Source organism: Lacerta agilis, chromosome 1 (genome assembly GCF_009819535.1).
Source record: "Lacerta agilis isolate rLacAgi1 chromosome 1, rLacAgi1.pri, whole genome shotgun sequence".
Taxonomy (NCBI): domain Eukaryota; kingdom Metazoa; phylum Chordata; class Lepidosauria; order Squamata; family Lacertidae; genus Lacerta; species Lacerta agilis.
Genome location: NC_046312.1, coordinates 43,365,596 through 43,426,543, shown reverse-complemented (window position 1 = coordinate 43,426,543; position 60,948 = coordinate 43,365,596). Strand labels below are relative to the sequence as shown.

The following is a 60,948-nucleotide window of genomic DNA, read 5'->3' as shown; positions in this document are numbered from 1 at the left end:
AAAAAGGGGGGTCTTGGGTCCATCGAGTGCTAGTTGTGCAAGTTCTGAATGAAGGCTCTTCTTTGGTTGGGAAATGATAAGCCCAGCAGTGTGGGTTGCAAAATGCTTAGGAATGGAAAAATATGAATATTCATAAATCAGTCAAGTGTTCTCATAAGGGTTTTTCAAAGCCTTTTTTAAAAGGAAGGAAGGAAGGAAGGAAGGAAGGAAGGAAGGAAAACATACAATGCTTAATCTTTTTCTTTTAGTAGCTTTTCTTTTGTGGAGGTATTGAAAAAGGACTGAACAGGTAAATAAACAACATGATACCCAATCTAACTGGGCAGCTTCAGGGTGAAATCCAAAGGCTTCCTCTCTGCCACTTCTAGGCATATATACCACAGTAGCTGCAATGTATGAATATTTACCTGCCTTACACCAAATCAGACCATTGGTTCATCTAACTCAATCTCATCTATTCAAATTGTCAGTGGTTCTCTAAGATTCTCTATCCCCAATCCTATTAACCTGAGCTCCTTTTATCCATAATCCCAGGGACAGATGCTGTAAGAAAAGCCTGTGTTCTGCCCTCAAAGCTATTGACCATTCCAATAGTTTAGGTGTCAGCAACAGCCCTTGCCTCCAGCCGCCAGAAGTGTGTGCAAAATATATGGTCAACGCTGTGTGGCATTTCTAAATTCAACAGCCAAGGGCGAGGCTGAATTAATGCTAGAAACATATGTGGCTTCCTCTGTTTGAAAAGACAAGTCTTTTACTCTCAAAGGTCATCCCCCAGAGGCTGCTCCCTACCTGATTTTTCTGGACATCTTTTTCCTCTGGAAAATAAATTCTCGTAATAAAGGTTGGAGGAGGTAAAACACGTATTGGCTGGAGCCCTAACCAGGTAGACTGAAAAAGTTAACGAGTGTGGAACTGCAGGTAAAACCTGGAGGTTGGAAAAGGACGAAACAATATGGGAACAACAACTGATACCCCAGCAGATTTCTCACCCTACGCCCCACCCTCACCCTGGCACTGCTCTCATGACTCCCAGAGATCCCATGGAAGGGTAATTTGAACTGAAGGAAAGCTGAATTCCATGTCATGATCATTTGTTCAAATAGGTACCGAAACAGTTAATTTATAAATAAAGTGATTCATAAAATTTTGGTTTTCTTTAAAAAGTAGAAACTTCCAAGGTGATGGTTGTCTTTTCTTTTCAAAATCCACCAGTCTGTGTTAGTGAGGAAGGAAGTGGAAGCAAGAGGGCTGGGTGTCTGTTCAGATGTGGAGCTACACAGGTGCAACAAGTGGAAAAGATCTTCCCAGGTTCAAAGGGCCAGCCCAGCTCTTGCAGCCTCCTCCCATGACCCTCTGCTACACCTCTCCATCCTCATCTGAGCTGCTGCTGCCACTGCCGCTGCTGCCACTGCTGCTGCCGCTGTCGCTACTTTCCTCCTGCTGAGCTCGGCTACGAGCCGCTGCCACTGCCTCTGCCGCCGCCGCTGCTGCTTCTGCTTCTTCCTTCTCTCGCTGCTTCTGAGCTGCCGCCTTTTTCTCCTGCTCAGCGTGGCTTTTCATGTGAGCGCTGCGGCTTTTCACCTTGTAGAAGATTCTGGAGAAAAAACACATAATAGCGCCGTTACTTACTCTAGCTCACCTTGATTTCTCTTGTGAATCGGAGAGATTCAACATCCTCCCTGAAAGACGCTAACTTCCCCAGGCAAGGTCACCAGTGAAAACTGCACTGCTGTAAACAAAACTGCTCCCATGTTATTCTTAATGTATGCTCAGTGTTGGCCACTGGGAAGGATAAGTGAACTGGGAGGCCTAGATAAAACACTTGAGTCTTCCGTGATTATGTGCTGCAATATCTGTAGCAAACCATATTGTGCTTGTAGCGCAGATTCTGTGAAGTGATTGCGGACTCAACCCTTGTGATTTCTTTTAGCTATGTGTTTGTACTTAGCCAACGTACTAACTTAATCTAAGGTACAGGCAGCTGTGGACACGGCTCCACTGCCTCACTGGATCAGATTAATGGTGAGTCTAGCCCAGCATTCTGTCTCCAGCAGGGGCTGGTTAGATGCCCCTAAAAGGATAACAAAGAACAGGGCCTGGTGGAGAGAGCTTTCCCGTTTGTCCCTGGCACCTGCTGATCAACGAACATGGTTGTTTCCAATCTTAGCTTTATGCTAATAGCCACTATTGATGTATCTTAGTTACAGTAAGCTGTCTTTAAAGAGAAAAAAGCACAACCTAAGACCTAAAACAAACCCTGAATAAGATGCACAGTTACCGAAATACAATAAGGGGAGAAATCACTCAAGGTATATCATATCCAATAATAGCACACCCAGTTGCTTCTGTGATTATCCTGGTTTGACTGACATGCCTCCTGTCATTCTGCAAAGCCCGAACGCCATTCCAAGACCAAGCAAAATAAATATATATATATGTTGCACTCCCCTTGTTTAATCCTGTCTGCTGAACAGGGCCTGTCTCTTGTCCAGGGCCTCCTAGGAAAGAGGTAAGTGTGTGTGGGGGGGTGCATATGCATGTGAGTTCTGGTCTGGATCCAAACAACCACATAATTAGCTCCATATGCCCAAGGAAACTTTGGACTTGCATTAAAAAAAAAAATCTTTTGCATAGCAAATTCCTCCTGCCCACAATACTGCATGACAAGCCTGTTCTAACACCAAATGAAGTTTCAAAAGCAATTTATGCAATGGCACGGGCATCTTGAATAATTCAACGGTGCATGTTTAAGACACTACCTATAATAGCTCTTTAACAGTCTAGTTGGCCTAACCCTACTGTCACCTGGGACCAGTATACACCATCACCCATGACTGGCCTAGGTTTAACAGACCCACAAAACAGACTATGATCTTATTTGTCTATGAAAGCATTTTCTATGCCACCATATCATAAAATAGCAAGGTGGCGTACAGTATGAAACATCATTACAGAAAGTCATAAAGGTGACTGACTGACAAATCAAAATTTAATCTTGTAAGCAAGGTGAGACTTGCCACCTCCCTCTCATAAAGCATGGCACTTAGTAAGAGCTCTGTTTTGATTTTCACACTGGTTTTACACCAAAACATTGTCTAGATTGTGTGGCTGCCTGCTTTCTAGAAATGAGTTCCCTGCCGAAAACAGCAATGGGAACCTAGCTGGGACACAGAAAGGGTCAGGTGCCTTTGTGTAGGTCTTCCCCACGGGTCAAATGTTTTTTGAAGCATCCAAATGGTCTTTAACCTGATACGAGCAGCTATTAAAAAAAGAAAGAAAATCTCTTGCTAGCAGATTAACGCACTAAATAGGTTTCAGCTAGATGCTTTACTCCTATGCAAATGTGCCTGGAAGTTTACAAGCAACAAGAAAGTGAAAGTAACACCATTACTCCAATGTAGGTAGAAATCATCTGCACCTTGTTCCCCATTATCTCCAGCAATTGTAATCTGATCTTAAAATCACTGATTTCTCTCTTCACAGTTGGTTTACGTCCTTCCATTTCTGATCTTCTAGTTACTTACTTGATGGCTCATTTTCTTAGCAGGCTTCAACAAGAGATTTGGCTAACCCTTTTCGAAAATCCAAGTATCATGACTATCTTCTATCCACATCAGGGTTGGGGAACCTGTGGCCCTCCAGGTGTTGCAGAGTCCCAGGCAGCATGGCCCATGACCAGGGATGATGGGAATTGCAGACCAACAACATCTGGAGGGTATCATCCTTAAAACAGACGCAGCTGACCCTCAATGTTATGTATACGGCACTTTCAGAAAGAAGTGCAAGAAGACAGAACTTGGAATGCTAGTGAGGCTTCACCTCTTTTGCATCTGGGGAAGTGACTGGAAAACAGTGTTGACTACCAGGCCAACACAACTGAGAATACAATGGATAGCGATCGCCAAAGGAGGATAGTGATTTCACTCTCTTAATTTCATCATTTTAAGTACTAGGTAAGGCTCACTCTTCACTGGGTTTATGCAAACCTGGCAGAGAACAACACTTTCTAGCACAATGGACCCTGCAGGCAACAAACATTCTCTTTCTTAAGTCTACCTCCAGTAGAAGCCTACATGTTGAGTCCTGAACTATTATCTGTTGCTACAGGAAAATATGACGACTTCAGTGTCTACTGAAAGACTCCTCTAAAACACTCCCTGAAGCATCTCATCTCTGCAGGAATCCTATCATTCATACTGGCAAAATGTACATAACTTCTGAAACGGACCATGGCATTTTTCTGGCAAGATGCACATGTACCCTAAGGGATCTCTACAACTGCAGGAAGCACATTTTTTAAAAGAAAATTTATTTTATTTCAAAGGTTAACAAGACTGAATGAAAAGCTACAATAACATAATTATTGGAGCTGTTAAAACACTGATTAACACTGCCTCCACCCCAGCAAAATAGGCTACCACTTCTTTAGTTCTAAATTATTATTTTTTACTTCCTCCTGTACAAAAGAAACAATGGAACCCTTGTTTTCGTTTCTGAGTTTTCCCACTCTTACCTTCCACATTTTTTACATGGAAACTCCTCCTCTTGGTTCTGGGGTTTGCTGACAGTGTCCTGTTTGGGCTTTGGTTTTCTTTTTCTCTTTTGGGCAGGTGGAGAAGTCTTCCGATATTTAATGGGCGTCTCCTTTGTCCTCCTTGAAGTTCTGCCTCTGGCTTCTGCTGCTCTTGGAGGACCAGGTTCCTGCTGTTTTTCCACAAGGAGACTACCAACCTTCAGAGGAAGGAATAATTATTGCAAGCTGGAACAACTAGGAATCCTATGGGAGTAGATGCTGGACAATGGCCAGAGATGAGGATTTTACCAATCAAATCTATATGGGGGTGGGATGAATCCAGTGACTAAAGCAAGGGGATTAAATATGTAAATATAAAATGAAATTAAATGTATTAACAGTTTTGGGTTTTAAAAAACAAATTACAAAATGGAAAGTTTGAAATACTACAGGAAAACACGTTGTAACACAGGATCCCTCTTGATGTCCTTTTTACTGAGCATTCATTGTGATTTGTGCTCACGATGTTACTGTTCAATACTGTTTGCACAAGGCTACCACCATGCCAACACTTTCAAGCTTAAGATGACATTAGGAAGAACTAAATGCACACCCGGTTTGGCAAAATCCTTCTAAACTGAATGCCACAAGTCGTTCTACACTTACCTGGTCCTCAGTGTGTAGCATCTGTGTGGGTTTGGGGAGTGCGGTGTTGCTGTTCTTGTCGTCAAACTCATATGCGTCTACTTCTTCCTCTTTTATAACCAACCGATCCTCCACTTCCTCTTCCTCTTCGTCAGTGTTTTCATAGTCTTCGTTATACGTTCTGGGAGGAAGAGTTCGCGTAAGCCTATGGGAGCTCTTCATAAAAGTAAAAAAAAAAGCGGAGAAGGGAAGCAAGTCAGTTTTTTAAAAGAAAAATCAATGCAAAGGCAGAATCCAGGAAAGTGGATCTTAACAAGTCCAATGGAGTCCAGCCAGCACCATTCCAACAGAACCTCCTCAAGTTTTAATAAATGCGTTGGGGAAACTGGAAAAGGCTCCTCCTTACACTTCATTTGTAGAAAAGTACATTAAATTTGTTGATGTATATTTTATTTGTACAACATTGTATTCTTACGTGCAATGATCATTTGAAAGTGGGGTAATACCTGAGGCAAAGGAACCTTGTGATAAAATGAATGTACAAGATAGGAGCGCTCATAAACTACATTGTTAGATACCTTCCTTGCTTCTCTACTGTGCTTTGCTATGCAGAAGATTGCGACTGACATGATTTTTGTGGTTATATTTGTTGTTTGCGAAGTTTAATGAAAATAATAAAAATTACGAACCAAAGCAACCAACGGACTACTTGTGTGCTCAGGCTGCATGGTCGTCTCGTGCAATTTTACACAAAATGTTACAGCATAATTTTGTGGCATTCCGAACATTACCTTGATATCTACTTCCACTTCATCTTTAACCGCTTTTTCACTGGCTCCATCAACATCCCCAAAGATCAAAGCCCCATTCCGGCCTATTTTTACTTGCTTTTTGTATGTATAATAGAACTCCACACACTGAGCCACAGTCTTTGTTTTAATCTGTAGAATTTATTAAGAGGAGGAGGGGAAGAGACAAGGGAGTAAATGGGAGGAAAATGCAAAAATAAAAATAAAATCAATACACACACCTGTCACTCACACTCACACTCCCCCACACCTATGTGCTTCAAAGCCACAGGCCACAATGCTAAGAGCTTGTTCATGTCTATCCTTTCTGAAGGCTGGGCATGATTTTCCTTTTCCTTTTGTTTCCTGGTTTACAGAGCTTGCTTGCAACATGGGAGATGGAATGGGGAATAGGTTGCTGCAAGTGAAGGAAGAGATTCATAAATTCTACTGGGCACATACAGTAATAGTGTTTCCTGGCTTGCAGTCAACTCTCTGGTGCTTTGCTTGATCGACATCAATCACAGACTTACAGTGCAATCCTAACCATGTCTACTGAGAGGAAAGCCCTGCCAAATAAAACAAGGCTTACTGCCAGAGGATGTGAAGATTTCAGACGTAGGTATAAAAGAAAAAAAATATATGGTTAGTATTCAGCTTAGTTGACTACCACCCTGTATCTATTGATATAGACTTTTATTCTGGCCCATTCCAAAGACTCAGAAAGCTAACAAAATGGGGGGGGGGATCTAAAGTTGGAACGTGTGAAGAGGATGGCAACCAAGATGATCTGGAGATCAAGCCTTATGAGGAACGGTTGAGGGAGTTGGGTAGGTTTAGCTTGGAAAAAAGGAGACTGAAAGGAAATACGATAACCATCTTCAAATATCCAACGGGCTGCCACAGGCAAGACGGACCAAGCTTGTTTTCTTCTGCTCCAGAGGCTAGGGCCCGAACCAATGGCTTCAAGTTACAAGAAAGGCGATTCCAACTAAGCATCAGGATTGTTGACAGTATGATCTTTTGACAGTGGAATGGACTCCCTTGGGAGGAGGTGGACTCTCCTTCCTTGGAGGTTTTTAAGTAGAGGCTGGATGGTTAGATCTGCCATGTATGATCTAGTTGAGATTCCTGCATTGCAGGGGGTTGGACTAGATGACCCCTGGGGTCCCTTCCAACTCTACAATTCTGTAATTCTATGACTACAATTCTTCCAATGTTTCAAAATTTTGGAAGGAAAAAATGCGTAAGGGGAAAGAAACACCCAAGACTTTCAAGTCTCCCCAACATGAATTCCCACAACCACTTTCCTATCACTGGTCCTTTCCATCTTTCACAAAATGGTCTAAAACACCCTGAGAATTAGATGAATGATATCAGGCAATGTAGATACTGACAAAACTACACCTTCAGCTCCCTTCCTCTTTCAATTCCCCTTAATATTTTAAGATGTGCTTTGCAGGTCTCACACTTTTTTTCTTTTTTTCTTTTGGTTCACAATTGATGCTCCTTCTGTTTCATTTGTAGTTTTTCCCCTCCACAGGTATCATCTCCAGAAAACTACGTTTTGAAGTATGTTGTGACTATATTTTGTTGTTACAGAGACTGGAGCAAAATAAAAACTTGTCACGCTGCGCTATGGATGTGAGAGCATAAAGGCTTCTACTGAGGAGAGATTATCTGTACAGTATACAGAAAAATCTCACCTCCAAAGTGGCAGTGAGATACTCCATTGAACAAACACTACAGAACACAAGTTCCCAGCTAGAGGATGAAGCAATCCCCAAGGCCAATGATCCAGTGACACTTGCATATGTCCTGCAACGGCAGATCAATTATTTTGCAATGCACTCAAGAAGCAACAAGCAACTCACAAGTTTCTGAACCAGGAAGAAGTCTTTCTTGTAGATGGCAATCCCCTTATTGAAGAGCTTTTTCTCTAGTGTGCTCCACTTATCTGATCCTGAAAAGAAAGAGTGGAACACAACTTCATTACCTTTTCAATATTATTTCCATACATTTAAACATTTTATTGTTAAGGTGTGTATCTCTTGCATATCTCTGCTACACTGTCTGGTTTGTATTGATATTATTGCTCTTATGTGAACACCTGTTTTTCTAAAAACTTTTTGTAGGAAAATGCTATGACAAGCATATTCGAAGCTATACATTGGGGGGGGGGGGAATCCTAATCTTGTGTTCTTTTTAGCTAAGGACGAGATGGTTGGACAGTGTTCTCGAAGCTACCAACATGAGTCTGACCAAACTGCGGGAGGCAGTGGAAGACAGGAGTGCCTGGCGTGTTCTGGTCCATGGGGTCATGAAGAGTCGGACACGACTAAACAACAACAACAACAACAACAACAACAACAGTCTACCTCTATTAACTAGCCTGCTCCCCATAAAATTATTGTGCATTTATACTTTTTAGATTACTTTAAACAAATTATACCACTGCATACCCAAAATACTTCAGTGAGTCTCACTACAGGTGTGTCTCAAATGACAGCATACTCCTGCAACATACAAAGCTGAACCATATACACATAGACTTGAAAGCCATCTAACCCTAAACAAACAGAAGGGCTCCTTCCATTCACTAAGGGAAATGGGATCCAGTGGGTTGGGGTGAAATTCTGCACCAATCTTCCCCATGCAGCCTCTTGCACTGCCTCCCACGTTGTTCCCCCAATAGTCTGACATAAATTTTCAAGGAGCAAAGGCACTACTGGGGAAAGTAGAAACTGGTGAAAATCACCTCCCTCTCCTTCTACTGGCAGAAGCATCCCCATGAATGGAACTATTCTCACAGGATGTTCCTACCTGTATAACCTAAGTTAGGATCAAAGCCATAGTCCAAAACACTTTGATTACTAGAGAAGTGTTTAGTGTTACTTTCTCCTCCACAGTGTTATAGGGCAAGAGTGAACGTGAACCCCAAAACACTTTCTCATTTCATGGAAGGGGAGATATCCAATATTAGTCAGAGTAAATGCACTGGAATCAATGAACTTAAGTCTACTGATTTCAGTGGATTTAGTCTAAGTATGACTTAGTTAGATGTCGCCCAAGGTTTAGAAATGAACATATTGATGATGACCTTAGAAATAACATCCATTTTCTAATTCAGGAGAAGTAAAGCTTGCAGTAGGAGTTGATTTCTGTCTATGAGTGATAGATAACTTTGACACTAATGAGGCAGACAATACCCATACAATGATTCATTTAAATTGTACCTAGGACTCTTAAGATTTTAGTTGTCCATTTCCTTTATTCCATGTCTTTAGTCATCATTTTCACAAGTTCACATGCACCACATTAGATACAAAAGGGTATTTTTAGCATCTTTTCTAAAAAGCAGCCCATATTGAAATCAGCCACGCGTTGTCATAGATACTCCAGGATCCAGATGAATGCATTTTGGTTCCACAGGAAAAAACAACAAGTACAAAGAAGCAACTGATGACCCGGAATGGTGCTTGTGGATGTTCTACACCATTTGTATCTTCACAGCGAAATGCAGAAAAATAACGTGACAAATAACATAATTCAATTTTGCTCCGTGTCTCCCTGTTGTCCAAATATCCAGCAGGGTGGGTGTTCAAAATGTTTAGCATTCTCTCTCTCTCTCTCTCTCTCTCTCTCACACACACACACACACACAGCTTGCACGCTGCACATGTCCTTGAACTGCTTCTTCCTTTAGCTTTGCAATACAGATGACTGTGCAACGAGTACAGACTCTTTGCCGGTGTACAGAGGAACACACCCTAACATATAGACTGGCTGCCCTCACTGAAAGGCAATTACATGTTCTCATGAGACTGTAATACAATACCATTGTATTTATGACATTTCAAATCATGCACTTAATCTATTGCATTGCACACATAAGCCTCTGTTTGACCTTGATTAGCCTTGGTAAGAACAAAACCTTCCTTCCAACTGGCACTGTCCAACTGATAACCTGATCAATAGCCATTTGCCACTCCAAAGGTTGATGTCAGACACAGGTAATAATTACTTAGAAGAGATAATTATAAGTGATTCATTCATTCCATTTCTGTCCTAACTCTTGCTGTCTTTTCTGCCCTTGAGTGGGTCATATTTGTGTCATTTATATTCTACTAATTCCCCTGCTATATCGAAATTTCAGTGCAGCCCACTGGATCCTCAGCGCCACTATCGCAGCAATGATAAGTGTATCTGCCATAGCAAAGATAAGTATTGTGTAGTTAATTGTAAGCTGTTAGCCCAGGGTTTGGGCAGCCTGTGTACAATTTTATTCTCTCCATTTTCACTCTTCCATAAATATCGCATTTGGTGATTACAGCTGCAAAACCAGTTTTACTCTCAAATGCCATTTTGGTACCGTTAAGGAAAGAAAACATTTTCTCCTCAAACCTGTAATAGGGATTCAGTGGTTCCTGCAAATTACCCCAACTAAATAATCCCAACTAAGTTATCCCATGGCATGCAACAACTCTGAATAAACAATCCTAAAATATCATGCCTCCATAGTTATACGGGTTTGTTTAATGTGCAGTTTGGGACATGTGAAGGTGAGCTTTGTACCAATCTCACTATGCACTGAGGCAAAAGCAGGACAGTAATATCACCACCAAATGCTGCTAATTCCCAAATAGATATTTAAGGCTCTCCCAGTATTAATTTAATTATATTCCCAGCCCTCCAAGCATTAACAGTAATTATCAGAGTAACAAAATGGAGAGTAGAGAAGCAGCTGTCCCCACTGCCTTGCTCCCAAGCATACCTGTGTAGTGATAGTCGGCCAATGTGTGGTTTGCAGGCCACAAAGACCTCCTCAGCAGCAATTTGGTCAGCGCAGCCTGAGGTGTGGGGGAGCACACACAAAAAACAAGCCTTATCAGTAACAGTAAAACGCAAACAAGTGCATTTACATCAAGAAGTCACAACCCTTATTGTTTACTGCAGTGATGCATTTAGAGACCACCTGAGGTTCAACGTGACCCATGTCTCCTTATTCATCCTTGTAATTAACCTTTTGAAGTAGGTGGCATGTTAAGTTGTTAAGTCTTTTTAGCAATAATGAGGATTGAGGCACCTTAAGGCGGCTAACAAATATAGAGTAACATAATGTTTTGTGAGCCAAAGCCTGTTTTGTCACATACATCCTTTTTTCATTGAGTTGTTTTCCTCAGCCTGGTGACCTCTAGATGTTTTGGACTACAACTCCCATCAGTCCCAGTCAGCATGACTGTTCCAGTTGAGGCTGATGGGAATTGTAGTCCCAAACCCCTGGAGGGGAAGACTGATTTGAGCAGCGTATTCTAAAAAGGACAGCCAGAATAGTTGGCCTCTCTCTCTCTCTCTAAAATAGAATTTCAAATAATCCAATCACAATCAAAGGATTACATTTTGTCTCATTTTAAAAAGATCCCTCTTCCGCATGGTTTTAGCACTTCATGCCTACCCACGAAGGTATCTGAGGCATAATTAATTACATTTCTTCGCCTACACAGCAGTGTTACCTCAACTGATAATGGTACCTGTCAGCACATGTCCAATTACAGAGGAATTCCCACCCAGGGAATGAGTCATCTCAGAGCCCATTAACGCCCATGTTTAATCAAGTAAACAATACTCCAAATCAAGGATAACTGCAGTCCAAAACCATTCTCAGCCCTCCAAGAAATCAGTTGCTATGACTAGAGCTCAGGCAAAATGTAGGGAAGAGATACTATTAAAGTAGCACCTGTACTCTGAAGAGACTTCCCAAGAACCTGTAAGCACTTGTGCTGGTTGGTATTACTGAAGCAGTTTCATTACACAGCTATAGGTGGATTTTAAAATAAAGTTTCCCTAAGGTGGCAGGAGATGCTAAAGTACTTATTTAATTCTTGAATTTATATTCAGCTTTCCACTGGTAACACTCAACAGAGCCAATTAATAAATAAGAATCTGATCCAATACTATACAGGGGAAACTTTCTTATTAGATACAGCTTCCAACTGAAGTGAAAAAGTGAAGTTTTACTTTAATAATAACAATATTAAAATAAACAAACAACAACAACAACAATTATTATTATTATTAATTTATTATTATTATTATTATTATTATTATTATTATTATTATTATTATTATTATTATTATTATTATTTTCTACCCATCTGGCTGGGTTGCCCCGGCCACTCTGTGAAGTTTCCAACACACATAAACACATTTCCTGGGATGGAATGGGAGTGAGGATGGCAGTGAGGACATAGTGGTGCAGGCCCACTGGCAGAACTAATCTGGTGCTTCCAGCTGTGCACCTGCACTTTTATTTTTGGACCCTTCTTCTCAAACAGCTAAAAAAGGTTTTCCAACAGAACCAGACATTTGCAGTTCACATGAAGCTGTCTTATACTTTGCATCTTTGGGTAAGTCTGGGAAATGCTCCTGCCTGAAACCCCAGGGAGCTGCTGCCAGACAGTGTAGACCAGGCCTAGGCAAACTTGGCCCTCCCTCCAGATGTTTTGGGACTACAACTCCCATCATCCCTAGCTAACAGAACCAGTGGTCAGGGATGATGGGAGTTGTTATCCCAAAACATCTGGAGGGCCGAATTTGGAGGTGCCTGGTGTAGACAGAAGTGAGCTAAATCAACCAGTTTAAGGAAGCTTGCTATGCTTTATATACTGAGTAAGGCCATTGCTCTCAAGCTCAGAAACATCTGCTCTGACTGGCAGTGTTTCCCAAGGTCTCAAGTAGGAGGCCTTCTCAGATAGACCCGGAGATGCCATATGTTGATCCCATCCCCTTATGCATGCAAAACAGATGCGCTACCACTTGGCTAAGGGGAAGATGCACCATTAGCAGTGAATCTGGGAGGGATGAGTGAAGAAAGGAAGACTGCCAAAAGGCACATTCTACAAAACGTAGGATTCTAACATAGACACTCCTTGTAGAAGGTGAGAGTGTGCAAAGTGCATAAGTTTGGCAAGTACTTGGCTAGTACTTCCCTCGCCGAGACCAATACAAACAGCCTTCCTGCCAAATCCAATTAGATGCACTGACGATTACTGGAGACTTACCAGAACATTTCCTTTCGTTTCATGTAAGCAGTGAAATGCCAGCTCTTGGTTGGTGCCACCTCCAGGAAATATACTTGAGCAAGCAGCAGTTAGCAGGTTCTCCACTGTCACAGAACAAAACAAGACAAGCGGTAGGTGCAGGTCGGGATGGAGGGGAGACAGAAAAACAAAAGATCAGCTTATACATCTCTTCACACCAATTTCCTACCTAGATTTCCCTTCGTATTTGGCAATCCTCAACCTTTGGAGTGCATCAGTGGTCAACAGCAATTAGTGGTTGACCACACAGCAATTTTAAAGACGTAAACCATCACAGACAGTAGTTCAGTTTCCAAGCTTCTTACCATTCTCTTGAGTAGACGCATCCGTTTCAAGCTCCTCCCATGGCTGCCACACCAGTTCTGCCTTGGCCTTGTCAGAGGCTGCCAGAGATCGATCTCTAAGAGGTGGGATTTCTGCTTGAAACCGGGAGCCCACATTGATCCGTCTATTAAAATAAATGCACATTTAAAAACGACTCCCCCTGCAAGTTCTAATATGATAGTTTGCTAACGTTAAAAGCTTGCCTCCGCAAAACAAGCTAAACTCCAACTGGTGGAATAGGCAGTACGCAATTCCATGGCTGCTGCTTCTTCCAGTTTAAACCAACACTAAGTTTCAGTTTCAAAATACAAGTTTTTTGTCTTTGTCTTTTGCCCCCCCCCCCAATAGGTTATCTAGGAGCAGGGATGCTAAAAACGGAAAAGCAAGATTCGGAAGCCACCCACAAGGAGCACAACTGTAAGTTCCTTTACTTACATGCAACAGCATGTGAGAGCCAAATATGGCGAATTTCTTCGCCTACTCTTCACACATTCCATGCATTCATCCTGCTAAATGATAGCCATGGAAGACTCAAAAGGTCCAGTTCAAATCTACAAATACAGTCATAACTTGGTTGACAAACAACTTGTGAGCCAAATGTTTTGGCTTCTGAATGCCACAAACCCAGAAGTGAGTATTCCAGTTTGCAAACGTTCTTTGGAACCCAAATGTCTGGTGTGGCTTCCAATTGGCTGCAGGAGCTTCTTGCAGCCAATTGGAAGCTGCGCCTTGGTTTCTGAACGTTTTTAAAGTCGAACAGAATTTTCATAGCAAGGGTGGGAGAATCACTACAGCATGGATGGCTAATGGATGGCCATGCAGATGTTTGTTCAACTCCAGCTCCCCTCTAGCCAGTATGACCAATAGTCAGGGATGGTGGGAGTTTTTGTCCAAGATCTGGTCAGACTAGAAGTTGCCAATGTGGCAACTTTATGTTGGACTACAACCCTCATCATCCCTGACTATGGACTACGCTGGCTTGAGGATGATAGCAACTGCACTCCACACCATCTGAAGGCAACCCCTGGTTTAGTCATCCCCAAGCCTGGAATGTGGGAATTTGAGGTTCAAAATCCTGCTAACCTGCAAAGCTTTCTTTGGAGTCTTCAGCTAATGTCAATATAAGCTACTTCACAAGATTGGTGGGAGCACAAGACAGCACGCAAAGCTCCTTGAACAAGCATCAGGATACAAATTATATAAACAGACAGAAACTTTTAAGCATACAGAAATATCATGGTAATGGGGGGAACGGGCTTTATTGTTCTGGTATTGATGTGTGTGTGTGTGTGTGTGTATGCACACACACACACACACACACACACACACACAGCAGACCTGAAGCCTGCCAGTATGGCTGAACGATATTTACTCACATGTTATGCTGGGAAAGAATGCTTTATAAGGAATGCTGTGAGATGCCAGTTTGTTTTAATTTGAAAGTGGGGCGAATAAATCTGTTAGCTTGGAGACTGGCTAAGGTTCAGATTTCAACTGCTGTTGCTGAAGAATTAAACACAAATTGTTCTCTTGCATGTCGCTTATTTAAGCCTCGAAACTATTTTCCCCCTTCTAATCAAGCACAGGATGGCCCTGAAATAATCCAAGGGAAGACACCTGGACTCAAAGACATAGGATCAAATTCCAGTGCTACCTCCCCATAGTTTTGGTGCCACATCTTGAAAAAGTCACCTACCACCTGCAGGCATGTGGAAGAGAGATCGCAGAAGCAACTTCCATTCACAGATATCCTTGCAGGTTTAGGAGCTGCACTTGCAGCTTACAGGTCCACAGCTGCACTGCGTGATATAAGCATGCTTTGCCCTTAACTTCTGGGGGAATCCCAGCTGCACTGGGCGACAGAGGTGTGAACTCCTTTCCTGGAATGATCTGGGATTGAGGGCTGTCAGTCAGCTCTCCGCCTATTTAGCACATGTGATGTCCTGCCAATCTAAGAACTGTGCTTCTCACTGAAACTACCACCGGCTAGAATGCAGCACATCCTACAGGCCAAGGGAGATCGTGTCAGTGCAACGAAAGGGAGAGCCTTGTTTCCACACTCTCTGCCTGCATGTTCCTTGGGCACCAGCACTAAGCTCTGACCATCTCTTGGAGCAGCACTTTTGAGCACAGCATTTTTATAGCCAGTCTCCTCCTATGCTTCAAGCTCTTCAAGGGGGCAAAGGAAAGAGAACTTAAGGCAACAGTCCTCTGCGCATGAAACAAGAGTAGAACCCATGGAACTGAATGGGTGTTTTGTTTGTTTTTTGAGTGAATTTGCACAGAATCAGGCTATAATCCTAAGAACATGTACTAGGTAGTAAGCCCCTGTTAAACTCAGTGGGACATAATTCTGCATAATCATGCTGCAATAACATGTAGGTAATACTTTGTAACCTCCAGGAACTAATTGCCGCTATGAAAAAAATTATCAGGTAGCAGGAGTTTGTATCCTGTCTGGTAGCTCTCAAACATCATCATTAATCAGTACCAACGTCTTCTATTCAGAGCTACAGAACCTCTGCACACAGAGGTTGGTTAAAGACAGTGCTTAAGCTCCAAATACAGTGGTACCTCGGTTTACGAACTTAATCCATTCCGGAAGTCTGTTCTTAAACTGAAACTGTTCTTAAACCAAGGCACGCTTTCCCTTATGAGGCCTCCCGCCGCTGGTGCCCTTCCACCCTTCGGCTTCCGTTCTTAGACTGAAGTAAAGTTCGCAAACCAGGACACTACTTCCGGTTTTGCAGAGTTCGTAAACCGAATAGTTCGTAAACAGGACTGTTCTTAAACTGAGGTACCACTGTACAGCAAATCCCTATATTCGTGTTCCCATTAAAACACACACATAAAATTATCAAATCATTACAAGTTTCTGAGACCAGATGGTGGAAACAAATTGCTTCTATAAAGACACAGGGTTTTGGGGGTTGTTTTTTGGCTTGAATTGTCTTGAGTCCAGTAGCTGCTGCCAGAGAGAGCAGAGTGAGAACTGAACGACTGAGGAACCACAGGGCTGTAGTAAGAACAAGACTGAAGTCTGCGCACCTTCCAAGCCAAGTATTTCAATTCATGTTGCAGTATGGATGGAAATGTGTGTCAGCAGCTACCATCTTGAAATGTGTTGCTGCATGCAACTGCATTTGGGATCTAGCTGCTTGGAGGATGAATGCAATATATATGACTGCACACTTTTGCAGAATGCTATAGATTAACAGCAAGGGAGTCATTAGAATAATGTCAAAGGAAATATACAGAAAGTGTTTATTATGTTTCAATGGGGAAAACACTGGATAAATTCATGGAGGCTATCAAAGGCTACCAGCTGTTGACCAGGACTGGTTATAGGCAGGGCTCTGTTTCAGCCAGAAATCGCTGGAACTCAGTTCTGGCACCTCTCAGGAGGGTGCCATTGCCATTCTAAGAGAACAAGGGAAGGGTTCTGGCACCTCATTTTTGGAAAAATAGCACTGGAGCTCAGTGGATGCACTGTCCTCCCCCCCCCCCAACTGAGTACTTACGGTTCAATGCTGACAGGAGTACACTCTCCCATTACTGAAAGGACAGGAGGGGTGACTTCTGCACTATCTGCAAGTCAAGATGACACAATTAATTCATGGCCCTGCTTCTACTTAAGGATGATTTGATATCAGCCTTGCATTTAACAACTCGTGAGGTAGCCACCAGTAACTCAGAACCACATACAGGTGAGTGGGGGAGCTAGTAGAGGAGGGATGGGTCACTCCATTTCTCCTTGGCTGGTCTCCTGGGTTTCCACACTTGCTGTGTGGAAGGAAAGCACAGAAACTCAACAGGCTAAAGGGCATGGAGGACTGATTGCTCTATCCCATCAGACCACTTAGCAACACCCCCCTTACTTTTTAAGGTAGTCTACTAGGAGGCAAGTAACCTGTGCTGGCAACAGAAAAAAGGGCCTTCTCCATACTTTACAGTCAGCATGGAAAAATAGCTTATTAGCAGGCTAGTAAACTTCATGGGCTTATTTACAAGGTCAACTAAAAAAAAATTGTTTGGCGAAGTTAAAGGTAAAGGGACCCCTGACCATTAGGTCCAGTCGCAGATGACTCTAGGGTTGCAGCGCTCATCTCGCTTTACTGGCCAAGGGAGCCGGCATACAGCTTCCAGGTCATGTGGCCAGCATGACTAAGCCACTTCTGGCGAAGTTACCTATGGCTATAAGAAGGGTGGGTCTTAATCTTTACCATGCAATCTTTTTGTTATCTAGCAGTTTTTCAAATGCAGCAACGATACACTATTCCAATACCATGTTCTAACTTAAGAAATCATCACGGTGCATGCAGTCCAACCTTCCGCAAACAAACAAAAACCCCAACTTGTGAGGGGCCATCTATCTACAACTGCCGAGTCATAATTTATTTCCTCCAGCCGTGATCCTCCTCCCATTCTACCCTCAAAAAGACAATACATGGGAACTTACTGGATCTGAGTAGTGTCCTGTGTGCACTTTTAGGAGTCATAGGAGGTGGAACTGAGTTACCACTAGCAGAAAGGAAGGCATTGAAATACAGTCCGGAACCCTCTCGCACTGGGCTAAGTATTGGCGGGGGAGTGTAAGGAGGTAGCTCAAAGTTCCTGTCAGAAGGGTGGTCTGCCAAGCGGACAGGCGAGCGCAAGTGGCTCTGGTAGGGTGTGATATTGGAATAGACAGGCGGAGCAATGAAGGTGCCAGCTTTTGGTGGTATGAAGAGAGGCTCTGGCCTGGGCCGCTGCTTCGGTTTCCGTGCAAAGCCTTCCACTTCTTCTTTTGGAGCAGGGCCTTCATGCTATGAAAAGGAAACAAGTTTTGGTTCACACAGTTCAAAGTACTTCAATCTAACACACACACACACACGCACCCCGACAAACATCAATATCAACCAAATGGAAATAACATGGCTGCTCCACCAGCTCATTCCAGTAACTGGTATGTGCTTGTTTTACAGTGGTACCTCCGGTTACGAAATTAATTCATTCCGGAGGTCCATTCTTAAGCCGAAACCGCTCGTAACACGAGGCGCGCTTTTGCTAATGGCGCCTCCCGTTGCTGCCGGCGTGTGACTTCCGCTCACATCGCGGGGCGAAGTTCACAACCAGGAGCATCTGCTTCCGGGTTAGCAGAGCTCATAACCCGAAGCGTTCGCAAGGAGGACGGTACCTTGGTTCTCACACTTAATCCATTCTGGGAGTCCATTCGACTCCTGAAACCGTTCAAAAACCAAGGTGAGGCTTCCGATTGGCTGCAGGAGCTTCCTGCACTCAAGTGGAAGCCGCATCAGACATCCGGCTTCCGAAAAATGTTTGCAAACCGGAACACTTTCTTCCAGGTTTGCAGCGTTCAGAAGCCAAAACTTAAGAGTACCAAGGTGTTCGATAACCAAGGTACAACTGTAAATTGTAGTTATATCCCCCTTTTCCTCACAAGAGCCCAAAGTGGCTCCTCCCTGCTCTTATTTTATCCTCTCAACAGACTGGAAGGAAACATGCATGTCACCTTGAGCTCCTGGCGGCGGGGCAGGGGGGAGATAAATGTAATAAATAAATTTTGTTGGAGTTGTGAGCAACACAATGTGGCCTTATAAAGTATAATGGAGCACAGATAAGCCTCTCTCAGAAAACCTTTTCTTCGTGGAAGATTGTATTCTGCCAGTCATTTATGAGGCCGACAAAACCATAATTTCCCCCATCAAGACCCAAGTAATTAAGTTGGGGAAATGCCAGCTGTGGCTACTTAGTGACCACACAATGTTTATAGGCAAAGTGCAAGTTTCATGCAAGATCACCATGCCTGACTTACATTTAGGAAAATCACTTGCGTAGGAAGAAACATAGGGGGGGGGGAAAGATGTAAAATCATCATGTGCAATTATTTACATTTGCTTTCTATGCTTTCTGCCAACACGTAAGTGCTTTCAGTCTCTCAAAAAAGATTAATTTCTATACAATTCAAAAATAGTCCACATAGTTGACATGATAAAACCTCCTTGAAATCACTCTGACTCAAATGAAAGCTAGTCATTCAACCTATTAAATTCCTACTACCAAAAATGACTTGGCTTTCATATCCTTTGCTTCTCCTTTCTATGGTCAAAGCAGCCAGAGAGGTTTCACCATTTTAATACCAGATACAGCCAGAATTGATTTATTCTTCTTCTTTTTTTAACAAGTCTGCTTCACCTATTTTCTCCAAGGAGAAAATAGCCCCTTTTCCCTGGCACGGAGGAGGGTGCCATTTTGTGGTTCACCTCAGGTGCCAAAAAGTCTTAGGGCCAGCCCAATGTGAACCAGGCCAGGGATGACCTGAACCAATAAGCTGCAGCCTGTTCTGTGGAGAAGGTGCCACAAAGAACCAACAAGAAAAGACCCAGTAAGATTCACTTTACTAGCAGAGAGGATTCATCCCACCTCCCTGCCCCATGACCACAACCAGGATCCCAAACACAAACCTACCTGAGTTGGCACGTCCATATTCAAATTGCGATTCGACCTCCTCCGGGTGACGATTACGGAAGGCTTGCTTTCAGCGAAGCTTCGGTCGTTTGCCACGAACCGCTGTGGCTTCCCTTCCTCTCCCTTCTCACTACCGATATCATGAGAGTCCAGCCTCCTCACAGGCACAGACACGGGCATGATGAGAGGCACAAGGCTGCTGTCTTCCCGGGCTCTCTTCGAGGCTGGCGAAGAACCGGCAAACTCTACGACACTCCTGGGTGCAGTGACTGCCGCCTCACTCCTGTTCCTTTCTTCTGAAGTTTCTGGCTCCTTAGAACAAAAAGATCGCGTGAGCATTAAGGTATCTGAATAAACTAACAAGAAGCTATGGTCAATGGATTTCTCTGTGGTGGTGCCCCGTATGTGGAACTCCCTGCCCCAAGAGGTTAGGTTACATAAGAAGAGCCAGCTGGATCGGGACAATGGCCTATCTGGTTCAGCATCCTGTTCTCACGGTGGCCAACCAGATGCCTGTGGGAAACTAGGGAGCAGAACATGAGCACAACAGCACTCTCCCCTCCTGTGGTTTCCAGCAACTGGTATTCAGAAGTATTGCTGCCTCCAACTATGGAGGTAGATCATAGCTATTGTGGCTAGGAGCCACGGATAGCCCTCTCCTCTTCCTCTTTTATTTGTGTTCTGCCAGTGTTGCTTTTTTAAAAAATTGATTCTATTGCTAATTTTTTTAAACAAAATAAAATAAAAAATTCTTTCCAGTAGCACCTTAGAGACCAACTAAGTTTGTTCTTGGTATGAGCTTTCGTGTGCATGCACACTTCTTCAAATTTTTTAAAATTTGGTTTATTGCTGGGGTGAGGTTTTTTTTTTTGCCTTTTTATATGTAAGCCATTTCAAGCAACTCCTTTGGTGGAGGATAAATTTTGAAAACGAACTTGCTACACTGCTAAACCCTTTGGAATTCAAATGTGATTTGCCACACATGCATCCAACTGCCCCCAGGTTAAAAGTGGTACTGCCAGTACAGACAATTATGGTAATTTTCTTGATTTGGGAGAGATGCTGCATGCAAGTTTATGAGTCTGGAACTACAGCAAGGGAAAGCAGTAAATGACAGCAGTATCTTCTACCGAGGACACCAAAGCACGCAATGAAGAAGAAGAAAAAGGAGTCAGCTGTCTCTCTCTTGTGCACACAATCCAAGAGTCCAATGCATTTATCCTCCTAGAACTTCGGGTTGATTGTTTTGCATACTCAAACAGATGTTTTTATAAGGATACTGAGCATAATCCAAATGTTGTGTGAGCAGACTTCTGGTTACACAATGGGATTCCACCTTCCTGTGTTTCCCTGTGCAGCCAAAATTTGCTCCCAAGTCACCCACCCTCCAGAGCAGATTTTGAGAGTGTGCAAGGGCCTGCAGGGAGAAGGTGAAGTTCTCTTGCATAAGCAGAAGTCTGTTTTGCTTGTGCATGGGCAGCACTGGATACTGTGCCCATTACCATCAGATCTGATTTCTGTTGACTTCTTTGGATTCAAGACCTTTTACTAGGAATTATCTCTCCTGATACAATCTTCTTGCTGAAATGGGGCCTATCAGAGGACATGACTGCTTGACTGTATTTGCTCTAGCCAGATATTTAAAACACACACAAACATACCTACATAACTATGCATAGTGAATATTCTGTGGCAAGAGGGTAGAAGGCAAGCTTGGCTGTATTACCGTACTGTTTCAGATTCCTGAGTACTACCAAGTCTCAAACTCCCATGTCCAAATCTAACACACTAGTAATTACACCACCCAGGCCAAGCATCCTATTGCTTCCTCCCAAACCCTTACTAATCTATGGGACTAATTCACAATGACTATTAGCATGGGGGAGGATGCAAGACTACTTTGAATCCACACTTCAAAGTTAACTGATTGTCATATCATATGACAGCTAAACGTCACCCTTCCAGTTACTAAAGTTATTAGCTGAAATTCCCCACAGGTTTCCAGTTTCAGCAGGCTATACACTTTATGTATTCCCATCTTTAAAAAAAAAACTTAAGTTCAGACATTACAAAAGTTTTGCTGAAAACTCCCAAGGGTTTATGTTGGAGACTTCCTTAAGTACTGTGGCAGGAGGAGGGGAAAGAGAGAGATAAGTGTTCTGTCACACAGTAGTTCCTTCTCTTCATTTTATAGCCTTATCCCATTCCACGGAAGGGAGTGGCAAAGCTAGCCTGGGTACTGGGTGACGGAGCTAGCATTTGCTCTCTCTTTATTCAGTTGTCAGAGATGTTTGCTAGAGAGGAAGAGGGAACCAAAAATAAGGCGAAACGCATAGCACAAGCACATGCAGAGACACAAACACACACACACACACACAGAGAGAGAGAGAGAGAGAGAGAGAGAGAGAGAGAAGGTGCTTTGTGTTTGTTTTCCAAATGGTGCAGTTAAGTGTAGAAAGCCTTGTACCTGGCTATGATGTTAACAATTGGTAAACTTGGTCCCAGGACATTAGAGACGTTAGCAGGCAGTATTCAGCTACATTTTACTCAGAGCAGATGTACTGAAATTAACTGTCCTAACTTAAGTCATGTTCATTGATTTCGATGGATTCACTCCAGGTAAAACATTGTTGAGTACCACCCAACATATTCAGAGCAAAATGCAACGGACAGGGTAAGAATCACCCGTTCCCCAGAAACTACACTTCTAAGTCCTATGCTCTTCAAAAAGAAGGAGAAGCTGACTATTTGCTGACTGTTATTCTTATTCTTATTCACAAGCTCTTGCTGGGATTGTGCTTTCTAAGTGGACAAACAGGGGAATAGTGGTGTCTGCTAACATTTTTAAGGTGTTCCATCCCGTGAAGTGAGGCAATAGTCACGGTGCGAGTCAGGAAATGCCACTTACTTTGAGATTCTGAAGAGAAGCCAACTCCACAGCCTTCTGAGCCAGGGTTAGCAAATTGGCTTCCTGAGAAACACGGCGTCTCCTCCGCGTGCTCTGGATGACGCCGCCTCTGACCCCACCAAAGTCGTTAGCTCTCTGGCCGAGGCCCTCCGTGGCACCCACTGGCTTTTCTGCCTGGCTGGCGTTCTCATACACACCCGCTTTCTCCGCTTCGGGCTGGGCGCCAGCTGGCATCTCCCCATGCTCCAGCTCTGTTCTGCCAGGTTGCAAATAGATCTCCTTGTTGTGACTGAACGCTTCGGGCTGGTGTCGAAACTGGACTTCTGGGTGCTGCTGCGGTTGCCAGTGGTGTGGTAACACACCGCCAGAATACTCCTCAGCTGGCTTGGATGCCAACGCTTCCTCTGCAGAAGACACTGGCAGGACACCTTCCTTGGAAAGCCTCCGTGATCTCCTTGGGAGAGGGATCTGGGCCTGGGGAAGGACAGTCTGTGGATTTGGTTCTGTCAGGGCCTTCAGCAGCTCCTGGTTCCGCTCGGGAACCGGGTGGAACTGATGGGAAACCATATGATGCTGAGGAGGCTGGGGTGGCCCTGCCCCATGAGGCTGCGTGACAGATGCAGGTTGCTGCATGCCAAAGCCTTGCACAGCCGTCTGCTGCTGCTGATGGTGCTGCTGCTGCTGCTGCTGCTGCTGCGGATAAAAGTTTTCAAACAGTTGCAACTGTGGAAGAGCTTGTTGCTTCTGCTGGGTGGTAAAGGCTGGGCTGGAAGTAGGGGGGGCTTGCTGAAAGACATGCAACAGTTCGGGGAGACCCTGCTTCTGGCCCTGGTGGCCAAAGGCAAGCTGGAAAGGTTGCAATGGGAGGGTCTGATTCTGCTGCTGCTGCTGCTGCTGCTGCTGTTGCTGCTTCTGCATTTGCTGAAAAGAATTAATCTGGGCTTGCTGCCTGGCCAGGGCTTGCTGTTCTAACTGGGCTTTATGAGACATCATCTGTTGCACAGCATCTCCATACAAGTCCAGGTGCGACACCACCACACCTTTCTCCCGGTTCCTCTTCAAGGGATCTTGGTGGCTGAAGAAACCTGGGATGTTGGCGTTGGGGTGCCCCCCTTTCTGGGCACCCCCATACACTATCCCGTGATTCCAGCCTCCAGGTTGTGGCTGCCAGCTGGCATCGCTGCGCTCTGGTAGCCGGTTCCCCAACAGAGAGTTCTGCCACTTGGCAGCAGCCAGCTGCTGGGGGATCATCCTCGCATCGCCTCTATCCTGATAAAGAGAGTTCAGCAAAGCAGCATTGCCATGGACGCCCCCGTATACACCTGGCTTGGAAAGCTCCATGCCCTGGGAAGAAGGCACATTCCCCCCATGGTTGAAGTACTGCCCTTCTTTAAGCAGCTGCTGCTGCTGCTGCTGCTGCTGCTGCTGCTGTTGTTGTTGTTGTTGTTGCTGCTGCTGCTGTTGTTGTTGCTGCTGCTGCTGCTGCTGCTGAACTTCTTCCTCATTGAAAAAGGCAATCCGCTTCCCAGTCCTCTTGCTTGAAGACTTTGGATGGGCCTGCAGACTCATGGTTCAGTCTATCCTCCCGAGGATAAGGAAGAGACAAAATATCTCAGATTAACAGCCAACCCATTGCTAGTGCTTGTGCACAAAGGAGAGGGTAGGTATAAAGACAGCCAAAAAGAAATTCTCCTCTCTTCAAGTCTAGTCCATGCAGAGATGTAAGAGGCAAGTTTCAGCCCTCTTTCTATTCGGTGGTCCTCTTAGCTTCAGCGCCTGAAAAAGAAAAGAAATAAGCAGAAAATTAAACACCTGCAACTCAGATCAGGATAACCAGTTATCTCAACACTGTTGCGTGAAGCTTTCAAAAACTCGGCCAGTCGATCTATCCCCGTCAGGGACTTGGAGCCACATTCCCTTTCTTCAAGGGGAATCCAAATCCAAAGCGGACAAGAAGATAGGACCAGATCTAGAAGCGCTTCCACAAGACATGTATAGGAGATATAGGAGGCAATGTCCCTCTGGCCCAAGGATGTGGGACTGCCAACCTCAGACTTAGAGCACTCCATTGCAGAAGCTCCAGTGAGACCAGAGGGGAATTGAGAGTGCCTGGTTTTGCTGCTCCTGCCTTTAGTTTTCATTGCAAATTAACTTGTGTATGTTGTAGTTTGTTTAGTTTTAGATTATTAATTCTTGGTTTTAAATGTATATGTGTTTTCCCCCAGGACATTTGGGTGAAGGGCAGATTGCAAATGGCCATAATAAAAGCAAACTGTGCTGCGTTATGAAAACTGCAGTCCCTGGGCTGGGGCCTTGCTTGCCTCTATAATAATCTAACCCTGGCCTCAATCCCCATTGTTGGAAAAAATAAAAATAGTGTGCAAAGCTAAGTGCAGATATATCTGGCTGTTCTGCAATTCTTTTGTAGACCAGCTGATTTGAGCTCATGGATAAGAAGTCTAGAGTTCACAATATGAACACTCTGCAGTCCTTCCACTAGCCTAAGGTGGAGGAGCATCATTTTAAAAAAAATGTTTAGAAGTCTGACAAATCAACGTACCAAATAAGTATTCCATACCGTATCTTAAGCCTGTTCCCATATACTGTAAGCCATCCACCATAAACCCTGCCCAAATGAAATTACCCTGTTTGAAACTAGAGACAAATGTTTGCTTTGTAGAAAGAAGCACTAGATGCATTCCGTGCCTCTGCTGCAAGCAGAATGTTCTCTTCTCCAGTGACTCAGTAGAGTGCATTGTCACATTACACAGATAGCCCAACTTCATTTGCTGGCTACTACTAGCAATGAACCTTTCTTGACCCGTACTTAAATAGCATGGTTCAGTTTGCCACGGCATGTCTAGGTCTGGTATGACCAGAGAACCAGAGGCGAGCCTAACAACGGATGCTTTTAAAAAGAAAATGTAATAATTGATCTAAATAATAGCTTGGGTAGAGACTAAGGTTAAGAATAAATAACTCTCCACACAGAAACACGATATAAACGCACAGTATGCAAAAATATCAGGAGGTTACCAAGGGGCCTTTCTCAGAGCCTGCACAGATGTGAGGGGTTTTTGCACCAGAATCTCCTAGCTCCCAATTAAGATCCTACTTCAGGATGTGATGGAGTGTTCTGCTCCTCCCTCCCGCAACAAACACTACTGTGCACCCACCGGCAGTTCTTCTGTTCCAAAACAGACCGCCTTGAGCATTGTGAGGCAAATGAGTTTGCAAGGTTGCTCTAGTCTTATAATCTGCAATGCTAAAGCAGCAGCAGCAGCAGAATCCCCTGAACATAAAGAATGGCACTAACAGGTTGGTTCCAGAGTGTCCCTTCAGCAAATGGAAGGTCTGCTTCGATCTGTAGAAGGGACTGAGATCGAAAAGAGGATGGGGAAGGAGGTAATTTCCACCATATTCCCCTTCCTCCTGCATGCTCACTGCCCCACCAACTGCTCTAGAGAGGGTCACCCAAGCGGCTGCAGCAACTTTTCATAGGGCAGGGTGGGAGTGGAGCTGCAGAAATCTGCAAAGATCACCTCCTCCCCTTCCTTCCAGCAGATGCCGCCCACAAAGGGGGCTCAACTCGTAGGGATTCTGAATCCAACCCAGCATGCTTTACACACAAGGGCTGATGGAAATCCAGCTGACAAGATATCCAGTGAATGATCCGCTGCTATGAACTATGTCTCTGAGAGCAGAAGATGATGCAGCCAGAAGCTCCTGCACGGCTGGTCAAACTGCACTTGGGAACAGAGCTTTCTAGAAAGCAAGGCCACATCTGTTCACTTTTTTCAAAGGGGCTTTCATAGCAATTTGATACTGTCATTTCTGCTCAGGAATTCCCCAGTTTAACTGCTTCCCATTCTATGGGGAGCTGCTTAAAAGCATCCTATATTTTCTTTAGAAACCTTTCAGCGTCAAGCAATATACACCAAATAGGAGGAAGGTGAAGGAAAGTACCTAAGTGCAGACAGGAGAAAAGGATCAGTCCCTTTATTTGCTCCCCAAAATATCACAACCAGAAATGCCGAACAGAGTTTTGTCACAGACAAACAGTTTGCCATGCCCTCAAACCACTGAAAAACTCAAGTGCCAACTGCAGCATACAAAAACTGTTGCAAAATTGGACCAAGATATAATGAAACAATATTCACAGTTTTAAACGTATAAAAGAAGCTCTCTGATGGATTGTGATGTTACAGAGTCAAGGCAATTAAAAAGAGCATGATGAATCATACCAGGAAGCTTACCAGCTAAGACACAAGAATACTAAATACCATTGCTAGATAACATAAACAAGCAGCTTGCTTCATAAAGAACGGAAAAGATAGGGTTAGAAAAATTCTTTTCTGTGGGATAGCAATACATTCTGGTGCCAGATTTGACTTCCAAAGTCTGATAATAAAGCAGAGGTAGTCAATCAGCTATTTCCCACCTTATGAATTGTCTCCACTCTCATAGCAATAACTGACAATTAGCCAAACATCTTGCACGCACATTAAGATTAATTAAGATTAAAGCCAACCCTAGTCACCAATGACTTGTCACCAATTAACAACCTGGATTTTAACATTATTTCCAACACCTGCAAGGCCACATGAGGAAACGGAAATATCACCCTTCCCTTTTCTGCAGTACAAGTGAAGTAACATATAAAAAGTATTCCTATCTGAAGGCAAATAAAATAACTGGTTACGCAGAGAAGAGACTAGATAATACTCTTGGAAAAGCTGAAATCAACATTAGCTAGGAAACCACCTGTGAACATAGTGATGATTCAGAATTCTACACCTAACACATCTCAATACAGAACTCAAACTTCACATCAGCTCCTCCAACACATCCTGAGGATTCGGAGAGACGCGGAAACTACTGTACTGGGAAACAATGCAAATGGAAGAACACAACTGCAATGTCAGTATCTGGCATTTATTACGTGGCATACTATGTGGCATAAGTTTATCATACTGCAATTTGTTTTATCTGATCAGCAGATCCCAAATGTGGACTGTTGGCTGACTTGTATTCATCTGCACTTGCAAATACGTCGGCAGAAGTTATTTGCCCATACATATTTTCAGGAGTTCACCTAGCCACACATATGTAGCCATTTGTGTGCACCAGGGAAGAGTAAGAACCATTAGCCCTTCACCCCAACTTCCCTGCCTGGTTAAATGGCTGGTGGGGAGAGTTGTTGTTGTTGTTGTTGTTCAGTCGTACCCGACTCTTCGTGACCCCATGGACCAGAGCACGCCAGGCACCCCTATCCTCCATTGCCTCCCGCAGTTCGGCCAAACTCATGTTAGTAGCTTCGAGAACACTGTCCAACCATCTTATCCTCTGTCGTCCCCTTCACCTTGTGCCCTCCATCTTTCCCAACATCCGGGTCTTTTCCAGGGAGTCTTCTCTTCTCATGAGGTGGCCAAAGTACTGGAGCCTCAACTTCAGGATCTGCCCTTCCAGTGGGGAGAGTCTTGCCCCTCAAAAGTGTATACAGTATCTGCATTCAACTCCACCAGCGCCTCTCTGCACAATTATTTTACTTTTACATATTTGAAAAATAATGTGCATTTCTGTCTTAAAACTCCTGTTGGCAGAGCCTTGTCAAAAACGTAAGACAGCTTAAAAGGTAGAGATGTGAAGAAGGGAAAGTACCATGCAAATAGGGTTATTAAAAAGAAAGGGGGGGGATGTGGCAAGCACTGGTGGGGGGGGGGGCTGTTCTGCAACTTTTACCTTCTAGGCCGACTTTGCTTCCTTGCATGTGGATCATGGGCCTGCATTTTACTGACTCATTTCCTCATCCATTCACGCTTACTGTTCTCTCTCCCTCCCTCTCCACACTGGCTGCCAGCAGTGGAATCCTGCAATCCAGCATTACAGAGCCAGGGCGTTCCTTCAACAAGTATAAAATGCTCTCAGCTCATTTTTCCACTCCCCTCCAGACAGCACAAAAATATCTCTGGGAGAGAAACGGGACCCCGAGAGATGGAAAAAATTCTGCTTTTAAAAATGCAACTGATACACAACCTACTTATGTTTATGAAACCCTAGCAGGAGAAAGCACCACAAGAGAACAATTCTTCTTTTATAGGACTTAAAACAAATGCCACTGGTACTCATGTAAGAGGCCTGTGAAAGGTTCTATCCTTCCGTACATGCCCCTTTCACTTCTTGCTTTTTGTGGCGTTGCTAAAAGCAGTAAACAAGGCTGCATGTGACGCTGTAGCAGAAAGCAACATGCTGGCAATAACTTATTGCAAAACAAAGCAGGAGTTTGATTTCTCAGAAGAGTGGCAAGTCGATCCCCCAGTATCATAGAAAAATTAGGCATAATCATTAGTGAATTAGCAAATTCATCTTCTGTTTCCTCCACCAAGCATATTGACCTCACTCTGCACTCCATCAATTCCCTCACTTAAACATTTCAATACAAAATTCATCCTACTTGCACTGACCTGAATTACTCCCCCCACCCTCTAGGGCAAGCAATGGAATATGTTTTGGTGCTTCGTGTTCTCCTCTCCTGTCCTCAGGAGACAGCTTTGTTTTTTATGATGACAGAATTCAGTGTCTAAGAATTACAGCTTTGGCCAAACCAGAAACTTTGTGGTCAATCATCTAGCCTTAATGCTTAGCTAAGTCTCCTAGAAATCAGTCTTCCATTTTCATTTAGCCTCTACTAAGGACTCAGTTATCCTCTTTGAAGTCTGGACAACTCCTGATGACATCACCGCCATCATTAGACCAAGTTATCATTATTTTTTAAAGTATTTAACACAAGAGTCATCCTGCTGTTGAAAGAGCAGGCAATCTTAGGTCAGCCAGTGATATCATATATTACTGAAAACTCACTCTCTTCCCGAGGTACTGTAAATTCCATATAAAAAAAATCTTGTTTGCAAGATTTGTGAGTGGAGTGGGGATACCAGGGGTGAAGGTTCATTTATGTACACACAATTACATTCATACGCAAGCCAGAACAACAGTTTGGGTCATATAAGAAAATGTTAATGAAATTAGTTGGGAAAATATATTCTGGGAGGGGTGGAAGCCAAGTGGATGCAAATGCTGGATCAGACAGGAAAGGTCTGGCTTCAAATAATCCACAAAGCTCACCAGGTCACCCTATACAATCATCTTCCTAACATACCTCTTAAATTTGCTGTACACTCTTCCAACTGCCTTATTCCTGACTGATGTTTTGTGGCCTGGACTGTGGTATCTCATTGCTGTGGATAGTGCTTTAATTGGCTGGCTGAATATTTTATGGACTATTCTCAGAGTGGAGGGGAGGAATCTGATGGTTGTTGCATTGTTGACATTTTTTTATTTTTGCAAACCACCCTGGACAGGCATTGCCCAGAAAGACAGTCTAGAAATATTTTAAACTGATAAAAATAAATACACCATCCTTAGCTCCTTGGAAGAAGGGCAGGATTACAACATATTAAATAAAAGAATGAGCTGTAAATCAGGAAGTTCCTGGTTCACCTCTCATCAGATATACACTGGGTGGAATTAGGCAAGCCACTGCCACCCAACCTTAATTTGTCATATCGGGAAAATCCTGACCTGCCTCAATGGGTTGCTGTTAAGGATTTATTGAGATAAATGCAGGTGAATTGCTTTCCTACAGAGTTCAATGGGCTTAGTCAAAAGAAAAACTGTAGTCCTGTGAACAAGCTAGCCAGTTTCTGCAACTGTGATCATGAACCACATGGTGAGAACCAAGTGCTCCTCACCTGACACAACTGCTATGACCTGAAGGAGCACCTTCTCTCACAAAAGTTTACTTGTTCCCTCAGGTCACCTGGACAGGCACTGCTACATGCCCTATCTACCAAAACACAAAGTGGAGTCTTTTCAGAAGTGGCCCCTATGTTGTGAAATAGTCTCTGCAATAAGCCCACCAGACACCTTCATTTCCAGTCTTCAGCTACTCTGCCTGAGTAGCTTATTTACCTGTGGCTTGCTGCTATATTATTATTATTATTATTATTATTATTATTATTATTATTATTATTTACACCCTACTTTTCCCCACACCTGGGTCTAAAAGCGGTTCACAAACAAGCAAACATGCAATATACAAAACTTTAAACATTTATTAAAATATACAAAACACACACACACACATTTACGATGTATAGGCCTCCTGAAATAAAGCCACTTTAACCTGGCATCTGAAACTTAGCAAGGATGGTGCCTGCCTGATTTCTTAATTTTTATCAGAATCTGTATAAGAAGTTGACAATTTCAACAGCATTCCCTTTACATTAATTGCCTTGTAAAATACTTCTTTAGAGATCTTTAAAAGATTGTTCTGAAAAAATAACTATTCCTCTTCCTTTCAAATAGCACTTTCTATTTAGCAGACATATCTGTTCTACTTCAAATGCCAAGTTCATGACCTCACATCTAGTAACATTAAACTCCCATTTGCCTACCCATCTGTTGAGAGCCTCGTGCACGAGTTCTGCCTTCTACTCAATTGCATCTGCTATCTCACTTATATCTGGAATCACAAGCAGGCGCATAGTTATGCAGACCTTTGCAGTGCAATTCTATGCATATTTCCACAGTGTTCAACTGAGCTAACTCACAGAAAACTGAACAGCACTGCAGCCCTTAAACTGGGTTCTTTGCTAAGGAATAGGGCCTCTTCCTTTAAGAACACTTTATCAAAAGCAGTGTGCTAGAGTAAGGCTGCAATCCTGTATCCACTTACCTGGAGCAAGACCCTTTACACTCAATGTGGCTTAATTCTGGGTAGAAGCAGACAGGAATGTGCTGCAAGTATCATGCATTGCTGCTCCATCTATCACAACACTTTGACACTGAATAAAACTCTCTAGGCAAGAACACAGGAGACTGTCTCTGTTTTCAGCTCTCCCCATCCCCAAAAGACTGCGGTAGCATCTGAAATCAGTCAAGCAGGTAAAGGGTCACTCACTTATTTGTGGCCTAGTAAGAACCACTGCCAGGCAGCATTCATGAGCTAGAAAAGAGTCTGTTTTTTATTTTCAGAGCAACAAAGTGCCCTAAACAGTATGCGTGGTTAGGGAGGATAATAAAAAGTAATCCCTGGGATAATAACCTTTGTGACTTATTTACAAGACTGTAATAAAATTCACATGCAGCTATTAGTTTTGCCGTCAATTTCCGTTTTGTTTTTGTTTGTTAGATAATCTACATCAGGATTTGGTTAAAATGCCTGCACTGCTTTAACCTGAGCAATGTGCTCTGTCAACCATTCCAATGAATGGATTCTTCCCAGGAGATTCCACTCTCTTAACTGACTTCCAGTTTTAGAGAGCACTCTCTTTTATCTGTTTCCTCTTCAACAAGCTAGTGCCTTTACATCCAATCCCTTTTCCTACACCTGCTTAGGCATTTCCAGATCACTTCCACCAACTTTTCTGGACCCTAGAAACTATTCTAAGATCTGCTTTAGTGTCAGTATGTTGTTTTAAATTCAAGGTTCACACAGCAACGCCAGCAGCACACAGTGCCACGTTCACACATTAATAGTAATCCAGACTTATTGTGAATGAGAAGCATGCTCCCCAACGATTCCTGCTTTGTTGCTTCCCTGGGGAGAGCTGGATAAACAAACCAGAAAGCTGCAATTAAGCTGGACTTCCTGTTACATGTGCAAGTTACAATCACTCGTCAGCCTTGAACCGTGTCTCATCGTTGGCTACAGAGCAACAGACTACGAACCCCAGTTCGGACAAAATGGTTGGTTTATCCCAGTTGTACTGGGGAGGAGCAAAACAAGAGTGACGGGGCAGAACATTCATAGTAAAGCACATTAAGACCAAAAACCTGGCTTCTTGTTGTATTTGACCAGCATATTGCTGGATAGGGGCCATAGTTTGTCAGGCGAGTACAGTCGTACCTTGGTTCTCAGTCAGTATAGCATGAGACTCTTAATTTCAGGGTCATGGTTTTAAGCGCCATGTTGGGCAAACCATTCCTGCATTGCAGGTGGTTGGCCTAGATGACTCTTGTGGTCCCTTCAAACTCTACAATTCTATGATAACCCTGGCATGCCTAGTTCAAATGATTTCAGAAATCAGGAATAAGCAAGATCTCTGCCTCAGGGATTCTGAAGGCCAAACTGCTGCCAACCAGTATACAGATGACTCAATAATGGCCTGATCAAGGACAAGGCAGATTCATGTACTGTACTAGCAGGTTCAAAAGTTGGAAGGAAAAACCCCCACAGTTACTAATAGTTAAAAGAATTTAGGTGCGATCCTGCTGGATGAGACCAAAAACCTAACTAGCCCAGCACCCTGGACCAACCAGAAGTCTATGGAAGATCTGCAGGCAAGGCAACAGATCAACAACCTGCCTCCACTGTTATTCCACAGAAAGTGGTATTCAAAGGTCTGGCACCTCGATCCAGGAGGTAAAACAAAGCCATCATGCCCAGTAGCCATGGATAGACACATTTATTTGGGGGTGGGGAGATAAAACTAATTCTCTTTTAAAGCCATCTAAGTAGATGGTCATCACTACATTATGTGGCATTCCATAGTTTTAACTATGCATTGTGATGAACTAGTATTTCTTTTTCTCAGTCCTGAACTTTCTACCATTTAGCTTTATTGGATGGCCCTGGGTTCCAGAATTATGAGAGCGGCAGAACAAAAAAAGCACTTTCCTGAGTCTGGGATCTGCATATAATCTGAAGGCACATGAGGCTACCACCTTCCTGAAGCTAAGCAGTTCAGGGCCTGATCAGTGTCTGGATGGGTGACTCCTTGAAAAGCACAGTATGCAGCCTTGGGTTCCATGATGTCAGAAAGGTGAGCTATAAAATATAAGAAAATGAAATAAACTGAACAAATAACAAACACACATAGTTTTGTACACCTCTTTATAGATAATTATCTCACATTTATATGCACTAACATTTCCCATAATGTAGGGTTGCCATTGGTCTGGAATTTCCTGGACATAGCCGGGAAACAGTGATCAGATTTTGCCGAATTTCCTTAAAAATAGATTTTGCAAAAAAAGCTCAGTAACTTATGTCTGGGTTTTCACTTTTTGAAATATGGCAACCCTACTATACTGTATATCTTTCTTAAAGTATCCTTATTTGATGCACAATGTGGGAGCTTGTTATGTGGAGTCAGTTTTTCTACCTGCCCTAAGGTACCACCCAAGCCTTGAAAAATAAAGAAGAAAAATGGATCCCTTGTCTTGGTTATTTATTTTTTGCCTAGATCATTCTATTATCTGCCTGAACAACCAAGATCCATAGGAGCTGAAGAGGAAATACAGCACCCTAATCTGAACTACAAGGTACCACAAGAAAAATACAGTTTAAGAAAAATATTGTGGCCTGATCTAAAAATCTGAAGAACTGAGACAGAAACCAATAAAAGATTCTTATGGAGCACCCCACAAGCTCACATTTAACCATGGAAGCATTTCTAAGGGTGGCACCATGTAAAAGGCATCTACCTGAACTTCTAAGCCAAATTGTAGGGGAAATAAACAAAGTCAAGTTCATCTACGTCTGAATATGCTGCATATTTTACCTTCTAGCTTCCTTCTTGTCTCAAACATAACTGATCTTGCAGCATAAAACCTATCGGTGTGATCTAGATTTGGTACGTGGTGTTAACAAAATGGCCTTAGGAAAGGTCAGACGCGAGGAGGTTGCCATCCTTGTCTTGCTGAGGTTCATGCACACCACAAAACTGCTATCGATAGCGACAGATACTGCTGAGAGCCAGGCAAGCCAGATAAGGTAAGCAGTGCTCACGTATGTATGGATTAATTATAACTTGGCCAAAATCAGTGCATATCCCTCTTGTCTCTAAAGCCAACCTCCAGCCACATGGTCACATCAACCCAATTAATGAAAATCACCCAATTCAAGCTTTGTGAATAGCAGGCACAATTAATATTCCTGCAGGCTGCCTTGCAAACCAGCCTTTTCCCTCCCACTCACCACCCACCGCTCCCTGAAGTGGGAAATGACAGCAGAACAGCCCTCCTACACACTGGTGGTTTGAGGAATAAAAACTGCCTTCTGTGTGGCGAGAGTCCCCCGAAGAAAAAATCCAGCATTTCTGCAGAAAAGGGGTAGGGCAGCCAAACAGGAAGACTAGGGTGAGCGAGAGGGGGAAGAAGAAGAAATATTTAATCACGAAGGAGGAAAGAAAATGGTTTCTAAAGAGAGAGTGTTAAGCAGTTCCACCATACCAACAGTGTCCCTCTATCTTCCCACAAGCATTTAGAAAGTCTTAAGATGCAAAGGGAACTGAGGAAGGAAATGCACCCACTTAGCACGTAGGAAAGTGGGTCAGAAGCCACCCCCATTGTAAGGGACTAGAGCAATCTGCAGCCCCTCCAAGCCCTGATCTGGTTTTTCCTGCCATGTACTGTGTCGGGCAGCAGCACAGGGCTGTGGAGATAGGCATCAGTACAGGCTACATGAGCCTTCATCTACCTGAGGCCTTCCAGATGTTTGGGAGATGGCCCCAGGCTGGCGAAGGTAGGGCTGCATGACATCTAGACCTACAGGCACTCCTGTCCTTATTCAGAAGTGACACAAACCCTGATGGCTTGTGCCACTTGTGGCAATGTGCCTAGGCTACCCAGTTTGTGGACAGAGAAGCTAAGGTCAAATATTCAGTGGCTTTGCACAGCAATTAATGCTTGCTTTTGGGGGGGGGATTGCTAAATATTTGGATTTAGAATTTGTGAAGGCTGGCAATTGTCAGCAAGCTTCATTACAAAACTGATGCACTACCTAAACCTTCAGGTAATCACTTCTTGAACTAATCTACTTGAGCTCTGGCTTCTGGGCCTAGGTAGGCCTTAGTTTTCACACACGCTCCCTCCAATTTCCCTTTCAGCAAGGACAGAATGAACTTGTGAGTCACTTGTTTTCCTTGCCTTGGTCACCCTGGGTGCCTTGAGTGGGATTTCCCTGTATCGAAAGCCCCCAAACAGTATTGTCACTAAACCACACCGACTTTTACAAGTATGACAAACTTGGATCAAACTATGCTGCCACAAGACTTGTTTACCCCAGTGTTACAAAACCAGATTGCTCTTTAGTTGTTTCAGCAAATGTCGCAGCTTTAGAAAAAAAGAGTGTAACTGTTCCACCCGCAGTACATGTATCATCTACTCTTCTGGTCTCTTAACACAAAACATATGGGCTTTGCCTTTATTTATTCTTCACTTCAACAGCACCGCTGCCATTCCTTTCAACTGCTTTAATATGCTCCAGCAACTGGCATGTTAAGAGACATATTACAGCGGTATTAGAGGGTCAAAGGAGCAACATATGTGACTCAGAGGGTGGCTTTCAGCCAAGTACACAGAAGGGCCCTGTGCTTTAAAAGTGACATGTCAGTGCAAACTTTGGACTCTTGCTTCCCCATTTCCTTGTAATAACTGCTTGCAAACCTTAGTGCAACTGTTGGTTGTTTATTGCAAATTTAGCCTGCAGCTCTTATTTGTTTCTACTGGAAGAACTGCTAATGGACAGTGTTCTTTAACAATAGACAATAGAAGACCCTGCACTTGGCAGTAATCCCTGCAAGAAAAACAACACTGGAGTGTGTGTGTGTGTGTTTTAAGGTGTCATTGCAGAGGGAGAGGGAGTACTTATTACAATGTCTAGGTGCTGTTTTGGAGTTTGGAAATATATTTTGGGAATGGCCATGATTAAAAAAATTAATCCTGATAAATCTCACCATAAATCCCTACTTAATAACCAAATCAAACTCTGTTTATGTTGCATGAACAGGAAGATGGAGGTGGTGAAACTTCTCAAACCAGCAGCTGCAAAGACTTTGTTAGGGTGTGTAGGAAAGAAAGCAGCATGCAGAATACAATGGGAAAGGGAAACTGCACACACCTGGAATAGGGCAGGTATGCAGGAGATGAGGCCTTCTACAGAAAGGGGAAGCAGCACCGCAGATTTTATTTCAGCAGAACTCGATTTGTGGCATTTGTTTTGTCTAACTACTTGATGGTTTAGAAATCGCTCTGACAAATGAGATAGGGCCCACTTTAGCCTAAGCATTGCTTACTGTTGTGAGAAATACTAGTAATTTGAGCTGGCTGGTGTATGGTCCAGCAGGACCTAGAGAAAGTAATCTATACAATCATGACACAAAAGTACACATTTGTTCCTTCTGGAAACAAGTTAGTTGCTAACGATTAACGGAGCTGTTAACTAGGCTATTTCTGGCTCTTCTCTTTGGAACTGCCAAGAAGGTAGTTGCTACCAACAGAAAGCCATGTTTACGCCAGCCATGCAGGAACTGCAGCCGGCCCTGGAGTTGGAACAACTAAACATGGAGTTGGCCAGAAGTTCTCCTCGTTCTTGTATTCCCAGAGCCAAGACAATGCTGTTGCTGCTTGCACCAAGAACAAAATAAACTGGCATAAACAAGCTAAACTATGGAAACTAGAGACAATTCCCAAGCTTAAATTTGCTTTGTTTCTGCATGGTGGTGGAGAGGGAGAGGCAGGGGAATGCAGCCTTTTCAGGAATGCAGTAGAGTATTTGCATGGGAAAGGTAATCTTTGCTCCCTCTTGGACTTTCCACTTCAGTACAAATCAGTATTTAGGCCAAGAGTGAGAAGCAAGGCAGCTTTAAAGCTTTTACACTGTACTGTGGATCATAATGTGAAGAATCGCTACTGACACAGGGCCCCTCAAAGTTGTAACAAAGCCGTAACAGTAGGTGAAATGGGGTTGCAGAGATCTGAATCTGGGGTTTGGGGTAGGGTTGATCAGCAGCTTTGCTCATTTGCACATGCTTTGAATGCCTAAGGTCCCAGATTCAATCTCTGGAACTTGCAGGTAGGACAAAAAACAGAAGGAAACTCTAGTTATTGCCTGTCCACACAGACAATGCTGGGCCAGATGGACCACTGCTCTGGTTCAGTATCAGACAAATTCTTATGTTTCTGTCTCCTCAAACCAGGAGCCGTGGTGAATAAAATCAGAAAGACACAAGTCAGGACTGCCATCATCTGAATCTTAACCCAGCCAACATTTTTCATGTTATTAATATTCTGAATAAGAAAAATGATATAGGATAAATGAATCTGGTCACTTTAATTAAATTAAAGAAGCAGTTTAGGGTTGATTCAGCCAAACCATCTTATAGACGTATATGTTTGTCTGTATACATCAGACACGAAATCCAAAACTGTTTTGTTTTTTAATACATGGCTACTGATTTAAATTCACAGGGAACATGAAACTGAAAGGAGGCTTGGTAATGGGAAGCTAGGAACTTATTGAAGAGATTTGACTTCCTCAGAGAAGACACAGTTCACACCATTACTTGTACCAAAGAAAGGCAAAGAATTCTTCCGATGGCTCACTGCCATCCTACATCTCATTGTCAAGCCGTATTCTCAAACGCAGAGGTTCTGCATGCTCAGCTTCTGCCCCTTATAATTCAACACAATGACAAAAGCTTACGCATTTCCAGCGCTATAACTCTGCTCCACAAGTTCTGTGTTGCAGGCTGGAGGTAGGCAGAAGATGAGGAAGAGGATGTTTCAACACTTCAGGAAGTGACAGCTACAACTGCAGCCAAGGTTCCTGTGCCATTTTTCTGGGTTGTTGTTGTAGTTTTATCCAGAGAAATAAGTTTTCAGCCTTGCTCTTGACCAAATCAAAACAAACCTACAGCATCTCACTTGAAGCCAGGAGTGATTGCCTACTGGGGGACTATTATTACCAATGGCTTAAACTCTCATCAAGATGCACAGAGGAGAAAGTCTCACAAGTGGATATATTTCAAACCCTAAAACACCTTGTAGACTGAATACCTTGGTAAAAACCCAGACATAAAGTATGTATACCAGATACAATGTATTACTGTACACCAAATAAATACAGTATTTCCTTGGTAATCCAGAGTCCAACTAGTCACATTCTGCACACACTGGCATTTTGGAAACTTTTCCAAGGATAGGAAAGCCCTATATGGATTTCACTATAGTACCGGTAGTCCAGTCAGGAGTCAAAATGACACTGTAAATGGAGCAAGTTTCACAAGGATACTGTTATCTGCCATATCAAGGTGGGGGGAAATGCTTCTGGCCACAGCTGTCACAAGGCAATCAACAGTAGCCCAAAGTCACACATCTCCAACAAATGAAGGAGCCGAAACCTTGGCTGTTAACATATTCCAGCTGCTTCTCCTATTACAGCAGCTTCTTTGGCTTCAACTCCCAGTCAGTTCACTTTCATCCAAGCACTTAATAGTCACAGGTTTAGCAAAGCGCAGTTCATAAGAACTGGCCACCTCATACAAACCAAGAGAGGTAAATTAATACAGAAGGTATCATCCACCCAAACTAAGCAGTTTTGACTTCCACCATTTTCAATGGAAAAGGTCATACACAGATCTCAGAGAAAAAAGCAGGATGCGGGTGGCGCTGTGGGTTAAACCACAGAGCCTAGGGCTTGCCGATCAGAAGGTCGGCAGTTCGAATCACCGTGACAGGGTAAGCTCCCGTTGCTCAGTCCCTGCTCCTGCCAACCTAGCAGTTTGAAAGCACGTCGTCAGAGTGCAAGTAGATAAATAGGTACCGCTCTGGCGGGAAGGTAAACGGCGTTTCCATGCGCTGCTCTGGTTCGCCAGAAGCGGCTTATTCATACTGGCCACATGACCCGGAAGCTGTACACCGGCTCCCTCGGCCAGTAAAGCGAGATGAGCACCGCAACCCCAGAGTCGTCCACGACTGGACATAATGGTCAGGGGTCCCTTTACCTTTACCTAAAAGTGGTTTGGCTGGATTGTAACTATAATATGCTTTATTAAAAATGAAGTCTTGATGCACCTTAAAGACTAATACATTTATTATGTCAAACTTCCATGGACTGGAATCCACTTTATCAGAAGCATTTAGAATCGCTCTAAATTGGCAGGTATATTAGGGGTGGAAAAAATGTGAAGAGTAGGGTCAGAGGAAAATGAAATGCCAAAAATTTAATATATGGTTTTGTGAATGGTAAAAGAACCCTGAAAGTCCAGTCGCGGACAAATCTGGGGTTGTGGTGCTCATCTCGTTTTACAGGCCGAGGGAGCTGGCGTTTGTCCGCAGACAGTTTTTCCGGATCATGTGGCCAGCATGAATAAGCCACTTCTGGCGCAACAGAACACAGAAACCAGAGCAGTGTACAGAAACGCCGTTTACCTTCCTGCCGGAGCAGTACATATTTATCTACTTGCACTTTTGGGCATGCTTTCGAACTGCTAGGTTGGCAACGGGAGCTCACCCTGTCATGGGGATTCGAACTACCGACCTTCTGATTGGCAAGCTCAAGAGGTTCAGTGGTTTAGACCACAGCGCCACCCGTGTTCCTTTTGTGAATGGTGGCAGAACATTATTTTACATATGCTTAAGCTATAATGTACCTGCTACACTCTGTATTACTGGTAGTTCTCCTCTGCAAAGTGTCAGTGTGGGGTCTTGCTGACCACTGTACCAAAAGCTCTACTGATCAGAGACAATTGTAAACCCCCCTTCAGTGCAGCCCCTAACCCACATATGGCATCAGGTGTACGACAGGTAGGCATAGCAAAGCTGAGACAACCTCAAGGGTCAAATGTTCTAATGGACATTATTAGACCACACACCAAAGCTTCCCCAGCACCGTCATAATAAATGTGTTGGTCTTTAAGGTGCCCAAGACTCTCTTGTTATTATTGAGGCAATAGACTTACACAGCTACCCCTCTGGAAAATGTTGCATTAGGAGTCAGCTGCAAAAGTGCTACATCCAAATGTTAAGTACTTCACTTTTGCAACTCACGTGTCTTAGACAAAACAAAATTATCCCCATCTTCATAAAATAAGAGGAATAAAGTGCGTTGGGAGGATAAACCCATGGTTATATAATGATGTAGTGGCAGGGATATGTTATATAATCTAGGAATAGCATTCATATGAATCCTAACTGATAAAGGTCAAAGAGAGGGTAAACACCTACTTTCTGGTTACCTATATAAATTTCCCCCTTTTACTTTAGGCATTCACTACCTGTTCTGACAGGTTGTGCAATGGCAGAACAATACAAAAGGTTTTGTACTGGTAATTTGTACTTTATAGATCTGTCCTTCAATGTTCTACTTGGTTCCATGCAAGTGACCACATTTTACAATGTTTATCTGCATGGCTGCTAGGCCAGGAATAGGGTAAATTGTATTGAAAGTTGCCAGCATCATAAAAATTAAGTTTCCATACTGAAAGCTCAATGAGTGCATTCTTGTTCAGAGACTTCATCAAAAACAGATTTTTTTTTTTGCAAAATTCTAGTCTTTGTTATTTTTAACTATCAGCACCAATTACAGCTCCTATGTGCTCAAGGACAACAGTCTTTCTGTGTATAACTGCATCAACTATGAGATGACCTGCACAGTAAGCCAGGCCACAGTGCAGGTGAGCACTCCCGCCTCTGCACCTGATTCACAGTTCTACCAATGCCCAACAATTGTGGCTACAGAAATTATTCTTATCCCGGAATGCATTTTCAGCCCTCATGAGAAACTAGGAACGTTCTTACCACATTCCTGACCATTTTGAGATTACCAGACTAAGAGCTCTCTTCATGAGATCTATTGCAGGGTATCCAAATACCTGTACGATCAAGGTTAAGAAATAATTTATTAGTTATAATAAGTATTTTTAATGGATTCAGATTCCATTTTAAACAAAGCCAACACAAATGTTAAATTCTACTCTTATCATTCAACTTATGCTTCTTTATCAAACAGATTTGCTTTTCTATGGAAAAATGTAAAAAATAATGGAGAAAAATAACTGATTCCCAAGCCAGGAATTGTAAATATAATGAAACAATTCTATCATTATATTTACAATTATATCAATTATATCAATTATTACAGCAAATTACTAGTATTTAGGACACCAAGCAATGCAGACATTTACTTTCCATCTCATGGAGAAACACTGTTTTGTCCAATCATTACTGGCCTTTCCTTGCAACATTGCCCACAATCCTGCACACTTAACTTTGCACTGGCTTGTGACTTCTCTTCAGTCTTGCATCCTTGCATGTGTACAGACACCTAAACAGAAATCTAATTATTTCAGTTATCCCTCCCCCTCATCTCTAAACAGATAAAATGGTGCAGCACAAAAGACATGTGGGCTGCATGACCAGACATTTCGGATGATGCTCCTAGAAGTATAAAGTGGAAGTATAAAACTCTTTACTAAGTTGCAAGCCAATATGCTTTCATTGTTACAGTAAACCATTAAGTATGCACTCTTGGGCAGGAAATGCACAAATTAGAAAAACCATACACTTTGATTTAAATCCACAATGAAATACAGTGGTACCTGCAAGACGAATGCCTCGCACAACGAAAAACTCGCTAGATGAAAGGGTTTTGCTATTTTTTTAGGTGACTCGCAAGACGAATTTTTCTATGGTCGTGCTTCGCAAAACGAAAATTTCAATGCATTCCTATGGGAATTAAATTTCAATGCATTCCTATGGGAAACCGTGCTTCGCAAGACAATTTTTTCGCAATACGAAACGACTCGCGGAACGAATTAATTTCGTCTTGCGAGGCACCACTGTACAAGAATAAGGCGAGAGAATACTGCAGGGCCAGACCTAAAAGTCATGCAGACATGTAGAGAGAGAGAGAGAGAGCACCTCTCACCAAAAAAAGAACCCAGGACAGCACACTCAGATAGATCCTGGAAGTGTACAGGTAGAAGAGACAGAGTGTTGTTGCACCCAAATCAATTCCACTGAGACCAAATTTATAGAGATGCAAGTCTTGTGTTAACGGCTCGCTATCCTCCTTCATCAAAAGTTACCCTAATGCAGTGTTTTTCAACCACTGTTCCGCGGCACACTAGTGTGCCGCGAGATGTTGCCTGGTGTGCCGTGGGGAAAATTGAAAAATTCAAGAGAATTACTTTATATATAGTCAATATAGGCACAGAGTTAAATTTTTTAACATTTTCTAATGGTGGTGTGCCTCGTGATTTTTTTCATGAAACAAGTGTGCCTTTGCCCCAAAAAGGTTGAAAAACACTGCCCTAATGTCTCAGCATCTGGAGACTTCTGTGCTATAGAAAGGTTTGTAGTGCCAAAGCACTCTACCAGTACATACATAGTTGCATGCCTTCTGCCATTCAGGGCTCTTGCCATCATCCACATAACAAGGCATCCTGTCATCAAGTTCATTCTTTAGTAACCCAAAGCCTCAAGCCAGCGTAGTTTGCATAATTTCTGAAGACAAAGGAACAGACTAAAGTCATTGCAATCACACCCATGGAGGGATAAAGTATCTCTTCCTCAATCCCAACAAGTTCAATATAAAGTTACTAAGTGTGCAAGAAGTAAATGGTTCACCTCAGTCTGCCCAGGACCTTCATCAACTTGCCCCCCTCCAGGTGCTACAGACTACAACTCTGTGCTGGCTGGGACCAATGGGAATTGTAGTCTAAACTATCTGGAGAGCACCATGTTGGCAAAGGTTGAATTAACTTATACTAAGCTTGGAGACACGTTTAAGATTTTAGCAAAGCCACTAGTAGTCTTTTAAATAGATTTCTGCATTTCATTACATTGCCCTGGCAGTCCCAACAAGGTGATTAAGTTCTTAAGAACACATATCTTAAGCCTAGACAAGAGTTAATGTACTTGAATTAATGTTCTTGTATTCTTCAGGCATATCCTTGGCTTCCTAGTGTTTCTATTTCTGGAAAATAAGGGGTATTGACTTATTTCTTTAGTGTAGTGTTTTTCCAAATTTCTACCTTCAAGGAACCCTTACATTTCCACTGCAACATGTGTGCAAAGGATCCTCTGCAATTTTGGCATGGAGTGTGGCCAAATCACTTGGGCTAACCCATCACAGAGGAAGTAAAACCATGTGTAGTTCCTGTATTGCTTCAGCCTAAACTGTGCTATTTACAGTGGCCTGGAAACAATAAATGAACTTATCTGTGATTCTGAAGTAGAAGCAAACATTATCAACACATCTGCACACGAGAGACATTGCACAGGAACAGGCAATACAACCACTGGGCAAGGCATGAAACGCAAAGCTTAAAAAGGAAAGGAAAGGTGCATTTAATTCTGTGTATCAGAAGACAATACCTCTCCTGTATAAATATTCTCTTCTCCGTGAGAGAAGACCATCTAAATGAACCTTTACACAAATGTCATCAAGAAACATACTTTTGCTGAAAGTTGCCCATCTCAGAGCCAAAACACAACCACTAGAACTTGTGGGCTTCCGATTAAACTGCATGTAGGAACATGAAGGACAGATTTTATTATTTTGAAGTGCTTGTTCACACAGTGCATATCAAGAACTACTAGCCAGGATAGCTATGTTCCACCTCCGCTGTCAGAGGCATTATGCCTCTGAATACCAGTTGCTGGGAATTGAAGATGGGCAGAGTTGCTTGGGGGTTTCCCATAGGCACCTGGCTGGCCACTATGAGAACAAGATGCTGCACTAAATAGGCAATTGGCCTGATCCAGCAGGCTCCTCTTATGTAGGATGCAGCACTTGTCAAGTACAAGGACCTATTATGCTCCTCTAGTTAATAGCAAAGCTCTCTCATTGATTTCTACAGGAACTAGAACAGCTTCGATGATGTCACCTGCCAGAACTATGGCCATATGCCCTGGCAAGTCACCACGACTGTGATTACACATATCTTTCAACATTACTGCCACTTTTGCTCGAGTGGCTGGTGGATTGCAGGATGAGATCACAGTTCTAGGACCTAGCAGTCACCTGGACTTTAAACCACTACCTTGACTTCCTTCACATACCTTATCTCATTCTCTTAAAATTTATGAGCACACTGGGGCTTAGCTGCCCATAGGAGCACATTCTACAGGTTTGCTAGCCATATGTTCCTATGGGCTGAAACAAGTGGGGAACTTAGGAACTAAACCACCGTGTGTTAAAAAAAAAAGAGTATCTCGTTCTGCAACCCCAATGCCTGCAAAAAGCATATGAGATGCAGGGACTACCTTACACAAGCACAACTTTTATACTTCCGGACAGGAATGAACGGCTGCTCTGAAACTCGCAGTCCCCCACCCTCCCCAAACTAGTAAATAAAGACTTGCGGCCCATCTTTGCACAAGCGGGTTGGTGCACGTTGCTCTTAACAAAATGGAAAATCTGTACGAGAGAGTTCCAAGATTTTGGCTTGTGTGTGTTTGGGGGAGGGGGTAAAGTTGGCATTGCAATTCCTCATTAAAATACTCTGGTAACGAGGGGTAAGAGAAGGCAAATCGGAGTGGAGGGAGGAAAGAGCAGATAAGGCAATCTTGCACGACTTCCACCCTCAGACACAAAGCATAGCTTAAATTCCACTTCGGGATTTACCCATTAATCAGGAGCAAAGGATTAGGGTGAATTATATGCGGCGGCGGCGACTGGGAGGGTGGGGATTGCATGGAGGCAGCGTCGTTTTGAATGCGCGGCGTCTTTGCTCAGAAAAATGTCCATCTTCATGACCAGAAGAGAGAGAGAGAGCAAAGGCCATGCGAACCACCTCTTTCCACTTCTTACTCCCGTTTAGAAGCTGCTCCCATCCGACAAAGACAACGTTTTGCAAAACACACACACACACACACACACACGAGAGAGAGAGAGAGCACTCCGCCTGCGTCTCATTTCCCGGTTCTGAAGGGAGGAAACCTCCTTTCCGCGGCCGCCCCTCAGCAGCGCCGAACTGCGTAGCTGCACAAACAAGAGTGAGGCAAAACGCAGGGCTCGCAGTATGCAGGCAGGCAGGCTTTAAAGAAAACAGGAAAGGCAACCCAAAAAAAAGTTCCCCCCGAAGCCCTCGATTCCCCCCCCCACTCTAACTCTTCCATCCACTCGTGTGTGTGTGTGTGTGTGTGTGTGTGTGTGTGTATATACACACACACACACACACACACACACAACACACACACACACACACACACACATATATATATATATATATATTGCAACAAATCTAAAAATATATTCCACGGCTGCAAGCACACACGCACCCTTTCTTCCCCACGCGCTGCGGCTTCTGGTTTCTAGCACCAGCCGCGCGCTGCAAAGAACAAGCGGAAGAAAAGCAGAGGCCCTCCTCTGGACCGTGCAGACGTCCCCACTCTCGCTTTCAAACTTACCTCCTTGTTCTCAAGCGCCAAATAAAAGCTAGGCGAGTTCCCATCGCTCTTCTTCGCTCCAGTGCTTCTCTGCTGACGGTTTAAGTGCCAAATCCAAACAGCAACAAGCGACTGAGGAGGAACAGACCTTCCCGCTACCCCCTCCCCCTCCCCCGCTAACCAAGGCTCCCTTGGAAAGAATGCAGGAAGTTTCCTTGCAAAGATCCCGTGCACAAGTTGTCAGCCTGCTCGGTTGCTCGCTCTCTGCGCACAAAGTCCTGCAGTGTTTGCTGGCTGCCGCCCGGGATGTGAAAAGCCCCGTTTGCTGTTGCTGCTGCTACTGCTGCTGCTGCTGCTGCCCTCTCCGCCGCCAACCGCACGTTGCAGTGTCAGGATTGCAAGTCTCTGAGTCACAGGATTTGAGATCACAGCTTGGGGAGCAGAGCGGTGGGGAGGGGGGAGGAGGGGGGAGGAGGGAAGAGAAACTCCTTAGCTACAGCAACTGCAGCAGCAGCAGCAGCAGCCACAGCAGAGTGCGCTGGCTTCCCACCCACCCGTCTCCCCGCCTCCTTCTGAGAACCAAGAGATTGCACAACTCTCAGGAAAGGAAATTAGGAGCAGCCACCTCCTGCAAAACACATATTGCCCTGCTGCAACAGAAGTAAAACCAGCTCTTCCACTTCATCAGCACAACTGCCTCCTGCTCAGGCTCCCCCACCCGGCAGCAGGCCTAAGCCACGCCCATTTCCTGTGGCCATATAAGGCAAATAAAGTTATATATATTGCCTTATATATATATATAAAACCACCCCATGTAACTCAACACTTTCGCTCGTGCTTGCGTGCCCGTCTGTGGCTATGAGATGGAGAGAGTGGGCCCGTCCGTCCAAAAGGTTCGGTTGCCAGGAAGATCCAGTTGCTCTGGCACGCATTGCTAGCATCTCGATGCAGCTACAAGGTCAGGGCGAAAGAGCCTGATCACGTTACTGGAAACGCTGTTTTGCCAGGAATACTGCTGACTTTTTCCCGTTTGGATAGACGTTTACTTTTGGTCTCTCCTTGCTTTTATAGGCTAAGCCCGTAAATCAGGCTTGTGCGTGATTTTTGCATGAAGGGGGAGGGGAGACACATCAAAACAAAAACCCCAATTAAAGCGCTGGAAACTCACATTTGGGCGCAGGAAATGGAACGGAAGGAAATGATTAGAAGCGCAAATTTCCCGACTGCATCCTGAAGGGGTGCAGGCCGATCCTAGGCAAGCACGCGCCACTTCGTTAACGGGGGGGGGGGTGTTGGTTAAGCCCAAGTCAATCTGCGCAGGATTCCTCCCCCCCCCCCCCCCACGTTATTACATGGGAATAAATCCCACGAATTTGGTTTGCGCCCGATCCAAATTAAAAAGGCGTATAGAATTGGGATGTCAGGACTTGCACAACGAAGCGCTCACGATTCGCGCGCGCGCCCCTACTTGAACCAGCTACTCTAGGAAGTGCCACGACATTTCCTGCCGTTTGCACAAATACAAACCAAAAACAAAATGCAGACGGGAAGCAGGGGGTGGGGTGGGGGAGGGAATTGTCACCAAAAATGTGGGAAGCAGGAAGGGTGAGCAGCCCAGAGTAAAACACATCTTTGGATTCGAGTATCGAGAGGCCTCTGAGTTGCTTTGCTGTGACTCATCGCTTGTTCTTGTGCAACAGCTCCAGCTCCTTTATGTATGTGAAAGAAGGCTATTGATAAGCCCTCCCTTGGAGAGTTGAGAGTTCCGCAACTGTGTGACCGTCTTCCTCTGGCGCCTCCCACTAAGTTATCTGAATCTCCTCCTCCACCACCACCACCACCGCATTTTCAGTTTTTATTTGCATCTTGCACAGCGCGCGGGATGTCCATGCAACAGCAGCCTCCGTTTACTACTACAGCAGGAAAGAAACGTGCATTGCAAATGAGTGCAAGAGGAAGAAACAGTGCTGTGGCAGAACAGGAAGGAATCGAAGCCCCGGTAGCGTGCTGGTTTCTGCAACCGAAAAGGAAAACGAAGAAGAAGAGGAGCAGCCTCATAACAGCTGGGCAAGAGTTCTGTCATGTACCATCTTGCAGCGGCATTCACCGCGTTCCTCTCGCCTGGAAGAGCCAAATGAGCCCAACACTTGCTAGGCAGATGCCTCTAGTCAGGAGGAGATTTGGAAAATTAAAATCATCCAGCTACAAGCAGTGGTGCAAAGTAGCAGAGTTCAGGGAGGCTCTAAGTGTGAATTTGCCATAAGGTGATATATAAGGAGATGCCAGAACACAATAAGAAGCTGCTGGATCAGGCCAAAAGGGCTATGCATTCCAGCACTCTTATGGTCAACCACAGATACCCATGCGAAGCAACGGGTATTCATAGACCTACTGTCTCTGATAGAGGAGGTAGAACAACAGCCTATCTCTAGGGTGGTCAAAAGGTAGACCACAATCCACCAGTGGATCATTGATCAATTTCTGGTGGATTGCACAGTGTCTGTTGATAAGTTGGAGTCTTGGAAAGAACTCTGATTGGATATACCTGTATAAAAATACTTTTATTATTATTTAAGCTTTAATTGAACTCATTCAAGTAATACTTTTTGCTTTCACTGACCCCCCCTTACAGATACCGGTAGATAAGCCTGCCAACTGAGGATAATCATTCATGCATCTGATACAGTGGCCTCTATTGGCCTTATGCCACAAGAAATTTGTTAGAAATTGCTTAAGTAAATAAATGACTTACACTGGCATCACAATTTCAAAACACACAAATGTAGCAGGAATAAAACACCCCACTAATTTATAAGCAGCAGCAATGAAGTTTCAAAGCACAGTTTATGATAATTAACCAAAACAGACTTTAATAAAAAATGTCTGTTAACTTCTGTTCCCTAGGAAGGGAGTTCCAAAGATTAACAGAAATCACTAAAAAGTCCCTGTCTCTTTAATATGCCACAAGACTGTTATTTCTGTATACCACACTAATGCAATTATCCATCTAGAAGTCATTTAGCACAAATGCATACTCAGGGTTGCCGAACACAGTTCAATTATGCCGTAATTGTTTAAAGATCCTGTATCTGCATCCTTGCTATGTAAATTTAAAACACCTCAGTGGACTGGGTACCGTATTCAAGTACCAAAAGAAAAGGGGAAAAGCAGGCTGCATACAAGACTGAAGTCAGCCTACTACGGTACAGGGATGAAAAATCTGTGCCCATCCAGACATTGTGGAACTCAACTCCCACTAGTCCCAGCTACCAAAGCCAATAGTCAAGGATGATGGGAGTTGTAGTCCAACATCTGGAGGGCAACCCATTCTCCAGCCCTGCTGTATAACCCAGTCCTGTCTTCTCTGACAGATGCTTCCTAGGCTAAGGAGTTTCCCAATCCTGTCATCTGAGTTCCTCTAACTTGTGATACTGGAGACTGAACATGGCACGAGGTACGACACAGAAAAAGCATGTGCTATACCCCCATCACTCTTTCCTTGTTGCACACACCATGTTCTTCATTAGTCTTGCACGTACTCTGCCTTAATGTAATCCACCGTCAAATGATGATGATGATAATAATAATAATAATAATAATACTGCATAGCTTTCAGATCTCAGAGTATGGCATTTGTATATAAAAGCATTTGATTGACTAGACTCTGGCTTCAAACACACCATACATTGAAAGCACACATCCACAAATAATCTGGGAACTGTTATTTATTAAGGGTGCTGGGAGTTGTAGCTCTGTGAAGGGTAAACAACAGTTCCCAGGATTCTTGTAGGGTGTGTGCTTTCAATGTGTGGTGTGTGTGTGTGTTATGCAGCCTCTGCAGCCACTGCTTATAACCTCCCACAAAGTGAAATCAAACAGCCTAGTGGTACACATTCCAAACCAATGGAAAAACCCCAGGTTCCTGGAAAGGATGCCAAGGGTTTTCTGCTCTGTGCACATCTGGGATCAAGTGTTCAGTGTCAAATGGAAATATGAGACCCACAGCATGATTCTACATTAATTCAAAGGGACTCTGAATGTTGTTAAAGACAATATGCATTTGGTGAAAACAGCAACATTGACAAATTACCAGCGATGGTGTTTCCAGCTCTACCATAATTCACAGTATCACTTGTGTTCCCGTGGGCTCTTTTATTCAGTATGCAAAAGTGTCAAGTTTGAACACATGCAAACAGGATCCACAGAAAAGGCCTGTGAAACCACCAGCAGCCTTCTAAAGATACAATTAAGAATAATTATAAGTCCTTTCTCTAGATAAAGCTCACATTTGCATGTAGGCTTTGTTCTTCTAATTGTTTCAATGCAGGCTTTATCATCAAAATATCCTCATGTTTTGGATAAGTGATATGTGGTAAGTGAGATATCACTGCAGTTCCCACTTAAAGCAGTGTTTCAGATAGTTTGTGGAACGCTTCATTACATCATAATCCTATTTGTATAATCAGAAGTAAGGCTTAAATGGGGCTGACTCCCAGGCATCCTCAAGAGTATATAAGCAGATTCCACATTTTTCACTGTGCAGTTTTTAAAATCTTGAAATGAAGAGAGACATACTTTTGAGAGAGCACATGGCTACAGTGGTACCTCTGGTTAAGTACTTAATTTGTTCCAGAGGTCCGTTCTTAACCTGAAACTGTTCTTAACCTGAAGCACCACTTTAGCTAATGGGGCCTCCCGCTGCTGCTGCACCGCCAGAGCACGATTTCTGTTCCTATCCTGAAGCAAAGTTCTTAACCTGAAGCGTTATTTCTGGGTTAGCGGAGTATGTAACATGAAGCATATGTAACCTGAAGCGTATGTAACCCGAGGTACCACTGTATTTCTTTAGAAGATGCACAATATATGCCTCATGCTCCTAATACCACACGCACACAGAGAGAACAAGCACACTCTCCTTATGACATCCTCTCATTTTATTTTATCAGCAATTCCATATAACACACTTTAATGCCATGCCCTCCAACATCTCTCCAAAGAAAATAGGGGCATCCAAAATGTTCCAAGGGTGATTTGGAGTTCTGAAGTGGTGGGCAGTTAAGCACATACACCTTGCCATTTCTCCACTCAAAATCGCTCAACCTACCTGTCCTGGAGAAAATGAGAAAGGGGGACTTTGTTACATGCATCTTGTGATCTCTGTACAACCCCACATACAGGCTCCATATCTGCATCTATCCATCTTCTGGGCCTGCAAAGAAATCACTAGGTGTTTGCTGTTCTGAGGGACATCTTCCAACTCAGGTCTTTTTGGACCTTTGTGATAGCAGCAGTTCAGGGGAGCAGGATATGCTTTAAACTTTCAGGATACTAGAGAGATTACTGTGTGTCTTTCCTTGCTAACCAGTTCAAGGAGAGTAGTGACAATATATGTACAATAAATCACCCTATGAGGAGGGGGAAAGAAAGGAAGAGGCACTGTAACATTTTGCTGCTCATTGCTATCACTTTCAGCTATGCCGTAATTCAAATTTTTGGCTCTAGGCAAAGAGTGCAAATCATGCAGTGAGCCAGAACATCGACATGGATATTTCTCTTTTTTTGTGGGGTGGGGTGGGGGGGTGTTATATGTCGATGATGCTTTCCAGAAAGCTCTCTCACAAATTTGTCTTCGGCTTTTCATTACAATGCAAGAAAGCATGACGATTATCAAAACTTCTCAAAACAAGAGCTCAAATGATTTAACGACCAGCAAAAGCTTGCTGCAAGTACCGGCGATAGCAGATTTGCAGCCCAATTATATATACTTTTACTCAGAATTTCCCAGCGTTAAAGCAAGATACACCCCCAAACAAGCCTGAGTAGGACTGCACCATTATCATTGGTGCCGAGAGACTACCACTCCATATTCACCAAACATTAATCAGTTTGTTTTAGTGACAACAATGTTCATTTTCTATTTCCATGCAATTAAATGTTTCAACAAACAAACCCATAGACCTCTGCAATAGTTTTCAGGAATTACCCACTTCTGCTTTGTTCACACTGTCATCCTTTAATAATTTTGTGTTTGTCACATGAAAATTTAAAGCAACTCATGGTGACTTTCCCACCCAATACTTCTTGTGCAGGGTACTCCTCATAAAGCACCATCACTGAATAGCAACACATTAAAGCTACTGCCCTGCAGGCCAAAAATTGTCTGGTTAGTTCAAATAAATTAACCACATTATGCCATACTAGCACTTTTGTCTTGGGTGTTCACTGTGGTTTGTCAGACCACAATGCTATGATGACAGGAGAAGCCACATCTGGCAGAATTGTCTTTTCTGTTAAATTCTGAAAGGTAAATAAACACTTTCCTGACAGCACAGATACAATAGCAGAGTATTCTACGTCAGTGTTTTTCAACCACTGTTCCGCGGCACACTAGTGTGCCGCGAGATGTTGCCTGGTGTGCCGTGGGAAAAATTGAAAAATTCAAGAGAATTACTTTATATATAGTCAATATAGGCACAGAGTTAAATTTTTTAACATTTTCTAATGGTGGTGTGCCTCGTGATTTTTTTCATGAAACAAGTGTGCCTTTGCCCAAAAAAGGTTGAAAAACACTGTTCTACGTTGAGGCAAAGAATATCCTGAATAGCAAAAATTTAAAGCTCCAGGATTTTGATAAAAGAGAGGCAGTGACATTTCAGTTGTCAAAGCCTTCACGCTGTGCCTGACTTGATAAAGTTTCATTGAAATATCTGCATTAAAAAGTCACTTTGGAGTAGGTCACTATGTCCTGCCAAATTATTAGTTCCCCAAAATAGACATGTTGAGTAACTAACCATGCCACTGGACTTTCAGATCCCTTCTGTTTAAGCAACAACATACGAGTGGAAAGTGACTTCAATTATACTAAGGTATCCACAACGCTCTTAGAAGTGACACATCACCCCCCCCCCAAAGTTGTGTCAGGTAATGTCCAAGTTGCTCCTATATAAAAACTTAAATCAAATATTGATTTCCCCCTCCCCGCTCTTTAAAGATTTAGAATACATCATATTCATTTGTTAAATATCACTATTAATGACCTGGCCATTAAACCTGCGGCCTAGAAAACAGGTGATCCTCTGACCGGGTTAAAGCTAAGCTGATCAGTGCCTGAATCACAGGGCCACATAAGCTGCTCAGTGGCTTCAGATGTTATAGAGAAAAGCTGCCAGCACAGTCTCCTCTCACAATTATTAAGAGGTAACATCTACATGATAAGCAAATGCTTTGTAAGTGAGTTTCACAACAGTTTACTTTTAAAAAAAATAGAGTGGAGAAGGTGGCAAGACAAAGGCAATTTTTATTTATCCTACAGTCACTTGTCTGCTCCAAATTACCCACAGTAGCTTTCCTCTCCACAGAGATCCAGCTACATGTTTGCAAGGGTAAATGTGGCACAAACCCCATAGGGAAGCTTGTGGGTAGAGTGGAGGGAATTTAGACCGGAATATGGTAGTTGGTGGAGAAAGAATTAATTGCTGCTTCTCTGCTGCTTATATTCTTCAGTTCTCTTTTTCTTTCTTTATTATTGGGGCTCTCTTACACAGATTTACATCTAATATGCATGGAGCCCTTTCACATAGCGTTGTTTGCTTAGAAAGTCCAAAGAGGCTCCTGCACAGGAAATATTATAGAATCCAGCCTATTCTCCTCTCCTACCCAAGATACATTTTGAACATTATCATCCATCGTCAGGAGACAATGGGAGCTGCAGGTCCACGTTTGTAACATTTGAAGCTGCTATGAGTTCCCGAAAGGAGGGATAGGATGCAAATGTAGAAGAACTGTGAAATCTTTCAGTTTTTATTAATGTCAAATATATATCAAGAATGAACAAGACCACCACTGAGTCTCTCTCCAAATCACATTACAATTTTGCTTTTCTGTATTTCTTGTATAAAACCTAGTTACAGTATTTTAACACTTCTTCTCAGTTGCTTTAACACCTAGGAAAAGAAACAAGTGCAACAGCTTGAGGACTTTTATACATAAGATATAATATGAATGCAAAATGCCCAGTCAATATATAATCAGCATACATTAGTCTTAAGATTTGGACATTGTGTACTTAACAACTCTAATGCACTCTGTCATACAGGAGAAGAGCTTTAGCTCAATAACAGAGTGCCTGCTTTGCACTCAGAAGCTCCCAAGATCAACCAACACCCAGCATCTTCAGGCATGGCTTTGGGAGATCCTGCCTGAAACCCTGTAGAGCTGCTGCCAGTCAGTGTAGGCAGTACCGAGCTAAATGGACAAATGGTCCAACTCAGTGAAAGGCAGCTTCCTACGGAGGGTACGCCACTAAGTTGTACTCAGCATAAACCCATTCAAACTAATAGATCTAAATTAGTTGCGTTTATTAATTTCAGTGGATCTACTCTAAGCTGAAAAATGATCTATATAACATGGGTAGGCAAACTAAGTCCCAGGAGCCGGATCCAACCCAATCACCTTCTAAATCTGGCCCGCGGACAGTCCGGGAATCAGCATGATTTTTACATGAGTAGAATGTGTCCTTTTATTTAAAATGCATCTCTGGGTTATTTGTGGGTCATAGGAATTCGTTCATTCCCCCCAAAAAAATTATAGTCCGCCCGCCCCCAAGGTCTGAGGGACAGTGGACTGGACCCCTGCTGAAAAAGTTTGCTGACCCCTGATCTATAACATAAGAAGAGCCTGCTGGATCAGGCCCAACAGGACATCTAGTCCAGCATCCTGTTCTCGCAGTGGCTGAACAGCTGCCTCTGGCAAACCCCCAGCAGAACCCAATCCTGAGAGCACTCTTCCTTCCCGTGGTTTCTAGCAACTGATATTCAGAAGCACAATGATAAGATTATTATTTTACAAGGTAGTGGTAAGATAAAAGAGACTATGGGGTTGCGGTGCTCATCTCGCTTTCAGGCCGAGGGAGCCGGCCTTTGTCCACAGACTGCTTTCTGGGTCATGTGGCCAGCATGACAAAACCGCTTCTGGTGCAACGGAACACCGTGACAGAAGCCAGAGCGCACGGAGACACCATTTACCTTCCTGCCACAATAGTACCTATTTATCTACTTGCACTGGCGTGCTTTCGAACTGCCAGGTTGGCAGGAGCTGGGACAGAACAACGGGAGCTCACTCTGTCGCGGGGGGGATTCGAACCGCTGACTTTCTGATCAACAAGCCCAAGAGGCTCAGTGCTGATAGTGGTGATCTATGACAGTGTTTTTCAACCTTTTTTGGGCAAGGGCACACTTGTTTTATGAAAAAAATCACGAGGCACACCACCATTAGAAAATGTTAAAAATTTTAACTCTGTGCCTATATTGACTATATATAAAGTAATTCTCTTGAATAGGAATCAAATAAACACAATTTTTCCCACGGCACACCAGGCAACATCTCGCGGCACACTAGTGTGACGCGGAACAGTGGTTGAAAAACACTGATCTATGATGGCACTGGAGAGACAGTGATGGAAAATGTCTTTTCCATGTTGCTGCCACCACCGGTGGGTATGTTTAAACTAAAAGGTATCATGCACACCATATAAGATAATTGCCTTCCCCCTCCCCGCATGGGTGCTATCTAGCAGTCCAGGGCCAGGCTGTACCAGATGCTTTGATTCCTAGAATTGGGCATCTCCTCATATGGGCAGCTGGACAGTCTGAAGCTCTGATGAGAGGGAATCTTAATGAGTGCTCTAGAGGGAGGGTGACGGAGAGGACCTCCTCCCCAAGCTTCGGGTGTTGCTGTTGCCGCCACTCACACAGCTGCTTCTGTGCACAATTGAAAGCCAACCATTAAAACCCTGAAAGATTTGAGACTGTGCAAGCTAATGTAAACACCTGTTTCCATATGAACCTTTCTTGCACACTTAGGTCATTGGGAGAGAGGCCTCTGCTTCAACTGCCTTAGGCAGCCAAACTCAAGAGGCTTGTTAACCTCTTTCTTCCAGGGGCAACCTGCTCTGTCCATTACTTTTTTAATTTCCTCAGCTTTTAGTTAGCGTTAATACTGCTGACTAATGGGCTACAATTCTTGGCTTCTTTTGAATAGCTGGATAGAAGCCAACTATTTTGCTATTGGCTTAACCTGTATTTTAGGTATTGTACCTGAACCATCTCAAGAGCCCATTCAAAGCACAGGTGCAGGGTATACATTGAACTAAATAAAAACGACACCCAAACATTACTTGTTCTTTCTTTTTTAAGTTTAGTTACATGGGAATTTTAATACTCAAATTAGTTAATGCCTCATAGTAGAAGTAAATGTACCAATCTGAGCTGGAGCATAGATATTTTTCCTTTTCTCTTCCAACTCTGTTTAGGCCACAGATGTTTATATTGGTTCTAGCCATGATACGGAACTAAGTCACACAAGTTGCACAAGTGGAATTATTTGAGAAACGGAACGGTATGCTCCCTGAAGGAAGTACCTGAACCTGCCAAGAAGGCAGACAGCAAGACATGCAATTCTGGGGAATATCTGACTGGAAAATAAAAGCCCAAGGGTTTCTGAAGCAATCTAGTTGCCAGAACAAATAACACATCTGTATCACTGTTGCTAAAATACCACAATTCAATTGCACTGCAGATGTTCAACCAACCTGCTTCAGTGTCTAGATTTTGTGGGTGTGGGGGGTCAACTGTGTGCTGGTTATTACATGTACTTGCACCTTGGTTCCAGGCAGTGCAAAAATGTAGCCCTATGTTCTGATGCAGAATTTACTTATTTAGGACCTATTCATGCCTCCTTTCCCAAACAGCATTAACTTACACCCACATTAAATACAGCAAGATTCACACTGCCCCCTCAGTGGGGTTTAACATTACTGTTCTTTCTCTGCGCTTCTTATGCAAAGGAAATAAAATAGTGACTATTCCATAATTTCTTGCACTGAGCAATTGGCAAACTACATGTAACATATATACACTTAATAAAACCTTGATTTCCTTTTTTTAAAAATTGAGAAGCAGCCTTGGCAGAGGTGGATTTAGGGGAGCGTAACTGATGGGCCCACACTGGGCACCGAGCCAAGAGGGTGCTGCAACAATGACTTAGGGTGGAAGGCGAGAGGCAGGGGGCCACTGAATGTTGGAGTCGCACAGGGCGCCACTGAAATTTTAAGGCCCGAATCCCACCACTGGCCTTGGGAGGCTTTGATTTTGTGCAGAAGGATGCACAACACCTGGCTGGAGTTGATGGGACTTGTAGCTGAAGACACCTTGAGGGCACCAAATTGGCCAAAGCTGCTCTAAAGAGTCCGGGGAGCCTCCCCACTCTATCCTCGAAAAAGTCCTGTGTGGTACGCCAGGCTGAGAAATAACGACTGCCCATTACATTGCCAGCCCCAGATTTCTTATTTGAATCATGCCGCCACCCCCACAAATAAAGCAACCCCCAAAGTTGCTGTAATTACAGCTCCTGGAAAGGGGGAAAAATGCAATCTATCAGGAGCAATATTTTCATGTATCTGTGGCTGCTTTCACGTTTATTCCGTTTCCCTAACTGTTTTTGCATTATATTTCAGCTTTCACATGACATAAACAGTCACTTCTGGAAAATTAGTTCAATATATTACATGTTTAGCGCTGATTTCTGTGCCATTTGATGCCGGGGGTGGGGGTGGGGAATCCGTTTGCAGCCCCCCTAACTCATAAAATTGTGGGAGTAAAGTGATTCAAATTGCGGCAGTATACCAGCATACAGTTCTTTTTTTGTTATTTTCATGGAAGAATCATGGGGTGAAAAAAGTACATATGTGAAGGGGGGGGATTAGTGATGTCGTCCAATACTGTTTGTTGTTGTGTCACACTGTGCCCACTGTTCTGGTTTAAATTAAGTTTAACATGCTGGCATATACCGATACGATAAAGGGTCTGAAAGCCACATCTTATGAGGAACAGCTGCAGGAATTGGGTATGCTTAGCCTGGAGACTGAAAAGAGATGTGATAGCCATCTCCAAATATCTTAAGGGCTGTCATGTGGAGGGTGGAGCTTGTTTTCTCCTGCTCCAGACCCAAACCAATGGATTCAAGTTACAAGAAAGGAGATTCCAGCTAAGCATCAGGAAGATCTTTCTGTCAGTAAGAGCTGTTTGACAGTGGAACAAATTCCCACGAGAGGTGGTGGACTCTCCTTCCTTGGAGGTTTTTAAAGAAGAGGTTGGATGGCCATACGTCATATACCATATCCAACTCTACCATTCTATCATTCTAATGCAGTATCTCCTACATCTGTGTAAACTATCAACTTGCATTATTTGTACAGGCCTGCAGATTGGGAGGGTTATTATGGTACTATTCCTTGGATTTGAGAGTCAAAATATATGACCAGCTTTTTAGATTTAAAGGTGCTTAAAATTCATTTTAAGCATATGACTAACTAAATACTAGCTCACCTTGATAACTGGCATCTTAAAAAACAAACAACAACAAAAGCTCATACCAAGAACAAACTTAGTTGGTCTCTAAGGTGCTACTGGAAGGAATTTTTTATTTTGTTTTGTTTTAACAACAACAACAACGTACTGCTGTTACAACTGCTGTGCAACTGAAAACCAAATAATAAGTTTAAATGCTCTCCAATTATATTGACTGGATAGCCCCGCCCCCATATAAATCAACATTATTTATTTAAGGCTGATCCAACTATACCATACTCTTTCCTAGGAATGGCAAATGTTACTAAAATTTGTAATGATTTATAAGAGTATTGACAATCTAATGGCCTGTGGACACAATTGGTTACACTAATTTTGTCAGGGATGGATGAAATGTTTTCCATTTACTTCGATCTCCGATGTGCTCCAAAAGTAAGGCTGAAGGATAAGTAAGCTGAAAGTGAGCCAGGAATCCATCAAGATGAGGAGCTCCTGACTCACCTCTTTAGCATTTTGAGAAATGTCATGATCCTGTACTTCATGTAATTGTATACGGTAGCCATAAAGCAGTACTGTAACAGGAAGCCCGTACCTGTGGACCAGGAGTGTCCTCCTCTTATACAACTACACAAATGGCCCATCAGAATCCTACGCCATGTCCTAATTACATGAGGGGAAGCCAACGTTTTTGGGCCACATTTGCAAACCCAAGCAACTGTCATGGACATCGTTTCACACCACAACTATCTTGGCGACCGCTGAGTTACATCTTTACAGCTGGATTCAGTGGAAACAAAGAGAAACAAGGCCTGACCCATCACAATTCACCATAATTTAGCAGCCTAAAAATGGCTCCCTCTCCTCCAACATCACACCAGCCATGTACATTTGGTGACGGTTCCCCACCAGGCAGTTGCTCCCAAGCAGTATCACAATGCATGTGTGTGGTGTGTGAGCAAGAAAGAGGGAGAAGGAGAAGGAGAGGGAGAGGGAGAAGGAAGGAAGGAAGGAAGGAAGGAAGGAAGGAAGGAAGGAAGGAAGGAAGGAAGGGTACTTGGGAAGCAGGCTTAGCAGGCCTCCCTACTTAAAAGTTTCTCACAGTTCATCCCCAAGGAAAAGCAACCCACTTGTCTACAGCTTTCAGCATGTTGGCAGCGGCAATTGAGTAAGGGTTGGCATCAACCCTTTCGAGCTCAGCCCTGGAGCAGTGGGGGCGCCAGCATTTTTGTTAAGCACTGCCTCACACCAGTAACTTGTGGATGAGCCAAAACAGGCAGTCAGCAAAAGGGTGTGTCTGAAGCTTCCTGTTACAGAATGGCAAGCTCCAAAAAAAATATGAAAACAAGCCCTAAGATGCATTTGAACACAGGTTATTATCCCATTTAACCACCACGTCCCTGCTTTTGACATGGAGAGATCTGAAGGCAAGGAGCACCAAGCAGGGAAACCTGATCTTCACAGTGCACTACAGTGGTAGTACCTCAGGTTACAAACACTTCGAGTTACAGACTCCGCTAACCCAGACATAGTACCTCGGGTTAAGAACTTTACCTCAGGATGAGAACAGAAATTGCACGCTGGTGGCACGGCGGCAGCGGGATGCCCCATTAGCTAAAGTGGTACCTCAGGTTAAGAACAGTTTCAGGTTAAGAACGGACCTCCGGAATGAATTATGTTCGTAACCAAAGGTACCACTGTACTGGTGCAAGAATGGAACAATTAATTGAAGTTTGAGCCTGGGCTCCTCTGGTTTAAACCTCCAGGAATACAGACCATTCCCCCCCACCCCCCAAAGGCAGATTGTCTATGAGTCTTGGTTTTAAAATTATTTATGTACAAATCAACCCAAAAGACACATGCAGGGGGGCTTAAAAGATTTAAGATCAGCATACAAATACCCAGTCAGACAGTTCACCTAGATGACTAATTCATTATTTTTAAAATAAAAAAATAGTTTCTAGTCCATGCTAGTGAAACCAGAGGAAATACTGGAAATATGTGGCCAGCATGTTAAGCCCTCAAATGCATCTGAAACACAGTAACTGTAACTGTATCTGACTTTCTTGGGTGGAGAGGGGGCACTCCCACAGTTATATAGCATTACTCAGCAAACACTGCACTCCCAGTCTAGTTTAGGAAGCCTGGCAAAATTTACAGCACAGGAGTCAAGCATATCTAGGGCACTGGTTAACTTCGTAACTTTTTTTTAAGGAGGTACCTTTGCACTTAAGCTTTTATGAAAACGGTACTCTCCAACCTGAGGATCTTTTCTGTAACACCCAGAGATGTTAGTGCAGGGGTCCCCAAACTAAAGCCTGGGGGCCGGATGCGGCCCAATCACCTTCTAAATCCGGCCCGCAGACGGTTCGGGAATCAGCATGTTTTTACATGAGTAGAATGTGTCCTTTTATTTTAAATGCATAGGAATTCGTTCATTTCCCCCCCCCCAAAAAAAAATATATTCCGGCCCCCCACAAGGTCTGAGGGACAGTGGACCGGCCCCCTGCTGAAAAAGTTTGCTGACCCCTGTGTTATTGGCTGGCAGTAATCACACAAAGTTCATGGAAACCTTCTATACTGTATTTCCAACAGCAAAGGTGTGCAGATTACTAGTTTAGTGGGTCAGCCCTGTTAGCTCCAAATATGTTACCTATAG

General features: G+C 43.5%; 1 protein-coding gene across 1 annotated transcript; it reads right to left on the bottom strand.

Moving 5' to 3' along the window:
• Positions 1 to 234: 234 nt before the first annotated feature.
• Positions 235 to 46,265, bottom strand: MIDEAS (mitotic deacetylase associated SANT domain protein). Its single transcript, XM_033146215.1, has 14 exons — positions 45,949 to 46,265; positions 24,444 to 24,522; positions 22,747 to 24,323; positions 19,839 to 20,150; positions 17,830 to 18,175; positions 16,892 to 16,958; positions 13,352 to 13,494; positions 13,008 to 13,111; positions 10,721 to 10,796; positions 7,821 to 7,909; positions 5,950 to 6,099; positions 5,180 to 5,374; positions 4,514 to 4,731; positions 235 to 1,594 (listed from the first exon to the last, which is right to left on the bottom strand). The coding sequence occupies exons 3-14, from the start codon at positions 24,313 to 24,315 to the stop codon at positions 1,357 to 1,359; spliced, it is 3,507 nt and encodes a 1,168-aa protein (XP_033002106.1). The 5' UTR covers positions 24,316 to 24,323; positions 24,444 to 24,522; positions 45,949 to 46,265; the 3' UTR covers positions 235 to 1,356.
• Between the last annotated feature and the right edge of the window lie 14,683 nt (positions 46,266 to 60,948).

What these genes read in the sequence shown, in the direction of transcription:
- MIDEAS (XM_033146215.1), bottom strand. Translation starts at nt 24,315, where the DNA reads ATGAGTCTGCAGGCCCATCCAAAGTCTTCAAGCAAGAGGACTGGGAAG. An exon ending in CTTCTCTTCAGAATCTCAAA is followed by an intron (nt 20,151 to 22,746) that starts GTAAGTGGCATT and finishes TTTTGTTCTAAG; the next exon opens with GAGCCAGAAACTTCAGAAGA. An exon ending in TGCGTCTACTCAAGAGAATG is followed by an intron (nt 13,112 to 13,351) that starts GTAAGAAGCTTG and finishes GTTCTGTGACAG; the next exon opens with TGGAGAACCTGCTAACTGCT.